Raw genomic sequence first — 72,089 nt, forward strand, 5'->3', positions numbered from 1 at the left:
GAAAACTTGCCAAAAATAGCAGGCGACCTGTAATTGGAAACTGCCAAAAATGGAAAGTTCTTATCCTCAAATTTACATCATCATACAAGCTTCAAATGAAATTTTGTCCAACATGAAAGTTGAAGATCTTGTTCTCCCATTTCCAAAAAGTCCAAGAACACTCATATCTCATTTGTGGTTGGCAAGTTATGATCAAATCATTGTCAAGAATTTTTGAACTTCAAAGTGGCATAACTCTTGAACCATTTGGCCAAATTGAGTGAGGTTTTTTGCTACAAGTCACATTTGACATGTTCTATCCAAATCCTTCATCACATTTCATCAAAAATCATCCAATCAAAATGGAATTTTTCAAGTGACTTGAATTAAAAAAGGGAGGGGTAAAAAAGTGACTTTCAAAATAAACATTTTCTACACTTTCTACCAATTGCATTTGACTGAAAACCATATTTGGAATATGTTTAGGCCCATTTTCATGCACTGTAGCATGCACACCATGCATAGAGGTGGAAATATCAACTTTGCATAAACATTTGTTCCCACTAATTCTACCTGCCAAATGCCTAAACATGTTTAAGGTTTTGCTTAACAGAGGATATATATATGAAACCCTAACAGAAAAACAGATTAGCAATTCATTCTCTCAGATCTAGAATCCAAAATCCAAAATTCTCTCAACTTTTCATTTCATTTTTTCTGCAAAATTTTCCAAAGAAACTTGTGCTGTCTTCAAGGATCCTTCATCTCCAAGTATTGTTGGAGCTTGTGCAAGCAGAAATTCACCACTGTAGAGCCTATTCAAGAACTGTTACATTGAGCTTCTTCCATGGCAAGTGTTGATTGGAGCTGTTTCGAGAACATTTGAGCCACGATCCTCACTTCATTCATCTTCTGCATCACTAAGGAGCATCTGTTTTCACATTTCGAAGCCTGAAAACATCGAATCAAGATCTGCACTTCACACAAGGTTGGAATTCGAATTCTACCATTCTTGAAATCATAATATGCTTTGGATAGATCTTGCCATGCTGGTTGTAATGAACTTTACATCGTGAAATTTCATCAAGTATTGTGAAAGTTATATTGAATCTAAGTTTCTTATGTGAATGTTATTCTGTTCGTTTCTTTCATGATAGTTTGAATTAGGTTAAGTCATTGTTATATTGTTGTTGTGCATGATAAGACGGATCCAATGGTATATCGCTTGCCAATTTCTGGAACCAAATGTTCATAGCCTGGAAATTTCATGAAGAACGATGATGAACCTAGGGTTTTAGTTCCCAGGCTGTTCCAGATCCGTGTTCCCTTTGAATTGCATGCATTCCGTGGTTTTTGCCCATGAAGCCAATCACTGGCTGCCACTCCCTTAAGTGAAACGCGGCGTTTCACTTAAGTGGCTTCGTATTTACCAATTTGCCACTGCAGTCATTTAAATTCAATTAAATCATTTTCATTTTCAATTTTAATTTCATTTTGGTCTTCAATCTTAGAAAATTCATAGCTCCTTCAATATTTGTCCAAATAATGTGGGATTTTTCGTGAAATGTTACTCATGACCTCTAGTTTTTTATGGTGGTTTTTTCAGAATTTATGCACGTATGGATTTTTAAATTGTCTAGGGTTTGTTCATGTTTGTCCAATTTGTGTATGCCTTGCCTTTTTGCTTGTGAAATGATGATGTTTAATCCAATGAGGCTGAAATTTTTTGTGCTTAAACTATACATGTTCATGGTCATTTTGGTATAGAGTTTGTGATTTTATCATTGCTGGTTGATGAGATATGATTTTTTGAATAGAGGTGTGACAATTTGTGTCACACCATTCATGTCCAACTTGTTGATTTTTGTTACCATGCTATATGAACTCCAAATGACTTGAATTTTTGCATGTTGATACTTATGAATGTTGAGAATGCTTGTGAATTTTTATGGAATTTTTGAATGCATTTCCAATTTGATTGAGATTTTCTCCCCTGTTTGACCAATTGTTGACTTCTTGTGATACATGATTTTATATGATTTGTGAAATCCTCATGCATTACTGGATGGATTTGAAATTTGGCATGTGTATTGTAGACATCTTAAAGTTTGCCATGGTTTTAGTCCCATTCATTTATCATGTTTTATCTCTGCTTTATGGTTGACTGAAGTGGATGCATGTTTTGATGCCATGTATGAGCTTGCTTGAATTTGTGTTGACATTATGAATTTCATTGACTTGCTTCCCTTGGTTCAAATGAGCTGAAATTTGGTATAATTGACATGTTATGAATGCTGTTTGATCATGAATTTTTTGAGGATTTATTGAAATGTTTTGGTATTGATTTGATTGTGATCATTCTGTTTGGTCCTTTGAGGTTCTAGATTGCATGTTTTGTGCCTTTTCCTTCAGGAAATGATAATGATGAATGATATGAATGTGAAACCACTTGGGTTGGATTATTAATAGTTTGATCTTGATTTTGGATAATTTTCACTTGCTGTTTTGAATTTTTTACCTCCTTTTGACCCTAGGCTTGTCCTAGTGGTCTTGTTTCTCATGTTTGAGTTTGCTTTTCAGGTTAGGAAGCAAATGCTTTAAGGAGATTAATGCAAGTTGATTGAGTTTGGTTGATTGTTATGCACTAACTTTGTTTGTTTTGTAGGATGCTTAGCTCACTTGCTTTGGGCTTGTGCTTTGCACATGTGATTGATTGTGTTGACTGTTGGTTCATATTGTGTTTGTTTTGACTTTGTGGTTGGTATACTGACTGTATTTGATTGATTGCAGGTACATTAGTTGCTAATAGTTCTCTTGAGAACTTGCTTTGCTTTGCTTGATAGCATTTGCACTGAGGTATAATGATCTCTTCTCCATGTAGTCTGGAAGACCTGGCCTGTTACTTGGCCGGACACCTGTCTGAAGTCCTCCTTAAGAGGCAATGTTTGTGCTTGTTTATTTTTGTCCCCAAGCAGTCAAAGACCTTTGTTAAGGCAATTGGCAGACACAAGAGGTGAGTAATCCACCTCCTGCTATTCTGTTGAGTCGTCCCTTGGCTCACATCACATGTTGAGGCCTTGTGGACATTAACCCAAGATCAGTTGAGTCAGTGTCACAAGTGTAGAAGGGTTCCCACTTTCTGGACCCACACTTCATTGTCTTAAGCTCTCCCAGGCCAGGGATAAGAGCTGTGAAGTCTCATCTTCACTCACCTTCCATCTGCTTCACCTTGACTCTCAATGTCAAGGTTAAGAGCTAACCTCACCCTGATACAGTGGCTTGTTTGTCGAGGTTGACATGACCCTTTGACTAAACCTTAACCTTTGTTTGAGCCCCACTTGGTGTGTATATAGTGTGTGCTATCTGTGATTGTTTGCTTTTGCATGTGCTTGGGTTTAGCTTGCTCCCTGTGCAAGTTAGCTAGCAACCTTGACTTAGGGATGATTTTGCATGATAACATCTAGGCTCGAGTCGTAATCTCCCTAGTTGTGTCTCCCTCTGTTATCTGGTTAGGCTAGTCCTGTGTCCCTTCATAGGGGAACTACGTCGCCCTGATCCTCATACCAGATGAGGTACGTAGGCAGGAGATGAGCTGATCTCTCCGGGCGCCCGTTTTTGTTTTGTCTTGTTGTGTGCTTGGAGTCCGGTATAAGTCCATCAAGTGGCATCTGGTTTCTAGTGTGGGTGCGTTTTGGTTCGGAAGCTGATGTAAGTCCAGCGATTGGCACTCGGGTTCCATGTTTGCCCATTTTTGTGTGGAGTTTGACGTAAGCCCAGCGATTGGCAGTCGATTTCCTGTGTCTGTTGTGTTTGGTGTGCGTGAGCCGAGCTACGAATGCTCTGATTCTTCTTCGTCCAAGAAGATACATATGCATAGGATGCGACATCCTAGCGAGCATGTGTTTTCCCCCCAGTCCGAACTACATAGACTCTGATGTCTATATGTGATAGACTAAGTAGGCCCAGGATGCGATATCCTGCCGAGTCAGTTTTGTTTGTTTTCTTGTGTCTCTTTCAGCCAGTGTTTGTTTGTTTATGAGCAGTGTTTTAGCAACCATTTTCCTTCCTTTTGTGCGTGGATCCCGTCGAGTACGACGGATGCGTAGGGGTGCTAATACCTTCCCTTCGCATAACCGACTCCCGATCCCATTCTCTTTGGTCGCGAGACCATGCTTTTTCCAGGTTTATTCTGAGCATTTCCTTTCCCTCTTTTGGGATAAATAACGCACGGTGGCGGCTCTGTTGTTTTCGTTTCCCGCCGGTTTTTCGCGTAATGCGACACACAGGGGTGATGTACATCACCCCAACTTTCTAATGATATGAGGATCGTGCATTTTAATGAGGTTTTGAAAACCTGCAAATTCTGGCTGAACGGTGAAGCTCACCGGAGAAGACGGTGGTTTCCACCACCGTCCCCACGTGGCTGAGTCCTTAGCCATTGGATCTCATTTCCAGATTTAATCCTGAGCCATGCAATGTTATGACTTTCAATAATGCCACGTGTTTATCCTTTGACCAAGGCCTATCGTGCGTGCGCGTTTCTCATCCTTCAGATGCGCCACGTCAATTAATGAATCCAGATCTGACGCCTCTGGATTTTTGGCATTTTTAATTTCTGATTTTATTTTCTTTTATTTCAATTATTTTCAAAAAATTCATATCTTCTTCATTTTAAATCCAAAAAAATATGGGACCAATTGCATTATTTTCCTCTTAATTTCTAGTTTTTGAAAATGATTTTTAATATTTTTTATGTTTCCATTTAGTATTTTTTATGAATTTTCTCTTTTCTGGTTATTTTTAATTCATTTAAAATAGTTTCCAATATTCAAAAATGCCAAAAATATTTTCTTAACATCTTTGAATGATGATGAATCTATTGAAAATATTCTCATCAATTTCTTAATTGATTTGAGATTTATTTGAGATTTTAGTTCAATTATGTTATTTTTATTCATTTTTAATTATTTAAAAATAGTTTCTGGTTTCTAAAAATGATGAAAATTTTTGTCAAACTTTGCTTGACCATGTTGAACTTAGGATGATCCATTTGGACTTTTCCAAGTTGATTTGAAATGGATTTGAAGATGACCTTTATTTGTTTATTTTAATTCAAGTATTATTTTAATTCCAAAAAATACCAAAAATATTTTATTTGTTTCTTGACTTCTAAGCTTCATCTTGCTTCTGTTTACCATTGATTGATGTTGATTCATTTCATATTTGGTCAATATATTTTGCTTATGTCATTTGAGTTTCAATTATGTACATTTCCATTTTTTCTTCTTCTTCTTCTTCTTTTTCTTTTTTGATCAATGAGTTAATGATTGGTGGTTAGCCTTGATATATGCGGGGCTTAACCTTCTTTGATTCAAATCTAATCCATCTTGATCAAAGATCAAGTGAATGGCTTTGCATTAGAGATAGGTTGCTTCTTGGTCAAGCAAAAAACCTAAATCCATTCAAGATCATTCTCCTTTTCTTTTGGCATGGCAAGTTGTAGGAGCTTGGCTTACTAGTCATGGTCTCTAACTTGTGTTTGTTGCCTATAGTTTTATTGATCGGCCTCAGATAGGTGTGACTACTACGTTAGTCCACTTACGATTTCTTAACATAGCGCTAAATTGCCTTATGGCACACTAACACTAACTACTAATTACTAACTTTAAATTCAAGCATTTAATTCTTGCAAATGACTTTAATGCAATTTAATTTCTTGCTCATTATTCATTTGTCTTTGCCCTTTGCTCACTTGAGCTCATGTTTATGTTAATTCAATTTGCCTTTTTGCTCACTTGAGCACATTATTGTGTATATACTATTGTGCTTGTTTTGTTTTGTTTGTGAACCCAATGCAAATGGAGAAAGGACTTAGATTTTAGGACCTTACCTATTCTAAATGGAGTCAAAGAGCAACTAGGCCTCATGCCTTTAGAATGCTAAACAAAGAAGAAAAATTGTCAAAGAGCAACTAGGCCTCATGCCTTTAGAATGCTTAATCTTGAAGAAGACACTGAAAGGATCCTAATTCTAAACTCACTCTTGTCCATTCTTTCTATTGCATTGTGGAACTTTTTGATTTGTGTGTTCTTGTGTGCTAGGGATCCTAAACTTGAGCCAAGTAGGAGAACCATTATCATGAGCATCTAAAGTGAGAGATACAAAAGCCAATTGGAATATTCCTAGGAGCTTGATTGATTATTTGGTTGATTGCTTGAGTTATTTGCTTATTGCTTGCTATATCCAAATGAATGGAGCAACTTGGATCATCAGTATGATCTCAAGAAGGGAACTCCATGTGGTTTTATTTCTCTTCCTTCATCTTTGCATGTTTAGGACCTAGCCATTCTCTTCTTCTCTCCACTCTAACCCAAGCCAAACTTTTGTGCAAACATTAACATTGTTTTCAAAATTAGAAACCTAAGCACTATGCTTTTGATTTTTCAAACTCTTTTCATAACACTTATTTTGAATTGAATCCTAAGTCAACTTTGACCTTATTTTGTGAATACTTTTCATTTGTAAATACAACTCACTCAATTGTTTTTGTGGTTCCAATGACCATTTGTGTTAAAACTTTTTCATAAACATTAGCTATTAGGTTTGAGTTATCTTAGAGGTTGATATAATACTCACCTATATCCTTAGTGATGAACTATAAGTCTTCCATGCTTATTATAGGGTTAGCCCCTCACTAGCATATTGAAGCTCTCCTCACATGGTGGATTTGTGGTTTTAGGTTGAGTTTTCTCCCTTTGATGACAAAAGACCTTAAGGTTTTTTGACCAATTAATTCACCAACTTCTTTTGAGATTTTTACCCTGGACTACGAGGTTTTGATCCTGCCTTTTTAAGATGGTACGTAGGCAATGGGTTTATCCATTCAAACACCAAAATTGTAAATAACTTGTATATTCTTTTCTCATCTCCCCAATCATGTTTGCACAAATATTTTCACAAATACCAACATACCTTACAACATTTGTAAAAAGGTCTCCCTTAGAGTACTAAGGATGTTTTGAGTGCTTAAAAACTTCCCATTGCATAACCAACCCCCTTTCCCAGATCTCTGACATTTTTATTAGTTTTTGATTTGATAAAACTTCTCGGTTTTTGTTCACTTTCTAACCTTTCTTTGGATAAATAGAAGTGCGGTGGCGACTTGAATTGTATGATTTACTTTTGATTTAGTCGATAAATCTAAAGGTAACAATTCCTAACCCCTTTGGGCCTTGAAGACTACCCTACCCCTGGTTAAACATGAGGGTTTTATGTGCATCAAGAAAGAAACTCTTACTTCAAGGCCCAAAGGGGTTGACTAGGGATTAACTTCCTTATATTTGTGGTGTTTAGGGATTGAACAATTCCTTACATCATCAGCACTGTTTTATTCAAACGCATACAGGTAGTGATCTGACACATTTTATTTGCATCATTCTCTTTTGATTTTTCTTGAGAAATAATTTGATACTGATAAATAAAATATGAGTGAACATTAATGGATTTAAACAAAACATGCACGTTTACTTCATTATTATTATCATCTGAAAACCAGACAAGTTTTACAAATGAACAACAATTAACAAACAAGAAAAGATTACAAATGAGACATGATTGAACAATATGATATTACTAATATGACTAGACTTGATACTCCTCTGAATCTGAGCAAATTCCACCAACAACTGCACCCACTATCTGTAAATGATGACCTGCCAACGGGTTAATCATGACATTGGGCCCTGCCTCAGAGAAGGACAAGATCCTCTGATCAATCAGCTCTTATACCCTGGCCTTGAAGACCAAACAATCCTCTGTAGAGTGTCCTATGTATCCAGTATGGAATGAACAAGACACATTAGGGTTATGCTTGTGATTTATAAGGAGGAGTCGCAAGCATAATCTCCTTATGCACAATTACCCCTTGCTGGACAAGATATGGTAGCAACTGAGCATATGATATTAGGGTCTGGTCACGCTGAGGACACTTTCAATCATAACGTCGACCCTGACCTTGGCTATGGTTTCTGCTATCTTACGAAGGTCACTGATTCTGAAAACTAGAGCCTGTGGAGGTTGTTGATACTGATGTTGGTATGCAGGTTGCTGATATTGGGCAGCATAAATGTATGGACAAGGATAATATAGCATATGAACCACATGTGCTTGAACTTGAAGGTAGACATTTTCTATCATAACATTTGCCTCAACCTCTTTCTTCTTAGCAAAACCCTGAGATTTCTTGACCACTGTTTGATTATCAACACTAGTAATCTTTCCTATTTTCAGCCCATTCTCAATTCGTTCTCCAATGATTACTATGTTGGCAAAGTTGGACGACGAGCTACCAACCATATTTTCGTAGTACATACCCTAAAGAGTGCTCATGAAAATGTAGACCAATTCAGCGTCTGTCAGCGCCAATCTAACTCGTTCACGCTATCTCTGAGTGTATTCTTTGAATGTTTCGCTGCTTTTGCAGGCTTGATTTTGCAGTTGTAACCTGGTGGGAGCCATATCCAGGTTATACTTATATTGCTTGAGAAAGGCTTTAGACAAGTCCTTCCAAAATCTGATTTTACGGTGTTCCAAGGTCATGTACCAATCCAAGGACGCCCCAGATAGGCTATCTTGGAAGCAATAGATGAGAAGCTCATCATTATCAATGTAGGATGCCATCTTCCAACAATACATAATGACATGACTTCTCGGATAACTTAAACCCTTGTATTTTGGTAGGTATGGCGCTTTGAACTTATGAGGAATCACTACATTAGCAACTAGACATAGGTCCTTAGCATCCATATCATAAGTAGAGAAACCTTCAATGGCTCTTATCCGCTCATCTAGTAATCGGTAGTCTTCATGTTTGTTCTAATTTGAACTAAAAGCAATCTGATTAGCAGGCTGAGGATTAGCTTGATCATTAGGGAGTTGGACACCCTGAGAAGCTTCCTGAGTAATGATTGGAGGTGAAGCAAAGTGGGGATACCCTTGAGGATGCATCAATCCCGGATTAATCATCTAACCAATAATCTGACCATGCTGACCCTGATATGGAGCATAGGATGGCCCATGATACACAAATGGAGGCGCAGCAACAGAAGATGCCCCAGGATAAGGAGGAGGTATCTGAACAACTTGATTCAAATTCTGAACAGTAGGTTGAGTAGCTCGAGGAGGAAGACGAAAATGAAGGTTAGGGCCTCTGTACTCATCTTCGTTATCATTAGGAGTTTCAACAACAATTGGTGTAGAAAATTGAAGAGCATGTTCTGGGTTGATATCACGGTTGTCGGTACTAACCATCTGAGGAAAGTGAGTGGTCATGCCCCAAGGACCGGCAACTGAGTTCCTATTGGTAGGATGTGCATCAAACAGTTGATATGGCATAAAAGCATTCCCATTAGCAACTTGGGGAGTAAAGTTTTGAGGGAACCCCTACGGCTAAGAAGCAACATACATACTAGGACCCGACTGACAAATCGGTTGGCTTACCATAGGTTGAATCACGGTGTCAATAACAACATCAACAGAAGAGATGACAATAATGGCATTAGTAACCACAGTGGTAGTAGGATTGGCAGAAGTAAAGGTTGTAGCTTTCTGAGCTTGAAGGTACTCCAATATGGTATTCATGTTACCTTGGAATGTATCAATTTTGCCTTGGAACTGAGCCAAGGTTTCCCTATAGGTAGTGTTCTCATGTTCCGTATTTTCCATAATTCTCGATTTGTTAGCTCTTGTGAAGTACTGGTGTCAAAGAGTCGTCATCTTTCTAGATAAAGAAAGGACAAGGTGAGCTCTTTCTGGTTGATAGGCATGAGATGCAAATGAATGAATGCATATTTTGAGGATGAAATGCAAATAATTATGCAACATCCATAGGCTCAAAGCTTTGGTGGTATAGTAGCACAAGTTCAAAACTCTAGCGTATATACAACAATGCAAAAAATGACATGCAATAATGTATGTCAATAGCATAAAACAATACGGATAATCTATGTATATTGCCCGATGCAGAATCAATGGTTCGACACATCCATGAGAATAAAGGTATGTAGAATCTATGGTTTCCTACAGAAAAATACATATCCCCCTCACAAGTAGGTTATATCCTTCAAAGGAAACCCTAAAAAGGTTCCTAGAGTTGGGGACCCATTTTGAGATACCATAGCGTTAGACGGCTGACTCGTTGGACAATTATGCACTCAAAAGGATTTACTTTAGGTGTGACGTCTCATGTCAACCACGATCACAGAATAATTCCACGGAGGTCAAGCAAGACTCTAGTCACATTACTATCTTGTGTCCGTGCTCAAGCTCGGGTATAGAGATTTTCTCTCATGTAACCTAGCCCAACCCAATCCAACAGAGAGTATAGCAGATATCCAGTATAAACAATATTTGAAGCGATAAAGAATGCGATAAATAAAGCGAGTAAGCATGAAGGTAAACACCCAATCAAATAGAGAAGCAATTAAAACTAGGCTCGACTCCTTTTAGAATCTACAGAGTATCCCAAGTAGTAGGACATCCTCAGCAGAGCCACCATCTGAAGCTAGCGGAAATATACTTGAATGCATCACACACTCGAACATACAACAATGTCTCCATCTAACTTTATTTATTCCCGAAGGAAAGGGAAAACATCGATAGAACCTAGGGAAAAGAGATATCTGGGTAAGGAAGTCGGTTATGTAAGGGGAAGGTATTAGCATCCTTAACATCCGTTGTACTCAACGGGAACCATTTTGTTTCTTCTTGCTCGAATGGGTGTGTAGCGGTAAATTCATGACCATCGAGCTATTGGTTAACTCAACATCAATAAAACCAAAGTCGCCACCACGCTTTTATTGTTTCCAAAGGAAAAGGGAGAAAGTACAAACAAAACCCAAAGATAAGAAGTTTTCAAATCAAAACTAATAAAATGTCAAAGATTACATGTAAGGGGGTTGGTTACACAGAGGGGAGGTATTAGCACCCAAAGTATCCTAGGTACTCCTAGGGAGCCCTTTTTGTGTGTGAGTATTTTGGTTGAAAAAGATGTTTGTTTTAAAACAGAATAAGGGGATGAGAAAAAGAATTCATTATTTATACTTTTTGTGTTTGATAAGACTTTTGGTCTTATGCCTACGTACCAACATAAAATGAGGGATCAAAACCTCGTAGTTCGTGGTAAAAACTTTCAAAAATGGGTGAATTTATTTTAACAAAAGCTTAAAGATCTTTTGATATCAATGGAAGAATACTCAACCAAACATCCACCGATAATGAGGGGTTTATAACATTTAAGAGGGAGGGCTCTAACTTGGATTAAATCAATAAGTATACCATTAACCCCTAATAAATGGAAAGTCTTAAACTCAACATATCATGGAATGGGATAATTACATCTCAACCAAGGATAACTCAAATCTAAATGCTTTCTTTTTGAAAAGTTTAAAATGAAAATGGCACTATGTGGCCAAAATGATTAGATGAGGTTGTTAGTTCTTTTTGGGTCTTTTCGAAAATAAAGTCAATATGATTAAGTTTATTTACAAGTTTAATTAAGAAAATAGTTTGAAAATCAATGGCATAAGGCCAAGTTTTTTACTCATTAAAATAAATCTAAGTTGAAAAAGCAACAGACAAAGAAGTTTTGAAAATGAGAGGGAGATTTTGAAATTAAAGAAGAAGGAGGAGATGAAGGGACTATCCTAGACAAGATTAAAAGTTTAGAGTTGAAAAGATCTAACCCATGGGAAGCATCCACAAGACAATAATGTCAGATAGAAACCCATTTCCTTTGGATTGTCAAGCAAGTAATAAAGCCATAATCATCCAAGCAATTAATAAGAAGACCAATGGTATCAAATAAAGATATTCAAACATCCAATCAAGCACTCCAAAGCAAGCAATCTTCAATGTCCTTTAGATGTATCATATGGAAAGTCCCTTGAAACATAATCAAAGAGAGAACATCAAATAACAACAATAAGATTAAAATAACCATGGGACAAAGAGATGGAGTGTATTAGATAAACCAAATGGAGTTTATCTATCTTGTATCAGATGAATGGCATTGACCAAGATTGGTCTTAAATTAATGGTATTGGCCAAGTTCTTCCATAGCTCATGGATGTTGCCTACTTTAAGTCCATAGGTCCAAATCAAGTCACAAACAGAGGTCCAACAGTCCACTAATGTGTTTTTTAGGGTTTTTGTTTTTACTAAGTGTTTTAAGGTCCTAAGGCCATAAACAAAACAATATCACAAGCACAAATATATCACAAGCACAAAAATACAATGGCTCAAGTGAGCAAAGTGAAAATGATTGAAACATAAACAATTTGCATGAATGTAAATGATAATGAATGATAAAGTGCAAGAATTTAAATTGCATTAAAATAAATGACACTAAAATAAAGTCAATATAAAGATATTTTAGTGAATGTTAGTGGAAGAAGAAAAGATGTTTTTGTCATTTTTTGGAGAACACTCAACCATCCACTCCCAATCATGAAGTTATGAACCTATACATCATTCATGAGAAAGGCTCCAACAAGGATAAAATCAACAAGTATGCCACTAGCTCTCACAAATGGAAGAGGATTAAAATCTTCACACATACCATGAGGAATATGAGACGTACAATCTCACTTACAAAAATGTTATTGCCTTCGGGACAAATTTAGCGCTATGTTAAGCAATCGTAATTAGACTTATGTAGAAGTCACAACTATCTGAGGCCAGTCAATAATAATATTGGTGTTAATGCATGATAGAGACAAGGTATACAAGACCAAGCTCCTAAAGCATACCACAAAAAAAGAGGGGATATGCCTATCTCAATCAAACTCGTGTTGATGCATCTAACATAAGGTCATTAGTGAATCAACTAGAACATGATCCATGAGAAGTCATTGGCGAAGAGATGGTTGGGGAAGAAATAAGATGAAGATAGAGAGATGAAATGGAAAGGGTCCAAAATTGTTGAAGGGATGAACCTCACTTGGTCAATACCATTCATTCATCTCGACGGATGAAGTTCAAATTTCATCAACCCCCTTGTAGATGTTTGATTGGCTGCATTGTATGGCAAAACACTAGCTGGATTCTAATGTCTTGACTGATGTCATGACATGCTGTGGAGATGACTGTTTGACTGCATTGTATGTTAGAACATCTAACTGTACTCTGATGTCTTGACTGATGTCATGACATACTTGAGTTGTATGTTGCAAGTTTAGCTAATACAGGATCTACTGAATGTCAAACTATATGTTATGACATTCATCCCTATCAGCAGTTACTGAGGAATAGAACAGCTGGTGTTCTTTAATAACTCAGTATTTGTATCCAGTCTGTTTATCAAGGGGATAACAGACCTGACACAAAGCCTACTGTCTGAATGTCAAACTGGAAGTTATGACATTCATCATTGACAACATATACTGAATAATAGGCAGGTTAGTTGTCTGCTACAGTTCAGTATATTTCTCAGTCTGCTTATCAAGAGGATAACAGACCTGACGTAAGGCTCATTGTGTAAATGTCAAATTGGATGCTTTGACATTTATGAATGTACGCTGTTACTGAAGTATGGACTGATTGGTCCTGTACAGTACAACAAATTTGTACAGTCTGTTTTCAGGAAGATAACAGACTTAGCATATGGTCTATGCTTTGGATGTCAAACTAAATGTTGTGACATTCACTCCAGACAGCATATGCTAAATTGTAGGTTGTTTAGTTTTTCTGTTTCAGCATTTTTCTCAGGCTATTCTTCAGGAAGTCAACAGCTAAGCTAAAATCCAGGAAACCAACAACTAAGTGTCGCATTACGCGAAAAACCGGCGGGAAAAGACACAGAGCCGCCACCGTGCGTTATTTATCCCAAAAGAGGGAAAGGAAACGCTCGAAGTAAACCTGGAAAGGAATGGTCTTACGACCAGAGATTGCTAGATACGGGAGTCGGTTACGCAAGGGGAAGGTATTAGCACCCCCCCACGTCCATCGTACTCGACGGGATCCACGCTCAAAAAGAATAGAATAGGGTTGCTAAATAACTGCTCGGAAACTGCACAAAACTGGACTAAAAACACAGATGAAAGACGGAGGAAACAGACTCGGCAGGATATCGCATCCTGGGCCTACGTAGTTTGTCAGAGACAAACATCAGAGTTAACGTAGTTCGGGGATAGGGGAAACGTGCTCGCTAGGACATCGCATCCCATGCATACGTATCTTCTCTAACCAGAGGAAGAATCAGAGCACTCGTAGCTCAGCTAACGCACGCTGAAACAAAACACTGAAACAGGGACGCTGAGACGTCAAACGAAACACACAACTAGAAACGGAATGCCAATCGCTGGTCTTACATCCAACTCCAAACAAACAACAAACAAACGGGAAACCGAATGCCAATCGTTGGACTTACATCAGACTCCAAACAACAACAAACCAACGGGAAACCGAATGCCAATCGCTGGACTTACATCAGACTCCGAACACACAAACGCAAATAGGATACGGAATGCCAATCACTGGTCTTACATCCATCTCCTAACACACACAACACAAAAGGGTTGAAAAAAGGAAAAAGGAGAACAAAACACACGCAACAAAATAAAAAGGGCGCCCGGAGAGATCAGCTCAATCTCCTGCCTACGTACCTCATCTGGTATGAGGATGAGGGCGACGTAGTTCCCCTTAACAGGGAAAAATTTCTATCCTAACCAGAGACTAGGGAGATAACAGACTAATAGGGAGACTACGACTCGAGCCTAAAAGTTGTCATGCAAACGAACCCTATGTTGAGGTCTCTAATCAGATCCTAACTCGCACAGGAAGCAAGCTAGCCTAAACAACAAGTAAGCAATCACAAGCACAGGTATCACACGCTATATGCAAACAAATGGCTCAAACAAGGCTGGGCTTTAGTCGAGGGGACATATCAACCTCGACAAACAAGCCAACTGGAAAGGGTGTCTGAGGCTCTTAACCACTGACATTGACTGTCAGGGTGAGCAGATGAAAAGGTAATGAGGATAAGACCTCATAGCTCTTAACCCGGGCCTGGGTGAGCTTGACTCAATGAAAGTGTGGGGATCCAGAATGAGGGACCCCACTCTACATGACTGACTCTATATACGAGGATCTTGGGTGTTTATTCAAAATGCATCAGCACGTAGTGCGAGCAGGATGAAAGACTCAACTGAATAGCAGGGGATGGATTGCACATCCCTTCTATCTGCCAATGCCTCTTCACTTAGGAGGTCTTTGAAGTACATGGCACAAATATAAACAATCACAAACATTGCCTCTTAAGGAGGGCTTCAGACAGGTGCCTGCCAACGATAGCAGGTCTTCCAGACTACATGAAGTCAGAGAGGTTACCTAGGTGGTATGCCAACCACAAGCAAGGCAAAACAACTCAAGCAATGAGTTAAAGCAACTAAAGTACCTGTAAGAAAATCAAACAAGTCAATATGGTATTCAGACAAATCAAACAGAAAGTCCAACAGTGAGACAACCAATCATCAGACAACATCAATGCAAGGCATAAGATGCAAGCAAACTAAATTGATTCATCATCCACAAGACCTACAAAACAGCAAGGCTAGTCAACCAAAATAACTTGTATCTCAAGTGATGAGATCATATCAACCAATGTGGCTAATTGCTTGAAACCTGAAATACAAAGTCCAAAACAGTGAGTACAAACCACTAGCACCAAGGCTAGGGTCAAAGGTAAGGCAAAAAGTCAAAACAACAACCAATTCTCAACATGTAGCACATTTATTCTATCATGAACATGTCCTAAAAAGGACCAAACAAAAATCAATAAGCAAAAACATGTAGTGAGCAAGAGAAGGCAAAGACACACAATGGTGGTCACACTTGATCATCAAGAAGAGAAAATGCACATTAAATCAAAAACACACCCAATAATCATGAAACTTTTTGTGCAAGCTCAACATATTACATACAATCATCATGCAAAAAATTGGAAACAGAGGACATCAATTGGCATAGATATGAAAATGAATAAGATCAACATCCAAATGTGTGACACACATTGTCACACCTTAAGTCCATGTGTCCCAAACAGAGAAGGAAATTTCAAAAAATGCTAAATAAAATCTCACAAATCATGCATCATGTTTTGAATCATCAAGTAAAATTTCATGGCATTTGGACAAGTATTGAGCATCTCACACCAATTTTAATGAGGCATGGCATAATTGTGTACATGTTCAAGTAATTCCACACAATCAAAAATCCAGAAGATATAAAATCATGAAATCACTCCACAAAAATACTAGACATCCATATGATCATGTAGAAAAAAATTGGGAATTAATTGGACTTGTTTTCAATTAATTATGATTTTTTGAATATGGAAGAAAATAAATGAAATAATGTTGAATTAATTGGAAATGGTATTAAAAATGAAAATGGAAAGAATGCTGCAGGTGGGAATCGATCCCTATAGGCGTCAAAACGCCTGCGTTTTGTTCAATGAAGGAAATCAGAAAAAAGGAAAATGGGAATGCCTTCGCTGGGAATCGAAGGAGGTAAAGACCAAAACGACGCCGCCCTCATTAAATGAGTTGGCAGCCAACTCATCAGTCCAAGGTTGCGTGGAAGCGGTCAACGAAGCCTTGCCAGTGATTTTGCCAAGCAGAAGCCACGTGAGCGCTGACTCAGAGAGAAGCCCTAGCACTAATTGCAGAGGGCGGCGCTACAGGGCCCAGCGGTGGTTTCCACCGTCTCCTTCGTTGAGACGGTGGCTGCACTGTTCACGCGCCTAATTTTTTTTCCAAAAATTGAATCTAAGCACATCATTAGAAATCCCTTGCCATGCACAACACGAATCTATCATCAATTTGGTCTAATTCAACCTAAATCAAGAGAATCGAAGGGAAATATATTTGACATCTCAAACTTTAAATCAGCATAACTTAATCATTTCTCAACCAAATTCCACAAAATTTATATCAGTGTAATCAGCAACTCAAGATCTACAATATCATGTGAATGAAATCAAGAATCATGAGGTTCGATTTCTAACCTCTTGAAGAACAGAAGGTTGAAATCAGTGTGTCCAAGGCCTAGCAACGTCCAGTTCCACCTCCTTTGAGCTCCTATGAAGTTTGATGCAAGAAATGGCACGTGAGAAGACTTGAATCCAGCTCAATTCTGAGTTTTCATTAATGCAATCAAGCTTGTGGTATGCACGAATTTGAGATAAAATCCACCAAATACACGTTGAATCTTGCTCAACAACACTCCATGTTCATGATTATGCAAGAAAAATCCAGGTTTATGTGTAGAATTTTGGAAAATCAATTAAGAGAAAATTGAGAGTGAAGGAGGATTCTAGATCTGAAACTTTGTGTAATGAGCAAGACAGTTGCAATTAAGCCTTTATACCATCTGTTAATTATGCTGTAAACATGATTAGGCCAAGGCTAATGAAAGATTAGGAAGAAAAGAGGTGTATGCACAAATTACCATTTCTCCTTATGCATGGCAATCCCACGTGAACAGTGCCAAATGAGGGCCCAAATCCACTTAAAATCAACCCATGCACATATTGGAATGATTAAAAAACTCATGATATACCAATTAAAAATTTGGCAATTTCCCTTAAAAATTAGCATGCATGAGCAAATGGTTATGTGAATCAATTTCATGCCATGTAATGAATTATTTGGAAAATATATGTCATGAGGAGCATAATGCAAAAAGAGGCACTCCATTTGGAGTCTTGGTTCAAAAGTTATGGCCTTTTGAAGTTTCAAGCACCCTTGGCAATGATTTGATCATAACGCCTTAACCATTCATCATAAATTCATGATCTTGGACTTTTTGGAAATGGGAGAGAAAGATCTTCAACTTTCATGTTGGACAAAATTTCATTTGAATCTTCTTTGATGTTGGAAAGTTGAGTTGAAGTTGGTCCAAAAAACTTGCCATTTTTGGAAACTTGAAATTACAGGTCATTTTCCATTTTTGGAAACTTTTGATCTGGCTTCAAATCCTTTAAGATAAGTGTTTGACATGATGAATGAGCCTCTTTTGGACATGAACGAAGTGTCTCAAACCATTTCCCCACCTCCTAGCCCTCAGTTGACTTTTATGGGCCCCAGATGACTTGGACATGTACTGATGACTTAGAGCCTCTAACACTTGGTCAAGTTGCTTCAAAATGAACCTTGATTCATGTAAGCTCTCTAGAAAACTCATGCGGCTTTCATCTCAATGAAATGCTTGGTCTCTTGCCCAGATGAATCCTCTTGATGCCAGCCTTGACTGATAAGATGCAATGCAATATGCAATGTTAATGTAATGTCAATGACCTAAAAATGAAATGAATGAATGAATGGGGGGTGCAAATTTGAGGTGCTACAGCTGCCCCTATTCAATCAACTGGGAACCTGAACGGATGAGAGCAACGGCTGTCAGACCCTCAAGGTAAACAAGGATTGAATACCAAAAGAACCTGGAATTTCCACTCTGCGGGAGATGAATCAAAGAAACGCGAGGCCATTTACCGATGGCGGCTGCACCATAAAAATACCTCAGGAAAGCGAGGCCATTTATCGATGGCGGCTTTACTGGAAACTTGATATTTACCGATATCAACGTTAGCGAGGCCATTTACCGATGGCGGCTGGGAAACAACATCCAAAGGAAGCGGGACCATTTACCGATGGTGGCTTCAAAACAACTTTTGATATTTACCGATATCAACGTCAGCGAGACCATTTACCGATGGCTGCTGGAAAACAAATGTCATAGAAAGCGAGGCCATTTACCGATGGCGACTAAGCTGGGCATTCGATATTTACCGATATCGAAGAAAGCGAGGCCATTTACCGATGGCGCCTGGTGGAACAATCGACTTGATATACACTGATATCAAGGAAAGCGGGGCCATTTACCGATGGCGGCTTCAATTGGGGAGGAAAAAGATATTTACAATTGGAACCAGACAAGACGTTTACTGACGACTCTACTAGTGATTGATATTTATCGACGAATAGATACATGACCAGACATTTACCGATGACTGGAAAGACTCGATGTTTACCGACATCGAAAGATGATGTTTACCGACATCAAAAAAAGACGACCAGACATTTACCGATGACTGGGATGAGACTCGATGTTTACCGAAATCGAAAGATGATGTTTACCGACATCAAAAAAGGACGACCAAACATTTACCGATGACTGGGAAAAACAAACACGACCAGACATTTACCGATGACTGGGAAAAAGATACACAACCAGACATTTACCGATGACTGGGAAAAACTCGATGCTTACTGACATCGAAAGATGATGTTTATCGACACCAAAGAAAGAACACACATGGGTGTTGACATGACATTTACCGGTATCACAAGGATGACATCTACATGTGTCAAGACAACGCCAGACACTTGCCGGGGACCTCACTGGGGAGAATCAAACTTTCCTTTCACGGACAGGTGAGGAAATAAACCTCTCTGGGGATTATCAGTCCTGAATGCTGTCAGGAGCAACTGCTGCAAATGCGCCATACAGATGTTGAAATATGATCCGCCTCTGCTGGGGATATGATCCAATCTGGTTTAACACATGTATGCATATGTTTGAGTTTTTTCATGGCGTAATGCTCCATATCGAATGGAAATGCTACGCGATTTGAGGATGCAAATGATGATTACTACATGCAAAATGAAAATGGAGGAGAACTCCTGCTGGGAAAGCACACGCCCGCTTCCGCTGAGCACACGACTCTGATTCGATCTTCCAATTCTGTGGGGACAGCATAACAATTCTGCTATAGATACTTCGCTGATCTGACACTCTGGGGACGGCAGAGAAACCAACTCAACAGAGGAGTCATCTGTTGGGAAAACACCAATCTCTCAATCATACAGAGGAATAGCACTGCTGCTGGGGAACAGATGATCCTCACTGGGGATGACCTCTACTGAACCCGATCCGCTTGGGGATTCCGCTGGGGAAATAAACAAACAAATCCCACCTCCGATGGGGAAACTGCCAACTCAACCCTGCTGGGGATTACAGCACTTCAGACATGGCTGCTGAGGAACAAACTACCCACAGACGCCTCTGCTGGGGAAATAACAATCTTCCGACTCGCTGGGGAACTAACTACCCTCAGACCTGCTGGGGAAAGGGCAACTTTCAAACCTATCCGGGAAGGAACATCCTCAAACCTGCTGGGGACTGCAATCAACTTCAGGCCTGACTGTTGAGGCAACACTGATCTTGGCTTCGTTGGGGAGACAAACCCTGAACTTGCTTTGGACAACCCCACCTCTCACACTACTGGACAGTGTTAAAACACTTCTGAACAAACTGTGGCTCCTCTACTTTAGCCAGCAATCAAAAGATAGTGATCTGCAAAACAGCAAGACATACATGCCCCAGGGGATCGTACGGACAAAATACACCCAAGTGTACTCAACATTCAAAATGATTTTCAAATGTTTATCTTTCTGCACGTTATTGTCTAGCCTTCATGTTTTTAGATGCAATGTTTATCAAAAGTTCTGACGTTTTTGCAAACAAAACAGTAAAGTAAAAACAAGAGAGCAAATTGACTGAATAACGACTTTATTGATTGAAAATGGCCTATAAAGGCAAATACATCAGGAAGCAATTCCTAGGAAGAGGTAATTGCGCCAAAACAGGAAATAAACTATCCTATTGGCAATGTGAACACGACATCCATTATTTTCCAATTCTGTTATGACTCGTATATCCTCAATTTCCCCCAAATTCCTTGCTTTCTGAGAAGAATGATTGGACCGGTCATATCCTTCAAGATGGCAGACACTGAAGCGCGATGAAGTACAGATAACTCAGACTGTAGTCTTCGCTCTAATCCCTCTTTTGCCTGGATCACCTTTTCAGGTTTTCAATCCACCGGGATACCCCTTTTTGCCTAAGCCGCCCTTGCGGGTTTTCGACTTATCGGGTGTACATATTTTTTATTCTTTATCCCTAACTTTTGCCCGAACCGTTTTCTTTTTTTTCTTGGTTCGCCGGGATGCCCTTTTTTTGCCTGGACTATTTTATTCTTTTCGTCCAGCGGGTCAATTTATGCGAAGTATTTTTTGACTACATCTGAGTTCACAGGGGACGGAAAATCTTCACCATCCATAGTTGTAAGCATCAAGGCTCCACCTGAGAAAACCTTCTTAACAACATATGGACCTTCATAATTCGGAGTCCACTTGCCCCTGTTATCCGTACCTGGAGGAAGGATCCTCTTCAAAACCAAATCACCTGTCTGATAGCTTCGAGGACGCACCTTCTGATCAAAGGCTTTCTTCATCCTTCTCTGATACAATTGCCCATGGCACAGAGCTGCTAACCGCTTCTCCTCAATAAGGCTTAACTCATTAAACCTTGTCCGAATCCACTCAGCGTCGTCTAGCTTGACATCCAGCAGGACTCTCAGAGAAGGAATCTCCACTTCAACAGGTAGGACTGCTTCCATACCATACACAAGGGAGTAAGGGGTTGCCCCGGTCGACGTACGTACTGAGGTACGGTACCCATGCAAAGCGAAAGGCAACATCTCGTGCCAATCCTTGTACGTCACAACCATCTTCTGCACAATCTTCTTAATGTTCTTGTTAGCCGCCTCTACAGCACCATTCATCTTTGGTCTGTAAGGAGAAGAATTATGGTGTTCGATCTTAAAATCTTTACAAAGCTCTTTCATCATCCTGTTATTGAGATTCGAACCATTATCAATAATGATTCTCTCAGGAACCCCATAACGACAGATAATCTCCTTCTTAATGAATCGGGCAACCACTTGCTTGGTAACACTGGCATAGGAAGCTGCTTCCACCCACTTGGTGAAGTAATCAATCGCAACCAGGATGAAGCGAGGCCCATTAGAAGCAGTAGGTTCAATCTTCCCAATCATATCGATGCCCCACATCGCGAATGGCCAAGGAGAATTCATAACATTCAGAGGGCTTGGTGGTACATGCACCTTATCTGCATAGATCTGACATTTATGGCACTTCCGAGCGTACTTGAAACAATCGGATTCCATAGTCATCCAGTAATAACCGGATCTCAACAACTTCTTGGCCATTGCATGACCACCATCATGGGTACCGAAAGATCCCTCGTGTACTTCCTGCATCAACATGTCTGCTTCGTGTCTATCCACGCATCTGAGCAGCACCATGTCAAAGTTCCTTTTGTACAACACATCATCCTGATTCAAATAAAAGCTTCTAGCTAGCCTTCTCAGGGTCTTCTTGTCATTCTTTGACGCTCCTTCAGGATACTCCTGACTCTTGAGGAAATTCTTAATGTCATAGTACCACGGCTTCTCATCCATAACAGACTCGGCTGCAAATACATACGCAGGCCTCTCGAGTCGATTCACAGCAACGTGTGGCACATGATTATGCCAATGAACTTTGATCATAGAAGACAAAGTAGCCAAGGCGTCAGCCATTTGATTTTCATTTCGGGGGACATGATACAACTTCACTGTCTTGAAGAAAGTCAGGATCCTTCTGGTGTAATCTCGATAAGGAATCAAATGCAACTGGTGAGTATTCCAGTCTCCATTGACTTGGTTAATCACTAGAGCGGAATCTCCATAGATGTCCAAAGTTTTGATTCTTAGATCGATGGCTTCTTCAATCCCCATGATACAAGCCTCATACTAAGCCTCGTTGTAAGTTACTTCAAAAGTCAATCTGGCAGAAAAAGGTATGTGTGCACCTTTGGGATTGATAAGTACTGCCCCAACACCGTTTCCATTCATGTTCACAGCCCCATCAAACATCAATGTCCACTTGTCATCAGGATCCGACCCTTCCTCAACAAGAGTCTCTTCACAATCTTTCATCTTTAGATACATGATGTCTTCATCGGGGAATTCAAACATCATCGGCTGATAATCATCAATCGGTTGCTCGGCAAGGTAATCAGACAGAACACTACCTTTGATGGCCTTCTGCGACGTGTACTGGATATCATACTCTGTTAAAATCATCTGCCACCGAGCCACTCGTCCGGTGAGAGCCGGCTTCTCAAAGATGTACTTCACTGGATCCATCTTAGAATTCAACAAGGTAGGATGGTTCAACATATACTGTCTCAGTCGGCGAGCAGCCCATGCCAAAGCACAACAAGTTTTCTCGAGCAGTGAATATCTTGTTTCACAGTCGGTAAACTTTTTGCTAAGGTAGTATATTGCATGCTCTTTTCGACCAGACTCGTCATGTTGTCCCAATACACACCCCATCGAATTCTCGGTTACTGAAAGGTACATTATCAGAGGCCTCCTAGGAACTGGAGGTATAAGGATTGGAGGTTTTTGCAAATATTCCTTTATTTTATCAAAAGCTTTTTGACAGTCACTGTTCCACCTGATTGCTTGATCTTTTCTTAGCAATTTGAACATCGGTTCGCATGTGGCGGTTAGGTGAGATATGAACCGCGCAATGTAGTTCAGTCTCCCTAAAAACCCACGGACCTGCTTTTCCGTTTTTGGTTCAGGCATTTCTTGAATATCTTTGACTTTCGCTGGATCAACCTCAATCCCTTTCTCACTGACAATGAAGCCTAACAACTTCCCGGATCTCACCCCAAACGTACACTTGTTTGGATTCAGCCTCAGTTTGAACTTTCTCAGCCTTTCAAACAACTTCTGCAAGTTTACCAAGTGCTCCTCTTCTGTTTGAGACTTCGCAATCATATCATCCACGTACACTTCAATTTCTTTGTGCATCATGTCATGAAAGAGAGTCATCATAGCCCTCTAATAGGTAGCACCGGCATTCTTCAGCCCAAATGGCATAACCTTATAACAGAACATGCCCCAAGGTGTAATGAATGTCGTCTTTTCCATGTCTTCTGGCGCCATCTTGATCTGATTATAGCCAGAAAATCCATCCATGAAAGAGAAAACCGAGAATTGAGCAGTATTATCAACCAATACATCAATGTGAGGTAGTGGGAAGTCATCTTTCGGACTGGCTCTGTTTAGATCTCGGTAATCGACACACATTCTGACTTTACCATCCTTCTTCGGCACGGGAACGATGTTAGCCACCCAAGGGGGATAACTGGTAACTGCCAGAAAACCCGCATCCCACTGCTTCTGAACCTCCTCTTTGATCTTGACAGCCATATCAGGACTAGTTCTGCGAAGCTTCTGCTTTACCGAAGGACAATCTTCTTTGAGAGGTAGCTTGTGCACCACAATATCTGTATCCAACCCAGGCATATCTTGATATGACCATGCGAATATCTCCACATATTCTCTCAGCATTTCAATCAACCCTCTCTTGACAGATTCCTCTAAAGCAGCCCCAATCTTGATCTCTTTCTTGGCGTCCTCTGTACCCAGGTTAACGACTTCCAACTCCTCCTGATGAGGTTGGATGACCCTTTCCTCCTGTTTCAATAATCTGACCAGTTCTTTGGGGAGTTCACAATCTTCCTCACTCTCCTCTTCAGCTTGGTAAATGGGATTATCGAAATCATACTGAGCCATAACAGAATTGTTTTTAATGGAGTCCGCAAAATCAATTCTGCACGAACGATGTTCAATGCTTTATTTTAGAAAAAGAGCTCAAGAAAGTCACAAAAAAAAAAAACATTGCCATTTTTATTGTTTTGAAAGTGAAAATAAAAAACAGAAAGACACTGATCACAAATTTGATTGCAAAACGTCCTTTATTAATGATAATCATTGAAAATTCAAACATGATGTGGCCCTACAATGAACCAATACGCCTCGGGCAAAGCGTAGGGTTTTTATGCAGAATGAAAAACAAAAGAAAATTACTCTGTCTGAAGAGTAACTTGGACTATTTCTTCGGCTGTCCAATTATTCACCATCTCCCCTAGAGCACACAGGCGCACCCAGTTGTCCACATCATAATCACTGTCACCATCTTCACTACCGGCTACAAAGACGTCTCCATGATTCATCAACCCAGTGCTGGTGAAGGTACTCAGCCATTTCTGAACACCCTGTTCTGCCTGAAGAGGCCGATAACCAATACCGAATTTGTCTTCCTTCACGGGCATGTCAACCATCTTGCCCCATCCTTCTGCATTACCAGAATTAACAACCTCCACAGCTTGCTTGTAGGACGCAATTGAGGCACCTGGTTTCTTCTGCTCCACAAAAGCCACCTTCTCAATGGCAACGGTCTCAAACTTTTGGCACAGAGTTTCATGGATCTCGCCAACCACCTCCACATACTTGAAAGAGGATAAATGGCTCACAAGAATGTCCTCCTCGCCGCACACAGTCACAACCTGACCATTCCATACATACTTCAGCTTCTGATGGAGAGTTGACGAAACTGCCCCAGCCCCATGTATCCAGGGACGCCCCAATAGACAACTATATGCTGGTTGAATATCCATCACATAGAAGATAATGTCAAATACCTCCGGGCCAATCTTCATGGGCAATGTGACTTCACCGAAGACTGATCGCTTGGATCCATCAAAAGCACGGACGATGAGATCACTCGGAGTGAGAACAACCCCTTCAACATCAATCTTGCTCAAAATCTTCTTGGGCAACACATTCAACGAGGATCCAGTATCCACCAACACATGCGATAACACTGCGCCTTTACACTCCATAGTGATATGCAGAGCTCTGTTATGATTACGACCCTCAGGTGTCAAATCCAGATCTGTGAACCCCAACCCATGTCTCGTGCTCACATTAGCAATAACACCCTCGAGCTGGTTAACCGAAATCTCTTGAGGCACGTAAGCCAAATTCAACATTTTCAGCAAGGCGTTACGGTGTGCCTCAGAACACAACAACAGTGAAAGAATAGAGATTTTCGACGGGGTCTGATTCAGTTGATCTACAATCTTATAATCAGTCTTCTTAATGATCTTCATGAACTCCTCCACATCTTTTTCAAATGAACCCTCAGGCACTTCCTTCTGCACAGGTCCCTCTTCAACCATAGCTTGTTTACCTTTTGCCTTAGCAAGAGCCTCAGCATCATTATCTCTCAGAGTCTGCGGTGCAAACAGACGACCACTCCTTGTAAATCCTCCAGGTCCTCCCACATTGTCCACCGCCGAACCAACAGTTACAGGAGTTTTACTTGGCACACCAATTGTCACTGGAGCCTGATTCACTGGTCTAGTCTGACTTTCTGACCTTCGGTTATTGCGGAAAGCATTATCATACTTCCAAGGAACTACCCTACTTTTCTTAACAAATCTTCTATCAGAAGCAACAATAGTGGTAGGAGCACCAACAGTCACTGGCGCAGATATGGTTATAGGGGTACGAGCAGTTACGGGTGCACTAACAGTTCTTGGGGCACGTCCATGACCCTCAGACGGTTTGAAGTAAATGGTGACAGTTGATACCACCCCACGATCTTTCACAGCCCGACTAAACTGCAGGCAACCTTCATTAATCAGACCCTGGATACCTCTTCTCAACTTCATACAACCATCCTATTGATCATCACAGTCTGAACAAGTTTCATCACAGCCCAGGAACACTCCCCCCTTCAGCAGACGTTCTTTTACTACAAGCAACGAAGTCTGAACCTCATCAACACTGACTACCAAGTCCGCAGCTTCCTCATCTTCCACATTGTTCACCCTATGTCCACCATGTTGGGGCATAGGATTATTCACAACATTCGGAACAGGAGCAAAGTTGATTGTCTTAGCATCAATCAAATCCTGGACCTTATGGTGAAAAGCCCGACAATTCTCAATATGATGCCCCGGTGCACCGGAATGAAAGTCACAACGGACATTGGCATCGTACCCAGCAGGTATCTTCGTTAACGGAGCCATGGTGCGAAGTTCAACAAATCCCAACCTGAGCAGTTCAGGAAGCAATTCAGCATATGTCATTGGCAACGGGTCGAAACGACGATACGGCATTCTCTGTCTTGGCTGAAATGGGCGTTGCTATTGTTGTTGTTGTGGCGGTCCTCTCTGTTGTTGTTGAGGTTGAGTTGTTGGGATAGTCACAGCGGCAACCTGGCGATACTGTCCTCTGTTTACATTCCTTCGATGGTGCACAGCATTAGTTTCACCCTCTCTTCTTCTGGGTGCCCCAGAAAATGGCTTCTTAGAACTGGAAGATGAGGAACTAGAATCTTGAATCTTCCCTGCTTTGATAAGGCTTTCAGTCCTCTCTCCACATATGACAAGGTCAGAAAAGCTACCGAACGGGCAACTTCCCATACGGTCTATAAACACACCCTGTAGGGTCCCAATAAACATATCCGTCAACTCTCTCTCCAACATAGGAGGTTGCACTCTTGCAGCTAATTCACGCCATCTCTGGGCGTATTCTTTGAAACTTTCACCAGACTTTTGGAACAAGCTCTGCATTTGGGTTCTGCTCGGAGCCATATCCATATTGTGCTTATATTGCCTTAGAAAGGCTTCACCCAAGTCCCTCCAACTTCTAACAGATTCTCTCTTCAACTTCATGTACCAGTCCAAGGAAGCTCCAGACAAGTTGTCCTGGAAAAAGTACATCCACATCTTCTCATCATCTGTATATGCGGAGATCTTTCTGAAATAAGCCTGCACATGAGTGCGAGGACAAGAAGTGCCATTGTATTTGTCAAAGGATGGCGCCTTGAATTTGTAAGGAATCCTAAACCCATCAACCAATCCCATGTTGGTTACATCAAATCCCAAAGAGTTCTGACACTCCATGGCACGGATTTTCTCAGCTAGGGCATCAACCTTTCTATCCCTCTCTTCAGGCCTTCCAACCTCATCATCATCACTGAGGAGAGTAAACATATCTTCCTGTCTGTCAACCAACGGAGCAGGCTGGCGAGCTAGAGCACGGGTCACTCTGGCATTAGCAGTCTCTGGAGCATAGGTTGTCCGTTGATTCTGATACCCCTCAACTTATCACCCACGGCATAGTTGTTGATGGGAATAGCAGCAGTAACAGTGTCATTGATTGGGCCTCCCTCTGGCAAAGTATGGTTGACAGGTGGAATCGCAGCTTCCTGTCTCTGGACCAGGGCTCGAAGTTCCTCTTGCCCTTGCGCAACCCCTTGCATCATATTCATAAACTGGGCCATGTTAGCCCTCATCTCTGCCAATTCAGCTTGAACTTGGTCCATACTTCTCTATTGATTCAGTCTTGTAACGTAGCGGTGCGGACGACGATCAGCAATCCTGCCTGAAACAGGAACCAGAATGAGAAGTCTTCTTCAAGAATACCTGTAATGCAAGAATGATATGTGTATGATGCGCATGATGTGTATGATGCATATGATATGTTTTATCATTTCTCAGGCATTCAAGAGCCTTATTCATTTTTTGAAAAAATGGCAACCTGCAACATAAACATCAAAGAAGCAACCTACACAGGATGATGAGCACAAGGTGAAACATCAACAATCTCATCTATAACCATGAGCAAAAAGATCATACAAACATAGTTCAATCACAAATTCAAATCATCAGAATAGCACAAGGAATCCCATCCAACAATCCTGGAGGTGATTCTCAAAATAAACAACAAGATAAAACTAAGAAGGTCGTCCTCCAGGAATGAGAGTCTTCAGGTACTGGCACTGATCAATCAACTGGTCACACTCTGAACATTCGGGTAAAGGGGTGATCTTCTCTTTCAGTTGCCTTCTGAGCTCCACAACTTCTTCTCCAAGCTGGCTCTCTGATGCATGCCTCAGGTCTACTTCCTTCTTCAACTGAATGTCCTTGTCTTTAAGCTGCCTTTCCAAGTCTCGTATCTTCTTCTGGTAATTGGCTTCCACTCTTTGCAACCTCAAACGCTCACGGTGTTCTCCATCCAACATTGCTTCTATTTCCTCATAGGACCTCTTTTTGCTTCCCAATCTACTAGCACTTTCACCTTGCACTCCTTTGAGTTTATGGGCCAAACTCAACTTATCAGCTTTGGCTTTGTAAAGCTCCATCTGGATCTCTTGTTCCTTCTCTTTCAAACGACGATTCTCCATTAAGGCTTGTTTGTAATGCTCAGCAGGCACATTCTCAGAAAGGATCAAAGGTGGTTGCTCTTGTAATGGTTCCATCCTATCATATGGTAGCAACAAAGTTTCCACTCTTTCCTTGACCCACTCAATGTAGGCAGGCATAGCAATGGCAAACTTCTTCCCTAAAACGGATCCATCCTTGACGCCAATATTCTCCCAAGCCTTTCCCACTTGCTCCAATCTAGTTGGGTCACTCCGCTTCTCAAAGTACACACTCTCAGCTATTTCAGCATCTGGCGGTCTTCCATTCATGACAAACCCCAACTGACGGAGAGAAAGAGTCGGGTTGTAATTGATGCAACCCTTAGTTCCTACGAGTGGAACATTACGAAATCCTCCACAACTCATAATGACATTGCGCATATTAAACATGTAAGCTTGCCACTTGATATCATAGGAGGTGAGTGACATAATCCTCTGAGTCCACTTATGAGTGTTCTGAGTATCCACAAAAGGTCCACTGGTTGGTAGAAAGGACAAGAACCATCTGAGTAGCAAAGGGAGACAACACCTGATAGCTCCACCCTTACCATGCCTGTTGTGTATAGCATAATAAGTGTCAGCTAACAGGGTAGGAACCGGGTTTCCTCCAATAAAAATAGTGATTGCTGCAAGGTCCACAAAATTAGGCATACTCGGGAACAAGACAACTCCATAGATCATGACAGCTAACTGAGCATTGAAAGCTTCCCAATTCCCTTTCTTCGCTTCTTCCTTAGCCATTCTCACCAAGAATTTCAAAGACAAACCCACAACATCACCACTTGGTTTCCAATTGTCACTCACTTCTTTGATACTCAAGTAGAGAGCCTTAGCAACAACCCTGAAATCCACCTCCTTTGGCACATCTAGGAAGGGTACCTGGTATCTGATTCGGACATTCATGAGGATGGAATACTCTTCAAGAGTGGGTGCCAACTGATAGTCCTGAAAAGTGAAGCAACGGAGCTCTGGATCATAGAACTGTAAGAGAGTCTGCAACGGTACGGGGTCAACCACCATCTTCAACAACATCAGAATATCCCCATACTGATCATCAAACACCTTCTGATTACAACCGGTAACCAGATTACTCAACTCTTCCAAAGATGTCAACGACTCACGGTAGAAGTTGTAGGTGCAAGTCTTCCTCTTCAACTCCGGAATGGCTGCCATCTCTCACTGTGAACAGATTCCTGAATGAACCTGAGAAATGATATGCATGTACAAGTTAGTTTTTTTTTACTTTCTTTCTTTTTTTCTTCTTTTTTTTTTGCATTATTTTTTTTTGAAAATAAACATGCTATGATGCAAATGATGCAATTATGACTGGTTGGCTGTGTATCACGGAGCACAGGATTAGAACTTCGGCATCAGAACCGGAAACCACAAATCAAAGTCATCTGAAACCCATACTTCTGAACCAAGTCACCAACAGGACCAAACAGAAGTCACCAACAGAATACGGTCACCAACAGATCAAGTCACCAACAGAACGAGTCACCAACAGTACCTGTAATGATTCATTCCCCCCCCCCCCCACTCACGGGTGTCATCTAGGCATGGGTAAGGTCAAGAGAAACGCAGGATAAACGATCCTTTCAAGAATATCATCATATACACACCAGATGTATGCAACGATAATACCCCATCAGAATCTGAATTGCTCGTGATATCATGTTCCGCTAAGTGGCGCCATACCACCCGCTTCCCATGAATCACTCTATTCCTAGGTGTCCTAAAGCTCACTCATAGCCTGGGTATTGGGCCTTTTACCTCTTGTAACTCCCACCCCACAGAGATACAGATACACAGCCAGCACAATGAAAATATGATGCATGCAAACATAGATGCAAACATATATGCAAACATAATAATCACAGCATAATCATCATAAATGCAATAAATAAAACAGTAAAAGCAACCAAAACCTATCCTAAAGAGCGCTAGGATTGACTCGCTTAGGGAAGATGGACCAGCAATAGGTCAACTTCTAGCGAAGTCCCAGCAGAGTCGCCAGCTGTCGCATTACGCGAAAAACCGGCGGGAAAAGACATAGAGCCGCCACCGTGCGTTATTTATCCCAAAAGAGGGAAAGGAAACGCTCGAAGTAAACCTGGAAAGGAATGGTCTTACGACCAGAGATTGCTAGATACGGGAGTCAGTTACGCAAGGGGAAGGTATTAGCACCCCCTCACGTCCATCGTACTCGACGGGATCCACGCTCAAAAAGAATAGAATAGGGTTGCTAAATAACTACTCGGAAACTGCACAAAACTGGACTAAAAACACAGATGAAAGACGGAGGAAACAGACTCGGCAGGATATCGCATCCTGGGCCTACGTAGTTTGTCAGAGACAAACATCAGAGTTAACGTAGTTCGGGGACAAGGGAAACGTGCTCGCTAGGACATCGCATCCCATGCATACGTATCTTCTCTAACCAGAGGAAGAATCAGAGCACTCGTAGCTCAGCTAACGCACACTGAAACAAAACACTGAAACAGGGACGCTGAGACGTCAAACGAAACACACAACTGGAAACGGAATGCCAATCGCTCATCTTACATCCAACTCCAAACAAACAACAAACAAACGGGAAACCGAATGCCAATCGCTGGACTTACATCAGACTCCGAACAACAACAAACCAACGGGAAACCGAATGCCAATCGTTGGACTTACATCAGACTCCGAACACACAAACGCAAATAGGATACGGAATGCCAATCGCTGGTCTTACATCCATCTCCTAACACACACAACACAAAAGGGTTGAAAAAAGGAAAAAGGCGAACAAAACACACGCAACAAAATAGAAAGGGCGCCCGAAGAGATCAGCTCAATCTCCTGCCTACGTACCTCATCTGGTATGAGGATCAGGGCGACGTAGTTCCCCTTAACAGGGAAAAATTTCTATCCTAACTAGAGACTAGGGAGATAACAGACTAATAGGGAGACTACGACTCGAGCCTAAAGGTTGTCATGCAAACGAACCCTATGTTGAGGTCTCTAATCAGATCCTAACTCGCACAGGAAGCAAGCTAGCCTAAACAACAAGTAAGCAATCACAAGCACATGTATCACACGCTATATGCAAACAAATGGCTCAAACAAGGCTGGGCTTTAGTCGAGGGGTCATATCAACCTCGACAAACAAGCCAACTGGAAAGGGTGTCTGAGGCTCTTAACCACTGACATTGACCGTCAGGGTGAGCAGATGAAAAGGTAATGAGGATAAGACCTCATAGGTCTTAACCCGGGCCTGGGTGAGCTTGACTCAATGAAAGTGTGGGGATCCAGAATGAGGGACCCTACTCCACATGACTGACTCTATATACGAGGATCTTGGGTGTTTATTCAAAATGCATCAGCACGTAGTGCGAGCAGGATGAAAGACTCAACTGAATAGCAGGGGATGGATTGCACATCCCTTCTATCTGCCAATGCCTCTTCACTTAGGAGGTCTTTGAAGTACATGGCACAAATATAAACAATCACAAACATTGCCTCTTAAGGAGGGCTTTAGACAGGTGCCTGCAAACGATAGCATGTCTTCCAGACTACATGAAGTCAGAGAGGTTACCTAGGTGGTATGCCAACCACAAGCAAGGCAAAGCAACTCAAGCAATGAGTTAAAGCAACTAAAGTACCTGTAAGAAAATCAAACAAGTCAATATGGTATTCAGACAAATCAAACAGAAAGTCCAACAGTGAGACAACCAATCATTAGACAACATCAATGCAAGGCATAAGATGCAAGCAAACTAAATTGATTCATCATCCACAAGACCTACAAAACAGCAAGGTTAGTCAACCAAAATAACTTGTATCTCAAGTGATGAGATCATATCAACCAATGTGGCTAATTGCTTGAAACCTGAAATACAAAGTCCAAAACAGTGAGTACAAACCACTAGCACCAAGGCTAGGGTCAAAGGTAAGGCAAAAAGTCAAAACAGCAACCAATTCTCAACATGTAGCACATTTATTCTATCATGAACATGTCCTAAAAAGTACCAAACAAAAAGCAATAAGCAAAAACATGTAGTGAGCAAGAGAAGGCAAAGACACACAATGGTGGTCACACTTGATCATCAAGAAGAGAAAATGCACATTAAATCAAAAACACACCCAATAATCATGAAACCTTTTGTGCAAGCTCAACATATTACATATATTCATCATGCAAAAAATTGGAAACAGAGGACATCAATTGGCATAGATATGAAAATGAATAAGATCAACATCCAAATGTGTGACACACATTGTCACACCTTAAGTCCATGTGTCCCAAACAGAGAAGGAAATTGCAAAAAATGCCAAATAAAACCTCACAAATCATGCATCATGTTGTGAATCATCAAGTAAAATTTTCATGGAATTTGGACAAGTATTGAGCATCTCACACCAATTTGAATGAGGCATGGCATAATTGTGTACATGTTCAAGTAATTCCACACAATCAAAAATCCAGAAGAGATAAAATCATGAAATCACTCCACAAAAATACTAGACATCCATATGATCATGTAGAAAAAAATTGGGAATTAATTGGACTTGTTTTCAATTAATTATGATTTTTTGAATTTGGAAGAAAATAAATGAAATAATGTTGAATTAATTGGAAATGGTATTAAAAATGAAAATGGAAAGAATGTTGCAGATGGGAATCGATCCCTGTAGGCGTCAAAACGCCTGCGTTTTGTTCAATGAAGGAAATCAGAAAAAAGGAAAATGGGAATGCCTTCGCTGGGAATCGAAGGAGGTAAAGACCAAAACGACGCCGCCCTCATTAAATAAGTTGGCAGCCAACTCATCAGTCCAAGGTTGCGTGGAAGCGGTCAACGAAGCCTGGCCAGTCATTTTGCCAAGCAGAAGCCACGTGAGCGCTGACTCGGAGAGAAGCCCTAGCACTAATTGCAGAGGGCGGCGCTACAGGGCCCAGCAGTGGTTTCCACCGTCTCCTTCGTTGAGACGGTGGTTGCACTGTTCACGCGCCTAATTTTTTTTCCAGAAATTGAACCTAAGCACATCATTAGAAAGCCCTTGCCATGCACAACACGAATCTATCATCAATTTGGTCTAATTCAACCTAAATCAAGAGAATCGAAGGGAAATATATTTGACATCTCAAACTTTAAATCAACATAACTTAATCATTTCTCAACCAAATTCCACGAAATTTATATCAATGTAATCAGCAACTCAAGATCTACAATATCATGTGCATGAAATCAAGAATCATGAGGTTCGATTTCTAACCTCTTGAAGAACAGAAGGTTGAAAACAGTGTGTCCAAGGCCTAGCAACGTCCAGTTCCACCTCCTTTGAGCTCCTATGAAGTTTGATGCAAGAAATGGCACGTGAGAAGACTTGAATCCAGCTCAATTCTGAGTTTCCATTAATGCACTCAAGCTTGTGGTATGCATGAATTTGAAATAAAATCCACCAAATACACGTTGAATCTTGCTCAACAACACTCCATGTTCATGATTATGCAAGAAAAATCCAGGTTTATGTGTAGAATTTTGGAAAATCAATTAAGAGAAAATTGAGAGTGAAGGAGGATTCTAGATCTAAAACTTTGTGTAATGAGCAAGACAGTTGCAATTAAGCTTTTATACCATCTGTTAATTATGCTGTAAACATGATTAGGCCAAGGCTAATGAAAGATTAGGAAGAAAAGAGGTGTATGCACAAATTATCATTGCACCTTATGCATGGGAATCCCACGTGAACAGTGCCAAATGAGGGCCCAAATCCACTTAAAATCAACCCATGCACATATTGGAATGATTAAAAAACTCATATGATGTACCAATTAAAAATTTGGCAATTTCCCTTCAAAATTAGCATGCATGAGCAAATGGTTATGTGAATAAATTTCATGCCATGTAATGAATGATTTGGAAAATATATGTCATGAGGAGCATAATGCAAAAAGAGGCACTCCATTTGGAGTCTTGGTTCAAAAGTTATGGCCTTTTGAAGTTTCAAGCACCCTTGGCAATGATTTGATCATAACGCCTTAACAATTCATCATAAATTCATGATCTTGGACTTTTTGGAAATGGGAGAGAAAGATCTTCAACTTTCATGTTGGACAAAATTTCATTTGAATCTTCTTTGATGTTGGAAAGTTGAGTTGAAGTTGGTCCAAAAAACTTGCCATTTTTGGAAACTTGAAATTACAGGTCATTTTCCATTTTTGGAAACTTTTGATCTGGCTTCAAATCCTTCAAGATAAGTGTTTGACATGATGAATGAGCCTCTTTTGGACATGAACGAAGTGTCTCAAACCATTTCCCCACCTCCTAGCCCTCAGTTGACTTTCAGTTGACTTTTATGGGCCCCAGATGACTTGGACATGTACTGATGACTTAGAGCCTCTAACACTTGGTCAAGTTGCTTCAAAATGAACCTTGATTCATGTAAGCTCTCTAGAACACTCATGTGGCTTTCATCTCAATGAAATGCTTGGTCTCTTGCCCAGATGAATCCTCTTGATGCCAGCCTTGACTGATAAGATGCAATGCAATATGCAATGTTAATGTAATGTCAATGACCTAAAAATGAAATGAATGAATGAATGGGGGGTGCAAATTTGAGGTGCTACACTAAGCTACAATAAATGAACCTAACAAATAGCATATTTGTTAGTAACCTAGTTGTGGAATTTAGGTTAACTCGCTTGACCTTATATTCAGGAAATACAAGTACAAGGCCCAAGTGCTGCAATATAAAAGGATGGCAATCCTTCTTTCAGAACTCGGGGATTTTAGGCGTGAAGATTTTGTGTGTCCATCATACTTCACTGCTGTATTTTTGTGTGTCTTGTATTAGGTGTATCTTGTGAGCCAAGCTATTATCACTGAGATGATTGCATTGGTATAGGGTGTTCATTGAGTTGTAAGTGTTGTGTCACTCTAAGCTTTTAAGCGTGAGTGCCGTGTATCTTGATTAAAGTTGTTAAGCACAATCAAGAGTTGTTTGAAGTGTGACTTCATAATTGTCTTTAATCTTAATTAAAGGTTGTAATCACTGAGGTGATTGAGGGGGAGTGAGTAGGAACTCTGATCTTAGTGTAAGATTGAAATTGCATTGGGTAGGTATTAAGTGATAGGGTTAAACAGTTGGTTTAAGGTCTGAATTAATACTACTAATAGTGGATTTCCTCTCTGGCTTGGTAGCCCCCAGACGTAGGTCATGTTGGACCGAACTGGGTAAACAATTACTTGTGTTATTTACTGCACTTACTTTTAAGTTCTGCATTATTCTTGTCTGCGCAGAATTGGATGTCATAACAACCCGTGTGACATCGAAAGTCTGATAACTAGAATTTCACCCCTAAATCAAATGGAATTTACCAAGTCAAGGTTAAATTCAACCAAGACCAAGGCCAAGCAGAAGTAAGGTCAACACAAAGTCAATACAATAGCTCAAAAAAGCATTAAATCAATTAAAACAATTTAAAATAAATTTTAAAATGAAGTAATAAACTTTTAAAGGTCAAAAACCTAAAACCCCTTCAAATCACCAAAGAAATGACCACGGGATTTATCATAGGTCAAATAAGGTCAACGAACCATTGACTAATTTTTTTAGCATTTTTGAAAGGTCAAAAGTATTTAAAAATCAATTAAAACAAGTCAAAATTCACTAAAAATATCAAACTTGATCCAAAAATTAATTTTAAATCAAAAATGGGAAGAGGAAAATATTTGTGAATTTTTGGTGTTGGTCCTTTTTAGATTAAAAATGAAATTATAATGAACTTTGGAAGAAAATGCTAATTAAAAAAACAATTTAGAAAATAAAACAAATCATAAAAAACAAGGGCCATAAGATCTCCCTCATTAATTGAGGTGGCAGGTCTAATGGCCATACGCGCATGTTCCATGGTGAGCCTGAGTCAATGCATCACACGCTTGGTAATTAAAAACAAGGGACCAAATTTAAATGTGTAATCAAGATTTTAGGGTGAAGGATGAGTCAACACACCACCGGGGCCCTAGCTTCAGTCATCTTCTCCGGCGAGCCTCACCGGACTGGTCAGACCAAAAAGCTTCCAAAAATTAATGGATCATATACCATTTTAAAGAGAAAAATGTAAGGACCACGAGTATGACCTCCGATTCTTCCATCTCTCACTCTATAATCAGAAAAGTGGAGTTGAAATTCGAGGTGTCCAAACTGAGTTACTTCGATTCAACCTCAAAACAACTCAGGAACATTGCCTACATTGGTAGGAATTCAACCATCAACAAATTAAGTCAAGATCTTAAGAAATGAGGGAGAATCGAAGAGATGAAAATTGAGAAAAATCACCTTCTGTCAAATGCTTTGGAGCACGATTCTTGATGCAATTCCTCTTGGTTTCTCCTCCTCTCACTTGCATAAGCTTAATGGAATGAAAATGGCAATGAAGCCTTGGAGTTCTTGCTCACAAACAGAAATTGAACAAGAGCTCGATTTCAAAGAAATCTTCAAAGTATTCTGTAGAGTGAGGCTATGGTATTGATTGGCAAATCTTGGGCAAGGGTCCTTCTCCATTCTAAGGCAATGACAATGTATTTATAGGCCAAGCATTTGATTTCCACACCATTCAAAGTTTGAACCAAGAATAGCAATTCAATGGTGCATGGTTGCATGGGTGTGTGTTCAGGCCCAAATGATGATTGCAATCCACTCAAATTCGTGCCAAAATGCTACTGAGGTCATCACATGAAGCCATGCAAAGTTTTACATCAATTGGAGTTCAAAACTTGCTAAATTAAGCCATGAAAAGAACTTACACGCAATTCCTTCAATTCTTTTCCAAATGATGTGATCTTGGGCTCTGTGGAAATCTACTATTATGAGGAACAACTTTGATAATGGGACTTTTTCCATTTGAAGCGTGGAACATGGAGAAAGTTGTCCTTGAAGTTGGAAGAATTAAACATACTTAGAAATTTTCTAAGTTATAAGTCAAATGACCTCTCTTTCCATCTTGAATAACTTTTGATATGAGATTCAAATGACTTTGGTTCCTTTTAAAAGTTGAGGAAATGTTCTTGTTCAATGATGAGGACCAAAATGGACCTATAATGTTTCCTCTTGGCACATGACTTTACAAGTATAATTTTACCTTTCTCAAAGAAGAAAATATGAATAAGACATCTTGAATTTGACCATGAAACTCATATCATCTTCATATCATAAAAATTTAGGAAGTTATATTTCTTGGAAGTTGACCTCCCAATTAGGGCACAGACAAAATGACTTATAATCTTTCACCATAAAAAATGATTTTCCAAGCAAAATTAGCTCTTGATGCCAACATTAAAGTTGTTTGGAATGTCATAAAGAGTAAAGTATCTCTTGTAATAATTTTCATATGACAAAAATTGTAGGAGATAGGGTCTAGGAAACCCTATATTTGACTAGTTCACTTTTCTGGTCAACCACCTTGAACCAACTTTCACACTTGAAGTTACTTTGATCTTAGGGGCTCTTGGAGGATCATATATGCTTATGATGATATACAATTAAGTATCCCTTAATTTCTTTGGCCAATTGTTGAATAAACTTGTTGAGGAAGGCACACAAGATACCTAGATGAATTAGGGCTTCCTTGACAAACAAGCTTCAAAGCCTTGATGAACTCTTGATCAAAATGACAAATAAAGAACATGGGGATCCATATATGATACTTAGAACCAATGTGCACCTTTGATTTCTTGATCCCTTGCACTGAGGTTCTCAAAACATAGTTGTGAACTTGGTGAGGCACAAGTGGACCCATACACTACCTACAAAAGAAACAAAGCTACACAAGACATATTCTTGTATTTTGGTTAGTAAAAAAAGAAAATAAAGTATGATACAATCACATATGCTTGGTGATCTCTCCCAATGCAAACCCAATGAATGATAGGTGAGGAGAATACCAAGATGTGATCCCAATGCCAATGCAAAGCTATGAGATGGCATGAGGGATCTTAGGGGTCAAAATTGGGGTCTTACAGCTTCCCCTATTTAAGGTCATTCTATCCAGAGATGTGAAGGTTAAAATCTTCATATCAACGCGGTAGAATGGACTTAAATAACAACAACAAGAAACAAATTTTGGTCCCTAAGATACCTCATGATGCATATGATATGAATGCAAAAATAATCTTTGTGGGGGATATATTGCCACAAAGGAAAAGAATCTGAAAGAAACTGAAAGTCCACAGGAGCACAATGCATTCCATAAGGAAAACTCACTGAGGGTTAATAGCGTTTGGGGATAATAAGTTATGCGTAGGCCAGGATACGACTTAAAAACCGCTGAAGACACGAGGGAATTTCCATGAAAATAAATAAATGGAAAGAATCGGACTGGGGAAAAAGAATCTGCATGCATCGGGATACAACCAGCACAGAAGGAAAATATTCTCTAGGAAAAACGGTTGGATTTCACAAGGAAATATAAATCTGAACTCAACCCAGGAAGTTAAACTTCAACATAGGAGCAAAAGAGGTATATTTTTTACTACTTGTTACTGGGTAGGAAGATAATACACTCGAGTAGAGGGACATCCGTTACCGGTTACTAGCTAAACATATCAAGGATGACTCACTGAGGAAAATAAGGAATATCCATTATTTTTCTTATTCTTACCCAGCAACCGCTAATGGATATTCCAATCATCACAACTAGATACTCGACTAATCTCAACAAGATGGGAACGCCAACTAGAGAACCTGTTAGGGATGAAAATAAATCATCGAGAATATAACTCCTATCTTCAAATATTCTCCCTGGAAATAACACACAACCATGTACTCAATGAAGACTAGGGATATCACAATCCAAATTCAATGTTCAACTCTAGTTGGGGAAAGACATGGAGAACATGAATCCGACCAAAACTTGCTGAAGACTCAGCCCTCAGAGGAAATGAAGAATATATATATATATATATATATATATATATATATATATATATATATATATATATATATATATATATATATATATATATATATATATATATATATATATCAGTAGCAATCACAAGGATTAAAACAAATCCAACTTCAATACTCGACCCTCGGGAGAGGAGGAATAATTGCTAGGGGATAAGCAATGACTGACAAAGACCTTTTTTAAAGCTCAGATTCTCTAGGAGAGGAGAAAATACAACTTGAGAACTTCGCAGGGGACCAAAGCACTACTAAGGTATTAACCAACATGCTGAGGATAAGAGAGATTTGTGGAGGATCCAGGTCTCAAGTCGAGGGATATATATATATATATATATATATATATATATATATATATATATATATATATATATATATATATATATATATATATATATATATATATATATATATATATATATATATATATATATATATATATATATATATATATATATATATATATATATATATATATATATATATATATATATATATATATATATATATATATATATATATATATATATATATATATATATATATATATATATATATATATATATATATATATATATATATCATAGCAATAAGTCACCGATGCGGGGGGTTTTAGGTTAATACCATATCAAATGGGAAACAACCCTACAAGGGGCAGCTACATCAATACTGCTCAGAATCAAATATTGTCTAAATGGGGAGATCTTTCATCCAAAGAGGAAACTCCACGGGGAATCCACGTCACAGCAAGAGGCAAAAACTATGAGTGGGGAATCGGTGAGAAGACAAATTCCAACTGGATACATCAAGACCAACCTTGTGGGGACTTCACTGCGAATAAAAATCCGTCAGGACAAATCACGCGTGGGAATTACTTCAAACAAAGAAATAAACGCCGCACGAGGAAGCAAAAAATGCAAACAAATATATCAAAAGGAAATTAACTAGTCATAAGACTCTTCTTGGGAATTGAGAAATAAACCAATCCCAAGGTATCAAATATCATCCAATCCTATAGGAACTCACAAAGGGAGAAACAATGTCACGGCTATGCAACAACCAAATAAAGGTGCTGGGAATCTGAAATCCGAAAAAAGTTTTTATTGGAGATCTAGGGTTCAATCACAAAACCATGAAAACCGAGGATGAAAAATCCATAAAGGCTCACAACTGGAGAAAGATGAATGATCTACAAAGAGAATAACACATCAGCTCTAATGGGATAAACAACAAACTGTTTTAGGGAGCAAACATCTCCAAACACTGCTTGGGGAAGGCTTCGTGATTGACCTAGTTACCTCAACAATTGGAGTTTCTTGAAAAGCATCAGTTCCGATCATTCTCCGGGGAACTTGACCGGTGATGGCAATAAGAGGAACTTGACCGGGGAACTAGGTTAAGACTTACCATTCTCAGATTGTTGTTGAGATTCCTTTTTCGAAATCAATGGTCTTAAAGTAAATGCCTTATTATTTTAGAAAAAAAAAGTTATTCATTTATTTATTTATTTCAAAAATAATCATAAAGGCTCAACTTTATTTAATAGAATGGTAGTCCGCAAAAAGGCAGGACCCCATGGATCTTTACAAAGTTTGAAAATGGTATATATATGGAAAAGGGCTACATTGAATATAATGACCATTACTCTCCCTACCGAATTTGAAATCCAACTATGCTTTGTCTTCAATTGAGAATGATGAATCAGAAACAGATGACAAGCAATGTCGCTTCAACGATCATGTCTAGCCGAATGAAGTTACTTGCCATAATCCATAGATTTTGCCTAGATCTCCCAAAGGTGGGGTACTCAATCTACTAGGATGATTTTTCTATTTTTGTCTCTAATGTTTGCCTGGACCGCTCTTTCGAGTTATGAATCCGCTGAGACGCTCATTTTTGCCTAAGCCTCCCTTTCGTGTTTTCAACTTAGCGATATGTTCTTTTCATTTTTAGGTGAAGTATTTCTTGACTACATTGACATTTACAGGACGGATGAACTCCTCACCATCCATAGTTGTAAGAAATAATGCACCACTTGAGAAGGCTCTTTTGATAGCATATGGGCCTTCATAATTAGGAGTCCACTTTCCCCTAGCATCAAGTTTGAAAGATAAGATCTTCTTGAGCACGAGGTCACCTTCTCGGAACACACGAGGTTTGACCTTCTTATTAAAAGCTTTCTTCATTCTATGTTGATATAATTGACCATGACACATGGCAGTCAATCTCTTCTCTTAAATCAAATTCAACTGATCATATCTGCTCTGGCACCATTCATCTTTGGTCGACTTGGCTTCCATAAACACATACAAATATGGGATCTCAACCTCCACGGGGAGCACAACTTTCATGCCATAAACCAGAGAGAAAGGGGTTTCCCCTGCCAAAGTATAGATGGGTGTACAGTACACATGAAAGTGAATAGGAGCATCTCATGCCAATATATGTACGTCACAACCATCTTCTTGATATTCTTATTCGCAACTTCAACGTCCCCATTCATCTTGGGTCTGTAGGGAGAAGAATTATGATGTGATATCTTGAAGTCTTTTCAGAGATCTTCCACCATGTTGTTATTCAAGTTTGATCCATTATCAGTAATGATCTTGCTTGGCACACCATATCGTCATATGATTTGATTCTTCATAAACCTCACAACATCTTTCTTGGTCACATTCGCATATGATGTCGCTTCAATCCACTTTGTGAAGTAATCAATAGCCACCAGAATTAAACGATGTTCGTTCGAAGCTTTGGGCTCAATCATGCCAATCATATCAATTCCCCACATGGAGAAGGGCCATGGAGAGGAAATGACATTCAAAAGTGTCGGAGGAACATGAATCTTATCTGCATATATTTGACACATATGGCATTTCTTCACTTATTTGCAACAGTCAGATTTCATTGTCAGCCAATAGTAACCTGCTCTCAACATCTTATTTGCCATAGCATGTCCATTGGAATGAGTATCAAAGGAACCTTCATGGAATTCTTTCATCAATACCTCTACTTCGTGTCTATTCACACATCTGAGCAGAACCATGTTGAAATTTCTCTTGTAAAGCACATCACCATTTAGGTAGAAGTTACCAGCCAGTCTTCTCAAATTTTTCTTGTCTTTCAACGATGCCCCAAGAGGGTAAATATGAATTTTTAGGAAACACTTAATATCATGGTACCAAGGCTTATCATCTTTGATCTCTTCAACATCAAATACATGATATGGCCTATCAAGGCACATTACATCCAAATTAGGAACTTCATTCCAAAAATTCACAATAATCATAGAAGCTAGCGTTGCAAGAGCATCTGCCATCCAGTTTTCATCTTGAGGGATATGATGAAATTTAACCTTTGTAAAGAAAGTTGATATCCTCCTCACATAATCTCTATATGGTATCAAACTGGGTGTATTCGTCTCCCATTCACCTTTGATCTGGTTAACAACCAAAGCTGAATCTCCATAGATGTCAAGATATTTAATTTGAGATCGATGGCTTTTTCGAGCCCCATAATGTAAGTTTCATACTCAGCCATATTATTCGTACATTTGAATTTTAATCTAGTTGTAAACAGAAAATGAGTGCCTTGAGGAGTAATAATCACTGCCCCAATGCCATTACCATAAGAATTAACAGATCCATCCAATACCATGCCCCAACAGGAACCAGGTTCTGGACCTTCTTCAGGCAATGGTTCATAACAGTCTTTCATCTTCAAATACAATATCTCTTCATCAGGGAAATCAAACTGCACTGACTGATGATCATCAATAGGTTGGTGAGCCAAATGGCCAGCCAAGACACTACCTTTAATCGCTTTCTGAGCTCAGTATTCAATATCATACTCAGATAACAACATCTGCCAACGAGAAATCCTCCCAGTTAAAATAGGCATTTTAAATATGTACTTGATTGGATCTATCTTGGATATCAACCAAGTAGTATGATTCAACATATAATGGCGCAGACACTTAGCAACCCAAGCTAAAGCACAACAGGTCTTCTCAAACATTGAATATCGAGACTCACAATCGGTGAACTTCTTACTGAGGTAGTAAATAGAATATTATTTATTACCAAATTTATCTTGCTGACCAAGAACATATCCCATACTCTCTTCAAGCACATTCAAATACATGATCAAAGGTCTTCCTTCAACAGGCGGAGACAGAATCAGAGGCTCAAGCAAATATTCTTCAATACTGTCAAAAGATTTCTGGCAATCTTCGGTCCATTCACAAGATTGATCTTTCTGAAGAAGCTTGAATATAGGCACACATGTGGCAGTCATATGCGATATAAATCTTGAAATATAGTTCAAGCGGCCGAGAAAACCTCTGACTTTCTTCTTAGTTTTGGGTGCATGCATCTCTTATATTGCTTTGGCATTGGCAAGACCAACTTCAATGTCATTCTCACTGACAATAAAACCCAACAACTTACCAGAGCGGACACCAAATGTACACTTATTGGGATTCAAGTGGAGTTTGTACTTCCTCAAACGCTAGAATAACTTTAATAAATGCTCAATGCGTTCATCTTCATACCTTGATTTGGCAATCATATCATCAACATAGACCTCGATCTATTTATGCATCATATCATGGAAAAGAGTGGTCATGGTTCTTTGGTATGTTGCATCAACATTCTTCAAATCGAAAGGTATCACTTTATAGCATAATATTCCCTAAGGCGTAATGAATGTGGTCTTCTCCATATCTTCGGGTTCCATTTTAATCTGATTACAACCGAAAAATACGTCCATAAAAGAGAAGACATTGAACTTAGTTGTATTATCTACCAACATATCAATGTGTGGCAGAGGAAAATCATCTTTAGGACTAGCTTTGTTCAAGTCTCTATAGTCGACGCACATGCATACTTTTCCATCCTTCTTTGGAACAGGCACAATATTGGTAACCCAATACGGATATTTGGAGGTAACAAGGAAACCGATATCAATCTGCTTTTGGACTTCTTCTTTGATCTTCATTGCCATGTCAAGATGAGTTCTTCTTAACTTTTGCTTAACTGGCGAATACTATGTCTTTAACGATAATCTATGATCCACAATATCGATATCAAGACCTGGCATGTCTTGATAAGATCAAGAAAACACATCAGAGTACTCTCGAAGAAGCTCAACCAACCCCTTCTTAACCGCTGGATGAAGCTGTGACCCAATCTTGACCTCCTTGATATCATCTTTGAAACCCAAGTTGACCAACTCAATCTGCTCTTCAAACGGATAAATGATTCTTTTCTCGTGCTCAAGCAAACGGGATAACTCATCAGAAACGTCTTCATCATCGTTCTCTTCCTCAGCTTCGAACACAGGGAAATCAAAGGTCGGAGAGAGAGTAGGGTCGTTATATTCAATGGGTTTGAGAAGCAACCTGCATAATGATTTGATATTTTGATTTTAGAAATATGAAGTGCAACCAAATATTATGCAGATATGGGAAAAATTATTGTTTATTTATGTTTTTTATGATTACCATTTTCAGAAAAAAGCAAAAAGTAAAAACAACAGAAATGGGGATGAATAAAATTGCATTTTATTGATGATAATTTGAAAATGCTTGACAATGCTTTCACCTCTCCCTTAGTCATAGGAGAAGGATTTTTCTTTAAACAATAAGACATATTACTTTGAACAATGAATTATAACAGGAACATCAACAGCAACCCAATTGTTGTAAATTTGTCCATGTGTCAGAAAGTTGGCACTGTCTTCTTCTTCATCTTCATCTCCATGAAGGATCGCATCTGAGTGTTATTCTTCTTTGTGAATGAACCCTTAACTACGGAAAATATATTGCGTAGCCTTGACTTCTTTCTTAAACGGCCCTTGCTCGAATCCCAAGTAGGCCCCATTCTTGTTCTCAACCACTTCCACAACACGACCCCAGTTATCTGTGTGTTTACTGTGGAAATTGGTAAACAATCGTTGGTCCTCCCTAAGCCTAAAAATAAGGGTTACTTGCAGGATCGACCAGTTGATCTTAAGACATGTGCTAATGTAACTAGGTAACTCGTTCAATTCGACGGACTATTAACTTTGTGAGAAACGGCTTCTGACAAAATACTGAACAAGCAAAGGTTTTTCCACACAAAATGATGATGCTATAAACTATGGGTTACTCGTGACCGACAACCCTATAACATTCAAAAGACATACACAACGAACACGCTTTTAGTAAATTCTATTATCGTAATAGAATTAGTGTCGACGGCGTAGACGACAACATAAAAGGATAATTCAAACGTAAACGAAATTAAAACAAAGTGTTCAACAGGAATAATTGAAAGATAAGGAAATTGCATTAAAGTAAATATGGTGATTCACGTACATAGCACTCTTGAAAACTCTTGCTTCCTCACGCTGGGAATGTGAAGTTTTTTATAAGTGATTTTGGTACAAAGTGAACACCCCGGAGTCCTCTGTGGAATCCCCTTTTTATAATGAACTAAAGAGAATGTCTACAGGCAAAACTACTCCAAAAATAATTGTCTGTAGACAGACGTCGTGCTACACGATCTAAAAACTGCTCCATATCTTTGGCGCTCGTTCTCCTTGTAACTGCTAGTCATTTTGAATTTCAAACTTATCCCGCTCAGGTATTTATGTCGACACCATCCCCTATGTGTCCGATACAATCAAGAACTTCTTAAGTCCTAATCTCTGGTTTAGTCGACAAAACGGATTTCGACCCAACTTGCTTCTTCCGTTGATTTCATCTTCTGGTAACTTGTGGTTTTCCCAGCTCTTGCTTATCTTGGACTCAGCTTTTCTTTCAAACATCCCCTTAGTGAGGTATAATCCTTAAATCCATAAGGCGCTTTCATTAATTACGCCTTCAACATGCCTTACTAATTTCTTGTGGTAACACTGTGTCATCAGCCTGAACAATTTCTCGCGTATCTTTCAAAGAAGACATGGATTCCACAGTCTTCTGGATCACATTAGCCACAGACAAAGCTTGGAATGGAATTCCAACCTCTTCCTCGGCTTCAACATACGTGAAATATGATAAGTGGCTCGCCAATAGTGCTTTCTCACCTCCAACAATGACAAACTTCCCATTCTTGAGAAATTTGGGCTTCTGATGTAGAGTCGATGTGACAGCACTTGCTTCATGAATCCATGGCATACCCGATAAACAACTATAGGTCGGGTGGATATTCATTACCTGGAAAGTAATTTGGAAATTACTCGGTCCAATCTTAATTAGGAGGTCAACTTCTCCAATGACAGTTTTGCGAGAACCATCAAACGCTTTCATAATCACACCACTATATCTTATCGATGCTCCTTTATGAGATAGACTAGCTAACGTAGACTTGGGTATAATGTTCAAAGATGAACCAATGTCTACCAAGATGTTGGACAAAGCATCCTCCTTACAATTCATAGATATATGGAGAGCCAAATTATGATTCATGCCTTCCTCTGGAAGCTCCTCATCGTAAAAACTCTAATTATTGCATGAAGTGATATTGCAAAACAATGTGATCAAACTGATCAACTGTAACATCATGTTCAATGTAGGCTTGCTCAAGTACCTTTTGCAACGCTTCTCGGTGTGCTTCAAAATTCATCAACAGAGATAACACAAAAATCTTAGAGGACCTCTGGAGTAACTGCTCCCCGACATTAAACTCACTCTTCTTAATCAAACGGAGAACTTCATCATTATCATCCTTACTCTTCAAACTGCTAGATTCACCAGACTGGAAGATTGGAGCATTAACAGGATCAACCACAGGAACAACCACCTCGGCTTTCTTCCCAACTACTACATCCTCCACAACCTTCGGGGATACCGGACTAAATACTCGACCATTTCGGGTCACCTTGACAACATCAATAATTCTAACTACTGAATTAATTGCGAGAAGAGGAACCTTTTTCCCATCTTTAATCATAGTAGCATCATACTTGTATGGCACAGCTTTATCGGATGTGTACGGGACTGGGCCCGCCAACCGTATCACTAATGGTGATACTGATCTATTGCTTCTTTTACTGCTGTCAAACTGGATTACCACTGGTTCTGGAGTCTTGAAAACTGGCACAATCACATTCACATCATCACCCAGATCTCTGGCTTGGTTGATTTGAATCATACCTTCATCTATCATCTTTGGAATGGCCCTTTTCACAATCATACACCCACGTGAATTAACACTGCAAATGGTGCAACCATCGTGATCATGCTCACAGTCACTAATCAGACACAAAGTTTTATGCATCTCTACCAAATACCTTCGGATACATCGAACATCAAAAACATTGTACTTACCGAGACAACCCTCCACCATATTCATAGAAGAGTTACCATGAGCAGGTAACTGATTGGCTTTGACATTCGGCGCACAATCCTTAAAGGACACCATCCCATTTCTTAACAATCATTGGACTTCGTATTTCAATGGATAAAAATTCTCAATATCATGGCCTGGTGCCCCTTGGTGATGGATAAAAATTCTCAATATCGTTGGACTTTGTATTTCAATGGATAAAAATTCTTAATATCTTTGACTAAAGTAGATTCTTAACAATGAGATATGGATACAATTCTGCATAAGACATCGGAATAGGATCAAACGTGACCTTCTTCCTCTCGAAGTTGTTGTGCTAATTATTGTTGTGATTGTTGTTGTGATGATTTTTATTATTAGTACGATGTTGTTGTTATTGTTGTTGAGGTTGAACTGGCGTTGATTAAATGACATAATTATTGGCAAACACTGGAATAACATAGGATATTTGATGTTGCTGCTGATAAGATCTGGAACTCTTATTCACATAAGGACTCCTTCGCCTCTCCACAATTACTGAATTAGTTTCTCGCTCCTTCTTGTTTGACAAACCACCTCCATATTTCTTACTGAATGACAAGGGAAGGGAATCCAGTGTCATGGATGTGAAGGTTTTGGACACATTAGAGATGAATGTCCTACCTTCCTCAAGATGCAAAAGAAGGGACTATCTGTCACCTGGTATGATAGAGACTCTGAGAGTGAATTAGAAGGAGAATCTCCAAAACATGTCAATGCACTAACTAGTGTCTATGCCTCTGATGATGACTCAAGTGAAGATGAACTTACATTTGATGAACTTGCTGCTTCATATAAAGAGTTATGTGTCAAAAGTGCAGAAGTGTGTATCCAAGGAGAAAAGCATAAGAAACTCATCAAGGAGCTGGAAGCTGAGAAGAAGAAGAATCTAACAGTCATAGATGGTCTAAATGGTGAGATAACCTTGCTGACCTCTAAGCTAGATCAAATGACAAAATCCATCAGAATGCTGAATAAAGGAACTGACACTTTGGAAGAGATTCTAAAGGTGGGGCAGAAATCAGGAACTATGTCTGGTTTAGGCTTTGTCAAGGAATCCTCAACTGAACTCAAAAGCTCAAAGCCCGAGGTTCAGAAAATCAAGCTGAAGTCACAACCAATGTCACAACATCAGGGAAACAGGAGGATTAACCATCAAAAGAAGAGATTTCAAAGATGGAGATGCCACTACTGTGGTAGATTTGGTCACATAAAACCCTTCTGTTACAGGTTTCATGGCTATCCTAACCAGACCCCTCAAGCCAGACCTAAGCAGAAGGCATCTAAGCATAATGCCCCCATCAAGAAACAACAATGGGTTGCTATATTAGCTCACACATCTCTAAGGGCATCTACCAGAGAAGACTGGTATTTTGATAGTGGCTGCTCAAGACATATGACTGGGATGAGTAACTTATTGGTAGATATACAACCTCATACTACCAGTTATGTGACCTTTGGTGATGGAGCTAAAGGAAAAATCAAAGGTGTTGGTAAGCTGGACAGTCCTAGAGTTCCAAAATTGAATAATGTTTTGTTAGTAGAAGGACTAACTGCTAATCTCATCAGCATAAGTCAGATATGTGATCAAGGCTTCAATGTATAGTTCACCAAGGAAGAATGTGTTGTGAAGAATGGAGAAAATAAGGAAGTTATGAGAGGATCCAGATCCAAAGATAACTGCTATCTATGGGAACCTGAAGTCTCAAACTACTCCTCAATGTGCGTCTTAGCCAAGGAAGAAACAGAAGTGAAGCTGTGGCATAGAACACTTGGACATCTTCATTTAAGAGGAATGAAGAAGATCATATCCAAGGAAGCAGTTAGAGGAACCCCAAAGTTGCTTATGGATGAAGGAAAAGTCTGTGGAGAATGTCAGGTTGGAAAGCTAACCAAGATGTCACATCCTAAGCTTGGACATCCTACACCATCCAAAACTCTGGAACTGTTGCACATGGAATTAATGGGATCTATGCAGATTGAAAGTCATGGGTTGTCCTCACCTATTATTCCTCAACAAAATGGTGTAGTTGAAAGGAAGAAATAGAACTGTGTATCATTACCCACTGCAGAAGCTAAGTACATAGCATCTGGTAGCCGTTGTTTCCAACTGGTATGGATGAAACGGATGCTGACTGAGTACAATGTCACTCAGAATGTCATGACATTGGATGCTACTCAGTTTGAAAATTTAAGGGGCAAAGTGGGAATATGTCCTTCTGAGGAATTATAGCAACTAGTGATGTGAGGAATTTACTGTTTAATATTTCAGATTATTAAACAATTGAAAGTGTGCTCTAAGTGGTCAACAGATAATAGTTATTTCACTTGCAACAAGTGTTATGAGATGTTGGTAAAGGAATTTATTAATTGGTGTGAAGAATGTGTTGTGGCAAAAGATGTGGTGCTGATGGTTGGATGCTGGCAGTCCTCATTGATGCCTGTTTGTAATTTTTTGGGCTCTTAATGAGTACCTTGGAATTGTTCATTATCTCAGCTATCACAGCTGTGTATGATGATGGTTTGCACTGCTTAACTATTATGGTTTAACATGTTTAATGTTATAACATCTGTCCTAACATTCTCTGATAGACTAATTGACATTTATTTTGTCTAATTGGTCACCTTTGGTCAATTTTGACAAAAAAAGGGGGGAGAAGTGTTGATAAGTGTTGATATGGAATGTGGAAGCAGTTGTGTATGTAGCTGAACTGAAGGACAACTATTATTGAAGGAAGTGCACAGGTGTTAAAACAAGAATGTTACTCTGTTTACAGATGTAAAAAAGGATGTCTGATATGGTGCATAGGTGTTGATGTTGAAGTAGATGTTAGAATGACATTCTGGCTGGTACAGGTGTTGTAGTTACAATAGCTGTTGTTCTGTTTACAGATGTCAAAGAGGATGTCTGATATGGTGCACAGGTGTTGATGTTAAAGCAGATGTCAGAATGACATTTTGGCTGGTACAGGTGCTGGAGTTACTGTTATTTGATGTATGCACAGATTTAGGGGGAGGAGGAGTACCCTTGTGCATTTGTGTGTCTTACTAGTTGCATCCTTAACTAGAAATTCTGTTTTTGTTGCACAGATTTAGGGGGAGGAGAAGTACCCTTGTGCATGTGTGTATTACTAGTAACTATAAAGCTAGTAATTGTGTTGCTTCTGCTGCTGTTTAAACTACTCTTATGTTGTTTAACTGCTGATAGTTTACCTTGTGAACAAAAAGGAAAGATATATGTTTTAGCCAAAATTTGCCAAAGGGGGAGAAATTTTGGTAAAACAAAGAGTGTTCACAAGATTTTATGCGTGATGTCTTAACATAAGATATCCTATGTACCTGCTGGAGTTCAAAAACATGTTCATGCAGTATTTGTTTCAGAATGTCATACACAAGGTCATGGCATCTGATATGATATGTACCTGCTGGAGTTCAAGAACATGTTCATGCAGAAGTGTTTCAAGAAGTCATACACAAAGTCATGGCATCTGATATGATTGTACCTGTTGGAAGTTATAAAAGGAATTATGGAATTATGCAGGAATTTTCCAGGATGTCAGACCCGATGTCATGACACCCTGTACACAGAACATTCAGTGTGAATGTCTGGTGTTTTGTGATTGCACGCTTAATGGCAATCTGTGTTTGATTGAAGATCTGATTTGTGGCTGAAATTCGTCACTCTAAAGCTGTGAAGCAAGAGTGTGGGTCTACTTGGTCAAAGCTGTGAAGCAAGATCAAGTGGGTGTAGTCTTGATCAACGCTGTAAAGCAAGATCAAAAGTGTGTAATCTTGATTGAAACTGTGAAGTAAAATCAAGTGTGTGTTTCTGAAATTTGCTTGTAATTTTATTTTTGTTGGTCTGTAATATTAAGTGTTGCTTTGGCAACATTTTTGACAAAAAGGGGGAGTAACAAATGTACCCCAGGACAACAGATTTCTGTGAAGATGAAGGTCCTCTAAAACAAGAGGTTATGCTGCTGTTTGCTATCTTCTATGTGTTGCTTCTGTGTGAAGTTTATCTTCTGTGTGTGGTTAGTGTATTAGCTAATCTAATTCTCTGCTTGGATGTGTGTTCCGCTGCTGTGAACTCTGTTGTGATGCCCAGTTGTTTTAGCCAAAAATTTGCCAAAGGGGGAGTTTGTAGATGTTTTTGATTGGCTGCATTTTGTGTTAAAACAGTTACTGTACTTAGATGTCTTGACTGATGTCATGACATGCTTAAGTAGTATGCTGCAGGATTAGCTAATACAGGATTTACTGAATGTCAAACTGGATGTTATGACTTTCATCCCTGACAGCAGATACTGAATTATAGACTAATCAGTTTTTCTGTTATAGTTCAGTATTTAGTTCAGGCTGATTTTCTGTTCTGTTATGACAGTCATTCATGACAGCAGTCTCTGAATGTCAAACTGAATGTTATGACATTCATTCCTGACATGCCAGTTAGTTTTTCTGTTATTTATCTCAGGCTGATTTTCAGGAAACTAACAACAGGCTGATTTTCTGTTCTGTTATGACAGTCATTCAATACAGGATTTACTGAATGTCAAACTGAATGTTATGACATTCATTCCTGACAGCAGATATTGAACTATAGGCTAGTTGGTTTTTCTGTTATAGTTCAGTATTTATTTCAGACTGTTTTTCAGGAGAATAACAGACCTGACACATAGCCTATTGTTTGGATATCAAACTGAATGTTATGACATTCATTCCTGACAGCAGATACTGAATTATAGGCTAGTTAGTTTTTCTGGTATAGTTCAGTATTTATTACAGGCTGCTGTTTCAGGAAACCAACAGCTGAGCTAGAATTAAAGTTGTCTAGCATATGGCCTATGTTCTGGACGTCAAACTGAATGTTGTGACATTCATTCCTGACAGCATATGCTAAAGTGTAGGCTAGTTAGTTTTTCTGTTTCAGTATTTTTCTCAGGCTATTTTTCAGGAATCTAACAGCTGAGCTAAAATCCAGGAAACTAACAAATGTGCTACAATTAATAGACCTAACAAATAGCCTATTTGTTAGCACCCTAATATGTGGAAATTAGGTTAACTTGCTTAACCTTAATTTTAGGAAATTCAAGTACAAAGCCCAAGTGCTGCAGTATAAAAGGATGGCAATCCTACTTTCAGCAACTCAGGGGTTTGAAGCGTGAAGAATTTATTAGATCATCATATTTCACTGCTGTACTTTAATTGTGTTTTGTATTAGGTGTTATTTGTGAGCCAAGCAATTATCACCTAGATGATTGTATTGGACTAGGGTGTTCATTGAGTTGTAAGTGTTGTGTCACTCTAAGCTTTTAAGCGTGAGTGATGTGTTTCTTGATTAAAGCTATTAAGCACAATCAAGAGTTGTTTGAAGTATAACTTTGCCATTTAACTTTAAACTAATTAAAGGTTGTAATCACTGTGGTGATTGAGGGGGAGTGAGTAGGAACTCTGGTCTTAGTTTAGATTGAAATTGCATTGGGTAGGTATTAAGTGATAGGATTAAACTGTTGGTTTAAGGCCTGAATTAATACTACTAATAGTGGATTTCCTCCCTGGCTTGGTAGCCCTCAGACGTAGGTGTGTTTGTCGCCGAACTGGGTAAACAATTGTCTGTGTTATTTACTGCCCTTTTCATTTACATTCTGCATAATTCTTGTCTGCGCAGAATTGGATGTCATAACATCCAGTGTGAAATCGATAGTATGTTAACTAGAATTTCAATTAGAGATTCGAATAAAGGAGTATATGTATAAGTACATAGGTACTCAGAGGGTATGGGTATAAGTACAAGCATTGGTGCCCAAATGAGTATGAACTCGGATACAAGTGTTGATTCATAAAGAATTTTTTTAAGAACTCTTCAACTCCTTTCAAGTCTTAGTTCCTTTGTTCTTCTTCAAACCCAGAAATCCAAAAATCATTATCTCTTGTTCTTCTTCAAATTCAGAAACCCATTAATTTTCGTGCTTTGTTCTTTTTCAAACCAAATAACCCATAAATCTTCACCCTTTTGTCTCATTTGCTCCAACTTATTAATAGCTAAAATCCTCAACAATCAAAGTTCAAATAACCTTCATATCCAAATAAAATGAAATATTAAATTCGTCTGAATTTTGTTATGGATCCAAATTATGGATTTTGTTATTGATCTGGTTTTTTATGAATCTATATTTCTAAAGTGTTATTTTTTTCTTTTAGGAAATCAATAGGTACCTAAGAAGAGATAAAAATGAGAGAATAAAGGATTTTGAGAAGAAGAAGAGATGAAGGTTTGGAATTTTTTGATTTTTTAAAGAAGATGGTGAATTTAGATGTAATAAAAATACTTAAATTAATTTATTAAATTATTTGAAATTTTGAAATCAATTACCCATTTTTTTTAAAATGATCATTATTGCTCATTTGACGCCACAATGATCGTGTCACGTATTAAATGAAGACGTTACATATACAAAATTGAAGGGAAAAAATTAAGATAGGAGGATAAAAAAATTAAAACCATCAAAATAAATAGACAAAAAATGTATTGAAGTCTAAAAAATAATAGTACTTTGAAAACTTGTCCTATCCAAATAAAAAAATGTGTTGGAAATCCCCCAAAATCTATGGAGAATTTCAATCAATCTTGATTAACAAGATTGTTATTACCCACACAACAGCAATGAAAAGATAAGAACAATGGAGAACGAAAGAGTGTAAAGAACGATGAAGGAGAAGAAGAATTAAAATTCTGAAGAGTTTCTCTCTGCCCACAAACTGTGGAAAACTTCTTATTCATTTTGCAACTGCAAAATACTGTGAATACAATGTTATGAATGCTCTATTCACTTTATTAGAAAAATAAGGGTTACTCCCTCTATTTATATATTTAGGTTAACTTGGACCTCAAGGCAAAGCCCAAAACTATAAAAGCCCAAAATAGCAAACACTACTCAACACACTAGGTGGTTTGACATTTCCTTATTCTGTCGAGCAACCTGCTTCGACACAAGGAATTACAATTCAACACACCACCTAATTCATTGTGTCTAAGCTATCTACATTCATCATAACTCTTAGCCTATTGAACACTTCGACATGCACTCCCTTTGTCATGATGTCTGCAATCTGATTCTTAGTTCTGCAGTGTTCCACATTCATCTTCCCATCTGCTACCTGCTCTCGAAGGTAATGGAACCTCATCTCGATGTGCTTGCTTCGACCACGTGCTATCAGATTCTTCATCAAATTGATAGCTGACATGTTGTCGATCTTCATGGTAATTTCTCCATGACTCTTCGATGTTATCTCTTCGACCAGATTCACCATCCATATTGCTTGGAATCACAAAAATATGGGACCAATTGCAAAAATTTTCTTTAAAAATCTAGTTTCATAATATGATTTTTAATTAGTTTTGTGATTCTATTTAATATTTTTTGTGAATTATTTTGTTTTTAATAGTTTTTAATTCATTTTAAATACTTTTTAATATTCAAAAATTCCAAAAATATTTTCTTAACACATTTGGATCATGATAAGTCTATTAAAATATTCTCATCAATTTCTTAATTGATTTGAGATTTATTTGAGATTTTAGTTCATTTGTGTTATATTTTAATGCTTTTAATTGATTTTAAAATAGTTTCTGTTTTCAAAAAATGTTGAGAAAATTTGTCAAACCTTATTTGACCATGTTAGGCTTATGGTGATTCAATTGGACTTATCCAAGTTGATTTGAATTGAATTTGAAGTTTGACCTTATTTTGTTCATTTTATTTTTATGTATTATTTTAATTCCAAAAAATACCAAAAATATGTTTTGACTTTGTTGACTTCTAATCTTCATTTCTCTTCTGTTTTACATTGGTTGATGATGATTTCATTCATATTTGACCATTGTATTTTGATTATGTCATTTGAATTCTCATTTTGTCCATTTCCATTTCATCTTCATCTTCTTCTTTTTATTTTGGCCAATGAGTTAATGATTTGTGGTTAGCCTTGACATATGAGAGGCTTAACCTTCTTTGATCCAAATCAAATTCAACTTGATCAATGATCAAGTGAATTGCTTTGTGTCCAAGATAGGTTGCTTCTTGGTCAAGCAAAGAACTTGAAATCCATACACGGCCTTTCCATCTTTTCTTTTGGCATGACAAGTTGTAGGAGCTTGGCTTACTAGTCATGATCTCTAACTTGTGTTTATTTGGCTATAGTTTTATTGACCGGCCTCAGATAGGTGTGACTACTACATTAGTCCACTTACGATTGCTTAACATAGCGCTAAATTGTCTTATGACACACTAACACAAACTACTAATTACTAACTTTTAATTCAAGCATTTAATTATTGCAATTTACTTTAATGCAATTTAATTTCTTGCTCATTTATTCATATTGTCTTTTCCTTTTGCTCATTTGAGCTCATGTTTATGTTTATGCCATTTGACTTTTGCTCACTTGAGCTTATTATTGTATATAAATATATGGTGCTTTGTGCTTGTTTTGTCTTTGTTTGTGTGAACCCAATGCAAAAAGGAGAAAGGACTTAGAATTAGGACCTTACCTATGCTTAATGGAGTTCAAGAGCAACTAGGCCTCATGCCTTTAGAATACTAAATTTGTTGAAGAGCAACTAGGCCTCATGCCTTTAGAATGCTTAATCTTGAAAGTTGACTCGAAAGGACCTCTAATCTAAACTCTTTCTTTGTCTATTCCTCTTATTGCATTGTGAACTTTTTGATTGTTTGTTCTTGTGTGATAGGGATCCCAAACTTGAGATAGTAAGAAGGACCACTGTCATGATTAGCCAAGTTAAGAGAAAGACAAGCCAATGGAAATCCTAGGAGCTTGAATGTTTAAATGTTTTGATTGCTTATTTGCTTGCTAAGTCCAAAGGAAAGGAGCATCTTGAATCATCTTTATGATCTCAAGAAAGGAACTCCAAGGGTTTTATCTCTTCTCTCATCTTTGTATGTTTAGGATTAGCCCTTCTCTTCTTCTCTCCACTCTAACCCAAGCCAAACTCATTTTGTGCAAACATTGACAATGTTTTCAAAACTAGAAACCTAGGTCATATGCCTTTGATTTTTCAAACCCTTTTCATTAATACTTATTTTTAATTGAATCTTAAGTCAACTTTGACTTCATTTTGAGAATACTTCTAATTTTCAAATACAACTCACTTAAGTTATTTTGTGGTTCTGGTGGCCACCTTTGTTAAAACCTTTTTCATAAACAATAGTCATTAGGATTTAGTTATCATAGTGGTTGATGTAAACTTCACCTTATCCTTAGTGATTGGACTATAAGTCTTCCATACTTATTATAGGGTGGATCCCTCACTAGTATGTTGAAGCTCTCCTCACATGGTGGATTGTTGGTTTAGGTTGAGTTTTCTCCATTTGATAACAAAAGACCTTAAGGCTTTTGTCCAAATCAATTCACCAATCTTTTTAAGACTTTTACCCCGAACTACGAGGTTTTGATCCTACCTTTGTGATGGTACGTAGGCAATGGGTTGATCCATTCAAACAACAAAATTGTAAATAATGTATATTCTTTTCTCATCTCCCCAATCATGTTTGCACAAATATTTTCACAAATACCAACCTACAATACAACTTTGCAAAAAGGGCTCCCTTAGAGTACTAAGGGTGTTTTGGGTGATTAAAACCTTCTCATTGCATAACCAACCCCCTTACCCAGATCTCTGACATTTTTATTAGTTTTTGATTTGATAAAACTTCTTGGTTTTTGTTCGCTTTCTAACCTTTCCTTTGGATAAATAGAAGTGCGGTGGCGACTCGAATTGTATGATTTACTTTTGATTTAGTCAATAAATCTAAAGGTAACGAATACCACACTACAGAAAAATGGCGACTCTGCTGGGGAAGAATTCCTAGTGGGTGTAGCCTACCTTTTGCTTGTTGTATTGTATGTTTATATCTACTTGTGACATATTTTTTGTGCAAATTTGGGATGACTGTATTGTTTATAATGTATGAATTGCTTGACATATCAAATGCTTGTGTGCTTGGTGGTCTCTTGTGAGATGAGTTCTATACCCGAACTCGAGTGCACTTATGATAGGAGAATGGCATAGTCTTGTTGACTTGTGTGGAGTTATTCCTTAGCAAGTTGACTTGCAAGCCTATTCACTTGGTGGAGGTCTTGTTGGGATCAATAATGTCACACGAGTAGTCGTGGTTAGGCATTATTCTTTCCAATAGGAACCTTAGAAGCCAAGGACCTTAGATTACCTAGCCCATCTTGGCCTATTTTAGGATGTAGTGCGAAGATTGTTCAAGTGTAAGATTTGATACGATTGTTACACGATACTACACTCATAAGAGTCTCTCTTGAGAATATTTTTGGAATACGAGTAGTCGTTTTATCCGATAATATCTGAAAGATGAGATGATGACTATGGGAACCTTTTTAGAACATGATTGTCAGGTTTAACCATAGTACACTCCCTTTGGGTGGTTCTTAACCGAGACTCCATGCTCGTGACTCGCAACAAACCCTTGATTCGCGGTCGATCCGTTCTCGTATATCCTTAATATCAATGGAACTTGGGTGTTGATAAGGTGTAAACCATAATCCACCAAAATGGATGATTGATATTGAGGATGACTTGATTCATCCTGTGACCTTTGTATGGTGTGACTTGCTTGATCCTTGAGTGTGATTGTTGCATCCATGCATTCATTTGCATCCGTATCATCAACAATGAGAAAATTTTCAAGGAACTTAAGAGGTCTATTTGCAAATTTCCAAACATGGATAAGCAAAGAAGGAATACGAAGAATTACAGTTTCAGACAACCCGACTTGAAAGAGTTAAGGAGTTTGACATCTTATGTATTAGATCCCTTGGAGTTCAAAGCTCGCCATGGGAAGCTTTTGTCTATTCTTGCTACTCAGGTGGATGAAGGCCTGATGAGTGTGTTGGTACAGTTCTACGATCCTCTATACCGTTGCTTCACTTTCCCGAATTTCCAGCTTTTTCCTACGCTTGAGGAGTATGCATAATCTTGTGGGTATACTTATCTTAGATCAGTTGTCGTTCAGTGGCTTGGAGAGAGTTCCTTCTTCCCAAGAGATTTCTGATCAGCTTCACATAGATGTATCTGATATTGGTGCTCATATGACTACCAAAGGTGGAATTCAAGGTCTCCCATCTGATTTCCTCATCGCCCAAGCTACTTTGTTTGGGAAGGCCATGAGTGAGGATGCCTTTGAAGCCATATTTGTACTTCTCATCTATGGGTTAGTGTTATTCCCCAACATCGACAATTTTGTGGATACGAACGCCATTAGGATTTTCTCTACTCTTAATCCCTTTCCGACTCTGTTGGGTGACACTTATTTCTCTTTGCATATGAGGAATGCAAAGGGTGGTGGTACCATTGTGTGTTGTTTGCCTCTGTTGTACAAGTGGTTTAATTCGCACTTGCCTCAGACGCTCTCCTTCAAGGAGAACAAAGGATGTCTATGGTGGTCCACAAGACTTATGTCTCTCACTAATGGTGATATCTTTTGGTATAACCACATTTATGATGGTGTCCAGATTATTGATTCTTGTGGTGAATTCTTCAATGTTCCTCTTCTTGGTACATGTGGTGGGATTAACTACAACCCTATTTTGGCTCGCCGTCAGCTTGGGTTCCCCTTAAAGGATAAACCTAATAACATTTTATTAGAAGGTGTGTTCTTTCAAGAGGGTAAAGATCCCCAAAACTTGAAGGGCAGAATGGTCCGCGCTTGGCGCAAGATTCATAGGAAGGGAAGGAAAGAGCTTGGTCTGAAGAATTGTATTGCTTTGGAACCCTACACCTCTTGGGTGAGGAAGAGAGCGCTTGGGTACCGTATGCCCTATGACTATCCAAGACCTACCCCTATGGTTATGGTTGGGCCTTCAACCCTCCCTAACCAAGGAGTAGAGGAGTTGAGAGATGAAGGTTGTTCGCGTGCTTGGGTTCGTGAGCGAGAGGAGCTACTTCAGCAACTCAGAGATAAGGATGTTGTGATAGAATTTCTGGAGCATCAGGTTATTGATGAGCCTGATGATGTGGTTACTTCTCTTCTTCCTCAGTCATCAAAGTTTTGGAAGAGGAAGTATGATCGACTCGCCAAAAGAGAAGGCAGATATGGAGGCAGCCTACGAGAGAGAGGTGAAGAGGCTTCGTGCAGCTTATCTTTCGGTCGCGAGAGCTTTGGACGATTGTTTCTAGGGTTCCATAGGGTGTTCATTTTCCTTCTCTCTTGTATTGTATTTGGGTACCAAAACTGTACTACTTCTTTGGTGTAAATTTTTTTTCCAAATCTTATTGCTATGAATATTCCAGTATATGTCTAAAAGATCAATATTTTCAAATATTTGTAAATAGATCTCTATAAAGTTCTTCTGATAAAAATAAACCATATGTAGAAACATTGTATGCATCATATGCATAAGCAGGTTTTATTCAGGGTTTCTTGATCAGTGGTCTAACTTTGTGTTCTTCATTTATTTTGAAGACAAACTGACGCACCGGTATAACACCAGGGAAAATCTACCAAAGCTGATGGATCATCTTGAACAAGAGAATCGTGAGCTGAAAGAGGAGGTAGCTAGGCTGACTGCCATGATGGAGTCAGTGCTGGCTGCTCAGAGCCAGTCTTCTCCAACACTGCAACTCCTTCCGCGAGGACGGTCATCTCAGAGGTAGCTTCCTCTACTGTGCCTGCCGCCACTGCTCATTTCGCTCCGCCAACTATGCCATTTGGGTTCCCCTGGGGGATGCCCGCAAATTTTGTGCCTGAAGGTCTTACTCTGACCTTTGCTTCTCTGCCGGCATCTAGCCTGGTCCTTGCTGTGCCACCTACCATTGTGCACACGTTACCTAGAGTTGAAGACACCAATTTTCATTCTGAGCCATCTGAGGGACCAGATGTTTATGAGAAAATGGATGCTATGAATGACCAATTCCTTGAGCTGCGCAAGGAATTGAAGACTCTAAGAGGGAAAGACCTCTTCGGTAAATCTGCTGCTGAGTTGTGCCTCGTGCCCAACATCAAGATCCCTATCAAGTTCAAAGTGCCTGACTTTGAAAAATATAAGGGAAACACTTTCCCTCTCAGCCATCTTGTGATGTACTCACGCCAGATGTCAACACAGATCGAGAATGATCAACTCCTCATCCACTATTTCCAGGACAGCCTATCCGGTGCCGTACTCATATGGTATATGGGTCTGGATAGTGCGAACATCCGCTCCTTCAATGATCTTGGCGAAGCTTTCGTCAATCAATAAAAATACAACATTGATATGGCTCCTGATAGGGACCAACTGAGGGCGATGTCCCAAAAAGAGAAGGAGACTTTTAAGGAGTACGCCCAGAGGTGGCGTGAGTTGGCCGCACAGATTGTGCCCCCACTCGAAGAGAAAGAAATGATGAAGATATTTTTAAAGACTTTAAGCTCTTTCTACTACGAGAGGATGATAGCCATTGCTCCCTCGGACTTCACCGAAATGGTGAACATGGGGATGAGACTAGAGGAAGGAGTCCGGGAAGGACGTTTGACCAGGGATGAAGGCTCTTCTGCAAAGCCTTATGGGGATTTTGCAAAGAAGAAGGAGGGAGAGGCACATGTTGTATCTTCCCATATTAAACAAAGACCCTCTGTGAAGAGGAAGACTGTTCGCCCTGCCAATAGCAGCACCAGCTACGATAGGAAGAGGGTCACTTTTGATCCAATTCCAATGACCTATGCTGAACCCTATCCTTCGTTGATAGATAGAAAGTTGATTACTCCACGTGACCCACCTGCTGTACCTACCAATCCTCAGTGGTGGTACAAGCCTGAGCTACATTGTGTATATCATTCCGGTGCTCCTGGACATGATGTGGAGAACTGCTATCCCCTGAAGACCAAGGTTCAAGACCTTGTTAGAAGTGGGATTTTGTTTTTCGAGGACGTAGGTCCGAACGTGAAGAAGAACCCATTGCCCGAGCATGGGAAAGCTGTTGTGAACATGGTCCAGGGTTGTCCTGGCAAATATAAAGTCCTGTATGACAGTCATATCAGGTAATCGTTGGTCGAGATGCATAAACTGTTATGTGGATACAGTCACTATGAGCATGACCATGACAGGTGCCAGGTGTGCACTATCAACGAGAGAGGATGCTGCCAAGTCAGGAAGGACATCCAAGAGATGCTGGATCAGGGAATGATTGAGGTATTTCAAAATCGTAACGAGGATGAAGTCGATGTAATTTCGCCTGTGTTCAGAATACCAGAACCTGTTGTCGTCAAATATGATGGCAGCAAGAAGAAGGTTTCTCCATCTCTTATAATCAAGCCAGCGAGCCCTGTTCCATACTCATCAGATAAAGTCGTTCCCTACAGATATAACGCGGTTGCGTTAGAAGATGGGAAGGAGGTGTCGTTTCCCTCCACTTCTGTTGTGAGTATATCTGATGTCAGTGGTGTGACCCGCAGTGGTCGTGTTTTCTCGGCGTCGCCAAAACCCCAAGATGACATAAGAAGAGCTGTTGTTGATAATTCTGCCAGTCCTGTGGGGACTTCTTCTTCTCCGAATCCGGCAGTTGTTGTTGATAAACCTACTAAAGCTCTTGTCCCTGTTGGCCAAAATGGCATTTTGAGAGAGGATTGTGATGAGATACTGAGGCTCATCAAGAGGGGCGAGTATAATGTTGTTGATCAGCTGCTGCAAACTCCATCAAAGATATTTGTCCTATCTTTGATGATGAATTCCGAGCCACACTGCGAAGCTTTGCAGAGGGTGTTGGACGTGGCATACGTGGATCACAATGTCATAATTGAACAATTTGATAGCATTGTTGCAAACATAACTGCTTGTAACAATTTGAGTTTTTGCGATGCTGATCTTCCCGAGGAGGGAAAAGACCACAATTTGGCTCTACATATTTCTATGAACTGCAAGGATGATGCCTTGTCTAATGTGTTGGTAGACACAGGGTCATCGCTAAATGTGTTGCCAAAATCCATCCTGGCCAAACTTTCTTACCAGGGGCCTCCCATGAGGCAGAGTGGAGTGGTAGTCAAAGCTTTTGATGTATCAAGGAAAACTGTGATTGGCGAAGTTCAGCTCCCAATCAAGATTGGACCCAGTGATTTCCAGATCACTTTCCAGGTCATGGATATTCACCCACCATATAGTTGTTTGCTTGGCAGACCATGGATTCACGAGGCAGGCGCCATGACATCCACCCTACACCAGAAGTTGAAGTTCGTTAAGAACAAAAAGTTGGTGGTGGTAGGGGGAGAGAAGGCTCTCTTGGTAAGCCATTTGTCTTCCTTTTCCTATATAGATGCTGAGGATGAGGTTGGGACTCTGTTCCAAGCCTTATCTATTGTTGAGCCTTCAAGGAAAGGACCTTCTTCATTTGCTTCCTACAATGATGCGAAGTTGGCCATTGAGCATGGCGCAACTACTGGTTTAGGACAAATGATTAAGCTGGAAGATAATAAATCCCGGGCTGGCATAGGGTATTCTTCAGACATTTCCAATGAGCGTGGGCTATTCTAGAGTGGAGGTTTTATCCACATTGTTGAAGACCAATAGGCTTCTGCCATAGTGGAAGATGATGCAGAGGAAGATCTGGACAACTTTGTCATCCCTGGAGAAATCTGCAATAATTGGGTCGATGTTGATGTTCCAACAGTTATCCACAAGTCCGCGTAATGTGTTCACTTTTGTTTAAAAAAACCCTTCTTCCATGCCAAAAGGAGAAGTGATGACATTGTTGGCACATTAATACAATGATATTCATTCAAAAAATTACATGTTAAATGTTTGTTTTTTCCAAATTATTTTTCCTTTTTGCTTTTTTGCATGAAATTGGTGATCACCATAAAACCCTAAAAAGAGAATAAAATCAACCTTTTCATCAGCATAATGATTTGCCTTGTTTGAATTCTGAAATCTCTTTTATATCCAAAATCATTATGCAGGTTGATCAAACCCATTGAACATAATGATCCAACACCATCTCCCAACTTTGAGTTCCCTGTATTTGAAGCCGAAGAAGATGATGATGAAGAGATTCCTGATGAGATTACCCGTCTGCTTGAGCATGAAGAGAAGATCATTCAGCCACATCTTGAGAATCTGGAAACAGTCAACTTGGGGTCTGAAGATTGTGTTCGTGAAGTGAAGATTGGGGTACTCCTGGAAGAATCTGTGAGGAATGGGTTGATTGAGTTGCTACGAGAATATGTCAACGTCTTTGCCTGGTCGTATGAAGACATGCCTGCCTGCCATTGAAGTCTGAGTGTGTGCCTGTGAAGCAGAAGCTCAGAAGAACTCATCCTGATATGGTAGTGAAGATTAAAGAAGAAGTTCATAAGCAAATTGATGTGGGGTTTCTTGTGACTTCTACATATCCTCAATGGGTGGCCAATATTGTGCCCGTGCCCAAGAAAGATGGAAAAGTCCGAATGTGTGTGGACTATCGAGACTTGAATAAAGCCAGTCCGAAAGATGATTTTCCTCTGCCACATATTGACATGTTGGTAGATAATACAGCTAAATTCAATGTCTTCTCATTTATGGATGGATTTTCCGGTTATAACTAGATTAAAATGCTACCCGAGGATATGGAGAAGACAACATTCATCACACCTTGGGGAACATTCTGTTATCGAGTGATGCCCTTCGGTTTGAAGAACGTCGGAGCCACGTATCAACGGGCTATGACTACCTTGTTTCATGATATGATGCACAAGGAGATCGAGGTATATGTTGATGATATGATTGCGAAGTCGAAAATGCAAGTTGAACATGTAGAGCACTTGTTTAAGCTTTTTCAGCATTTGAGGAAGTACAAACTCTGTTTGAATCCGAACAAGTGTACATTTGGAGTCCGTTCCGGCAAGTTATTGGGCTTTATTGTCAGCGAAAGAGGTATTGAAGTTGATCCTGCCAAGGTCAAAGCAATACAAGAGATGCCTGCGCCCAAAACTGAGAAGCAAGTCCGAGGTTTTCTTGGCCGCTTGAATTATATTTCCAGATTTATATCCCACATGATTGCCACATGTGCACCTATATTCAAGCTCCTCCGGAAAGATCAGCGTCATGATTGGACCAAAGATTGCCATAAGGCCTTTGACAGTATCAAAGAGTATCTGTCTGAGCCTCCGATTCTGTCTCCGCCTGTTGAAGGGAGACCATTGATTATGTACTTAACAGTGCTTGATGACTCTAAGGGTTGTGTATTGGGTCAGCAAGATGAATCAGGGAAGAAAGATTATGTTATATACTACTTGAGTAAGAAGTTCACTGATTGTGAGTCTCAGTACTCAATGCTTGAGAAGACATGTTGTGCTTTGGCTTGGGCTGCTAAGCGCTTACGCCAGTATATGTTGAATCATACGACTTGGTTGATATCCAAAATGGATCCAATCAAGTATATCTTTGAGAAGTCGGCTTTAACTGGGAGGATTGCCCGTTGGTAGATGTTGTTATCTGAGTATGATATTGAGTATCGAGCTCAAAAAGCTATCAAAGGTATTATCTTGGCTGACCATTTGACACATCAACCAATTTAGGATTATCAGTCTGTGCAGTAAGACTTCTTGGATGAGGAGATTCTGTATTTGAAGATGAAAGATTGCGATGAGCCTACGCTTGATGAAGGGCCAGAGCCTGGTTCCCGATGGGGTATGGTGTTCGATGGTGCTGTTAATCAATATGGAAATGGTATTGGGGCAGTGATTATTACTCCTCAAGGCACACATTTTCCTTTTACAGCAAGGCTAACTTTCAAATGCACGAATAATATGGCAGAGTATGAGGCCTGTATTATGGGTTTGGAAGAATGTATTGATCTTAGGATCAAGCATCTTGATGTTTATGGTGATTCGGCCCTTGTTGTTAATCAGATTAAGGGTGAATGGGAGACGAATCAGCCTAGCCTCATCCCATATAGAGATTATGCGAGGAAGATTTCAACGTTCTTTATTGAGGTTGACTTCCATCATATTCCTCGATATGAGAATCGGATGGCAGATGCTCTTGCTACGCTTGCTTCGATGATTGTGGTGAAATAATGGAATGAAGTTCCCAATATCATTGTGATGCGCTTGGATAGACCAGCTCATGTATTTGCAGTTGAAGAAGTGAGAGATGATAATCCCTGGTATTATGATATTAAGTGTTTTCTTCAAAGTCAGGTTTACCCTCCTGGGGCATCTGTTAAAGATAAGAAGACTTTGAGAAGATTATCTGGCAGTTTCTACCCCAATGGTGATGTGCTTTATAAGAGGAATTTTGACATGGTTTTGCTCAGATGCGTGGGTAGACACGAAGCAGACCTGTTAATGACTGAAGTCCATGAGGGTCCATTTGGTACTCATTCCAATGGACATGCCATGGCAAAGAAGATGTTGAGAGCAGGCTACTATTGGTTGACAATGGAGTCTGACTGCTGCAAATATGTGAACAAATGCCACAAGTGTCAGATTTATGCGGATAAGATTCATATTCCCCCGACACTTATGAATGTTATTTCATCACCATGGCCTTTCTCTATATGGGGAATTGACATGATTGGCATGATAGCGCCAAAGGCGTCGAACGGTCACCGTTTTATTCTCGTAGCAATTGATTACTTCACCAAATGGGTTGAAGCGGCATCATATGCAAACGTGACCAGGCAGGTGATTGTGAAGTTTATCAAGAATCAACTCATATGTCGTTATGGTGTGCCAAACAAGATCATTACTGATAATGGATCTAACTTGAACAACAAGATGATGAAAGAGCTGTGTAGCGAGTTCAAGATTGCACATCATAATTCTTCTCCTTACAGACCCAAGATGAATGGGGCTGTTGAAGCTGCTAACAAGAACATCAAGAAGATTATCCAGAAGATGGTTGTTACGTACAAGGATTGGCATGAGATGCTGCCATTTGCTTTGCATGGCTATCGTACATCAGTCCGCACTTCAACAGGGGCAACCCCTTTCTCCCTTGTGTATGGAATGGAGGATGTGCTCCCCGTGGAGGTTGAGATCCCATCAATCAGAGTCTTGATGGAAACCAAGTTGACTGAGGCTGAATGGGTCCAGAGTCGTTATGACCAGTTGAACTTGATTGAACAGAAGAGATTAACTGCCATGTGCCATGGTCAGTTATATCAGCAAAGGATGAAGAAAGCCTTTGATAAGAAGGTCAAGCCTCGTGTGTTCCGAGAAGGTGACCTCGTGCTTAAGAAAGTTTTGTATTTCACGCCCGATTCCAGGGGCAAGTGGACTCCAAACTATAAAGGCCCATATGTTGTTAAGAGAGCCTTTTCAGGCGGTGCTTTGATACTTACAACTATGGATGGGGAGGATTTCACTCGTCCTGTGAATTCAGATGCAGTCAAGAAATACTTCGCCTAAAATAAAAATAGAATAGCTCGCTAAGTTGAAAACCCGAAAGGGCGACTTAGACAAAAATGAGCGTCTCGGTGAATTGAAAATCCGAAAGGGCGATCCAGGAAAAAGTTAGAGACATGGAATATATATATATATATATATATATATATATATATATATATATATATATATATATATATATATATATATATATATATATATATATATATATATATATATATATATATATATATATATATATATCCCGCTAGATTGAGTACCTCATCCTGGGGAAATCTAGGCAAAAATTAGGGATTTGGCAAGTAACTGCTGTAAGATCCCAATTTTGACCCTAAGATCCCTCATGGTATCATAACATTGCATTTGCATAACCTCAAGGATCATAAGCATCTTGGTTCCCTTTTCCATTGGGTGGGACTCCTTGTGATTGGTTTGAGATCCCCAAGCATGCTTGAATTATATATCATTGTTTCTCTTATTTTTGTTTACTAACCAAAAGCACAAAGATATGTCACTAACATCTGTTGTTTGTAGCTTGAGCAATCACAAGGCCTGAGCTGTCATGCTCGCTAGGCGAGCAGACTGGTTCGCTTAGCGAAAGGAACTGTCATGCTCGCTAGGCGAGCAGATCCTTCGCTAGGCGAAGCGCGCGCATTTTGGAAAATAACAGAAAATTTTGGGCTTGACTCTGAGCCCACCAAGCCACCAAAAGCAGGTTATAAATACCAAGCTTCATTTGAGAAGGGGGAAGATTATTAGAGAGACCAAGACTGGAGACTATTACAAACCCTAGAGAGAAAGAGAGAGAAAAGAAGAGGAAGGGAAACCTATGAACTAATCTGCAACAACCTCCAAACAGCTCTGAAAAGTTCACTCTGACTCACACACTTCATCTCCATCTCCCGCAAACCCTGACATTGCCTTGCAAGCCCTGTCGTGCTTTTCGAGTTTTATCGGTCTCTCCAATCAGGTTTTCCCTTATCCCCATTACTCTATGCTTTTAATTTGAATACTCTGAATGTGTGAGGTATCGTTCAGTTTTTGCCCACGGGTTTAGATATGCATGAATGTGTAAACAATACCTTGAATGTTTTGATCACTTAATTTTTGAGATGGATGCCATAGGGTTTGGAGTCCCTAAAATCGTACTGTTATCAATGGGAAATCCAGAACCCGCAGGCACTCGCTAGCACCTTCGCTAGGCGAGCCTGTAGCGAAGCTTCGCTAAGCTTTCGCTAGGCGATGCAGCAGCGATCGCGACAGTAGTTGTTTTTTCCTGTTTGCTCTAACCTGTTTTGTGTTTGTTATGGAATTGTTTTCTCCTAATTCCGTCATATTACTCTAACCTGTTTGTTGAGTTTTTGTGAGGGCTCACATACTCTTGCAGGGATAGCTTGCTTGGTGTTCCACTTTATTTGTGGGGTACCACCTTGAGGTCTATTCCGATTACCTGTACTGACTCGCTTTCTTTGATGGTGTTTAGCTTGGAAGAGTCTTTGGGTTTCTTATTTATCTAATTGTTGTTACTTCGGATCTTTATCCGTACGGTAGATCTCTCGATCCCTTTACTTTTCCCGCATGTTACCGATTTCTTAGGTTTCGTATAGCCTCTCGTGGCATGTCATTTAAGGTAGCGTGGTTCCTTCGTCCAGGACTGCCCTTTTGCATGAACATCCCTAAAACACCTACAACTCATTGATTTTTCTTCTCCTAAGAACACGTTTACTCCTTCTACTACAGGCGAGTAAGTCTCCAAAGGTCGAGCATCCGGTAGATTGCGTAGTAACGTCGTTCAACCGTTACCCCGTAGTTAGCCGAACTACATCTTGCTCTGATTCTCATTCTAGATGAGATACGTAGGCATAAGATGCGATGTCTTACCGAGCACACTCCTCTTTAACCCGTAGGTAGCCGAGCTACGAAGACTCTGATTCTCCTATCCAAATGAGATACGTAGGCATAAGATGTGATGTCTTACCGAGCACACTTCCCTTTAACCCCTAGGTAGCCGAGCTACGAAGACTCTGATTCTCCTATTCAGATGAGATACATATGCAGTGGATGCGACATCCGTGCGAGTCATTTTCTTTTGACCCTTCTTTTAATAAGTAGTACATTAGATAAACATACACACTTTTCCCATCCCTTCAATCATGTTTGCACAAATAAATTTTCACAAAATGCCGACCTTACAACAAGTGTGAAAAGGGCTCCCTAGGAGTACCTAGGATGTTTTGGGTGCCTAACACCTTCCCATTGCATAACCAACCCCCTTACCCAGATCTCTGACATTTTTACTAGTTTTTTATTCGATAAAACTTTTAGGTTTTTGTTCGCTTTCTAACCATTCCTTTGCATAAATAGAAGTCCGGTGGCGACTCGACTTGTATGATTTACCTTGGATTTAGTCAATATCTCTAATGGTAACGAATACCCCGCTACAGAAAAGTGGCGACTCTGCTGGGGATCGAAACATCCTAGTGGGTTTTGCCTACTTTTCATATTTGTTGTATTGTATTGTATATTATTTTGTGACATATTTTTGTGCAATTTGGGATTACTGTATTATATGTAATGATTGATTTGCTTGATATTAATTCCTTGTGTGCTTGGTGATCTTTGTGAGATGAGTTCTATACCCGGACTCGAGTGCACTTAGGATAGCAGAATGGCGTAGTCTTATTGACTTGTGTGGAGTTATTCCTTAGCAAGTTGACTTGCAAGTCCATTCACTTGGTGGAGGTTATGTTGGGATCAATAATATCACACAAGTAAGTCGTGGTTAGACATTACTCTTTCCAATATAGACCTTAGAAGCCAAGGACCTTAGTTTACCAAGCCCATCTTGGCCTATTCGTAGGATGTAGTGCGAAGGTCGTTCAAGTGTAAGATTTGATACGATTGTTACGCGATACTACACTCATAAGAGTCTCTCTTGAGAATATTTTTGGAATACGAGTAGTCATTTCTCCGATAATATCCAAAAGATCGGATGATGACTATGGGAACCTTTTGTAGAACATGTTTGCCAGGTTTAAACCTTAGTACACTCCCTTTGGGTGGTTCTTAACCTAGACTCCATGCTCGTGACTTACAACAAACCCTTGATTCGTGGTTGATCCGTTCATGTATCCTTAATATCAATGGAACTTGGGTGTTGATAAGGTGTAAACCATAATCCACCAAAATGGATGGTTGATATTAAGGATAACATGATCCGTCCCATGACCTTTGTTTGGTGTGCTTTGCTTGATCCTTGAGTGTGATTGTTGAATTCATGCATTCATGCACCCATTTGCATTCATATCATCAAAATAATGAGAAAATTTTCAAGGAATTTAAGAGGTCTATTTGCAAAATTTTTAGACATGGAAAGACAAAGAAGGAATACAAAGAAGTACAGTTTCAGACAACCAGACTTGAAAGAGTTAAGGAATTTGACATCTTATGTATTAGATCCCTTGGGTTTCAAGGCTCGTTTTGGGAAGCTTCTTCCTCTTTTGACTACTCAGGTGGATGAAGGATTGATGAGTGTATTGGTACAGTTTTATGATCCTCTGTATCGTTGCTTCACGTTTCCGGATTTTCAGCTTTTGCCTAAACTTGAGGAGTATGCTTATCTTGTGGGTATACCTGTTCTGGATCAGTTGTCGTTCAGTGGCTTGGAGAGAGTTCCCTCTTCTCAAGAGATTGCTGATTTGTTGCATATAGATGAATCTCTGGTTGATGCTCACATGACTACCAAAGGTGGAATTCAAGGTCTCCCTTCTGAGTTCCTCATTGCTCAAGCTATTGTGTATGGGAAGGCCATGAGTGGGGACGCCTTTGAGGCCATATTTGTACTTCTCATCTATGGGTTGGTATTGTTCCCCAACATCGACAAGTTTGTGGATGTGAACGCTATTAGGATTTTCTCTACTCTTAATCCCGTTCCGACTCTGTTGGGCGATACCTATTTCTCTTTGCATATGAGGAATGCAAAGGGTGGTGGCGCCATTGTGTGTTGTTTGCCTCTGTTGTATAAGTGGTTTATTTCTCACTTACCACAGACGGTCGCTTTCAAGGAGAACAAGGAATGTCTACGGTGGTCCACGAGACTTATGTCTCTCACTAATGATGATATCTCTTGGTACAACCGTGCGTATGATGGTTTGCAGATTATTGACTCTTGTGGTGAATTCTCCAATGTGCCTCTTCTTGGTACATGTGGTGGGATTAACTACAACCCTGTTTTGGCGCGTCGTCAGCTTGGGTTCCCCCTAAAGGATAGACCTAATAACATTCTGTTAGAAGGCGTGTTATTTCAGGAGGGTAAAGATCCCCAAGGATTGAAAGCTAGAATGGTCCGCGCTTGGCGCAAGATTCATAAGAAA

The 72,089-nt window shown here is 39.5% G+C and overlaps 1 protein-coding gene across 1 annotated transcript; it reads right to left on the minus strand.

Moving 5' to 3' along the window:
• Positions 1 to 46,833: 46,833 nt before the first annotated feature.
• LOC127131350 (uncharacterized) lies at positions 46,834 to 48,373 on the minus strand. Its single transcript, XM_051060275.1, has 3 exons — positions 47,540 to 48,373; positions 47,266 to 47,451; positions 46,834 to 47,166 (listed from the first exon to the last, which is right to left on the minus strand). Exons 1-3 carry the CDS (start codon positions 48,371 to 48,373, stop codon positions 46,834 to 46,836), a joined length of 1,353 nt encoding a protein of 450 aa, XP_050916232.1.
• Between the last annotated feature and the right edge of the window lie 23,716 nt (positions 48,374 to 72,089).

This window comes from Lathyrus oleraceus, chromosome 3 (genome assembly GCF_024323335.1).
Source record: "Lathyrus oleraceus cultivar Zhongwan6 chromosome 3, CAAS_Psat_ZW6_1.0, whole genome shotgun sequence".
In the NCBI taxonomy this organism is placed as follows: Eukaryota; Viridiplantae; Streptophyta; class Magnoliopsida; order Fabales; family Fabaceae; genus Lathyrus; species Lathyrus oleraceus.

What these genes read in the sequence shown, in the direction of transcription:
- LOC127131350 (XM_051060275.1), bottom strand. Translation starts at nt 48,373, where the DNA reads ATGGTGTCCTTTAAGGATTGTGCGCCGAATGTCAAAGCCAATCAGTTA. An exon ending in ACCGAGAAGCGTTGCAAAAG is followed by an intron (nt 47,452 to 47,539) that starts GTACTTGAGCAA and finishes TGCAATAATTAG; the next exon opens with AGTTTTTACGATGAGGAGCT. An exon ending in CATCGATAAGATATAGTGGT is followed by an intron (nt 47,167 to 47,265) that starts GTGATTATGAAA and finishes ATTACTTTCCAG; the next exon opens with GTAATGAATATCCACCCGAC.